Source organism: Crocodylus siamensis, chromosome 3, assembly GCF_052110815.1.
Source record: "Crocodylus siamensis isolate JL-2025a chromosome 3, ASM5211081v1, whole genome shotgun sequence".
Classification (NCBI taxonomy): domain Eukaryota; kingdom Metazoa; phylum Chordata; order Crocodylia; family Crocodylidae; genus Crocodylus; species Crocodylus siamensis.
The window spans coordinates 31,445,870-31,517,958 of record NC_143397.1 but is presented as its reverse complement, the minus strand read 5'-3'; the positions used below and the strand labels follow the sequence as shown (position 1 = coordinate 31,517,958).

Sequence of the window (72,089 nt, the reverse complement as noted above, 5' to 3'; positions counted from 1 at the left end):
TTGAAGATGTAGTACCTTGTATACTGCAGTGCTGTAATTTCACCTTGAGGTGACAGAGGCACGAATTACTAGACTAAGATTTGTATTTGAATTTAAAGTAAGCTATCTTTTTAACAAGGCCAAATGATAAAATGCAATCTTGGCAATATCCAGTATCTGAGTATTCTAAGAATATCACAAGCTCCCAGCTGGCAAACCTTAATACCAGGTGGCAAGCATAGCCACTCATTGGGAATACCAACATAAACTTCACTTTTTTTTCTGTTTGCCTTCTCCCTCCTGTAAGCATTAAGTCAGTCTTATCCTTGTTGAGTCCTAGCCAGTTAACCTTCATGCCTGCCCAAATTTCCTTATGAACAATCTTGCCCACAAAAGGAACTCTGAGAAAACCAGAACCAAAAAATAGATTTGCATGAATCCCTGAGGAGCAAGAGAGCTGAGTTTCACAAAGCTCTTGTATTAACCCTCAAGCCTTGCTGTTTTTCTTTTGTACCCTACTTGCAAATGCAGCGCCAAGCTCTGATTCTGCGTCAGTCTACAGGAGTTTTATCCTGCTGGCTCCTAATGTGTTTTTTTTACTTCTGAATTAATTATGGAATTTGAAGCCAGAAAAAAATTGACTGGCAAACTGAAAAAAAATTACTTCAGTGTTAGTCTTATGCTTTTAATGTCACTGTTTTCTATGAAGTAAAATAAACTGTGTTTTTTTAATTGAATATTAGCTTTTTTCTTTTCTAAAACAATAAAACCAAATGTGCACTAGAGGTCCAAGGAACTGTTAAGAATTATTAGAGTTTTACGAGTATTATAAGAGTTTTAAGATATCAACTATTTGCACTAGCTTTCACTATTCCTTCTTGATTCAAAAAAGTTACATTCTTTTAGGACTGACATTTTGCAGACTTTATTCATAATTGTAAGACTGCTTCCAAAGTGACTTACTCTTGCCTGCTGTTATCTCATTCAGCAAAGCCTTTGCCATCTTTTTCATTGCTCCTTGAAAGTTTTTGCCTGTAAAAAGTAAAAAAAGGTCAGCTTTAAAAAAGGTGCATCAATTAAAGCTGTCCATTTCAGCAGGATTTAATGTAACTGTTGATAGTGCAATATTATAACAACTGAAAATTTGAAGTATAGTTTTTTTAAGTAGTATGAAAACCTTTGCACTACTTCATACAATATATATGCTACTTATAAACAATACAGTATGAACATGTAGAGATATCCACTGCCGTCTGATATAAAATGTACATTGTTACATTTTATGGGCCAGATTCGGTTCTCAATTGCACTGGTAAATCCAAAGTATCTTAATTAATTTCCAGTATTCTGGATTTACCTCTGTGTAACACACTACAGAATCTGGACCTATATATTTTTGGTCCATGATCTTGAATGTGACTTTTGTCAGTTTATAGCAGTTCAGTATGTTTTAAGAATATATGTCTTTCATGTATTTTATCTTCTCTTGTGCACATCCTTCAAAATTCCTGCATTGTTAATATGAAATGTATACCACAGAAATACACACTGTCCCTGGGAGAAACAAAACTGACAGCTGGCATGTGTCTACTACAGTGTGGTACTCTGCAGATACCATGTTGCCTCCCCTCTGAGAAAGGCAAAACGGAGCCTGCTACAACATTCATTACTAAAAAGGATCACTTATAATACAGTGGTGGTGCAGATTTGACTTATGGAACAACAAAGGATATACTTTTACACATAGCATTTGTTTTACAATATACCTCGCAATTCCATTGACTAATGCTGCCTTGCTTTGTCTGGTCTACATACAGAACCATTAATATAAAAAGACACCTAGAGAATAATAGCTATTTGGCTGTTTTATTTAGTTTTCAGAAATGACCTGGAGTCATTTTGTTGAAAAACAGTAAGTTTGACGTGTACACACAATTGTGCTCACATTTGCTACAAAAAGGTTTTTGGGCATAATATCACTATGTACAGCAGTATTACTTACAGTCAAAGGAGTATACTTCTTGGGTGACCTTGGTAATGTAACTAATATAAATAAACTGCAAAAAACCCTTTCTGTTGAGTATGGGTTTCATAACTGTAGGATGGATATTTGTAAAGCACTGAGGTTATAAAAAGCAGGGAGTCCAATTCTGTTCACTTACACACAAGCTGTTTTTTCTCTTCTTTTGGAGTTTCAGGTGAGTAAAGGTATCGGCAAATGAACAAACAACCGGAAGTTCAAAGGGAATGTGGACTCCGTGTGGAACAGTTGTTATTCAGTAACTGCACGAGTACCTACTCTTATTCCAGTCAGTGAAAGCTGAATTGTGCTGTTTCATGGAGGAATAAATTGTCCTGGATTAGTTTCCCTTACCATGGGATAAGAACAGTCACACAGACACTTAGTGTGGAGCACCTGAGATAAGGTGCTTCCCCATCTCCTTTTAATTCTCTAATCTGCTCATTTGCCCATATCCTAAGGTCGTGACACTACAAGCACTTGGGCCATGATCCAGCAAAAAGCTAAACTACATGATTCTTTTAAGAACATAAATTGTCCATTTGGCTTCAGCAGAATTGTGTTTAAATGTTTTTAAATAACTTGGCCCTGACCCCTTTCCATTCTGACAATAAAAAGGAGCTCATAGTAAGCCAAGTGCCCAACCATGGAACAAGGTATGCCTTAGCATAAAATGAGAATCGGTCCCAAGCATGTGCTTAACCATTTGACATCTTTAACAGATCTCTAAGCACTTGAATAACTTTATTCAGCACCATGTCATTTATCAGCTTTTACAGTGTCTTTAACAGAAAAGAGTAAAAAGTAGAAAGAATTGTGTGGGGTAATTCACTTTTGAATTCAAAAGGAAATTGGACTTTACTAAATTTGCAATCATTTGTATTTAGCATCTAGAAACAAGGACATGTTTAAGCTTTACTAACATGAATAAGTGAGTACCTATGGATGCATGACTATTTTCCTAAAACTATATTTTAAATAGATATTTGATCTTTTGCTTACCTTTTGCCAGGCAAGTTAATTATATAACACCTTCCACTTGGAAATAGAAACATTGCCAGAACAATTATGTAACTAACCAACTTTAACTGTATATTTGGATTAATTTGGCTACCAGCAGAATCCAAATGCACAGCAATAATATAAAAGGTGACACTATAGAAAGTGGAGTCATGTAGGTATAGAACTAATATACATTCTTAAGATATACTAAAATATATTATTTCTTTACTTTTTTTTTCTTTTAAACAAAATGACCAGCTTCTAAGGTCAAAGGGGGATAAAGTCAAATAGGAACCAGCTACTAACTCTACAAAGATTTATGTATGTGCTTAACTTTAAGCATGTGAATATTTCCAGGGATTTCAACAAGATTTCCAGATGCTCAAAATTAACCACATGCATAAGTCTATGCTGTATCAAGACCTTTAAGGGACACAGTGTAAAAGGAGATTTAGAAAAATTCTAAAGAATTAACAATCTATATCTTTTCTAACTTGTCTTTTAATTTGACATCAAAATAACATCAGCATTAAGTTAATTTGAAATTATTCTTATTGTAATAAACTATCAAAATAAGAGGGAACACTAGGAGCAAATGCAGGGCTCACCCTTTTTCAAGTCTGAAAGCCAAAATCCAAATTCGACAAAGGTGACAAAAGATATTTGTGGACATTTATTTCACAAAATAACTGTGCAATTTGTCACAAAGCACAGTTTCACTTCTGAGGAAATGCAGCTCTGAATTCACTTGGGTGTTGCAAGTCAGGGCCAAGATGCAATAGCAGAGGTGTGTTAGGGAGCTTCTATAACATTTGCTTGCATTCTGTCAGGCCCTGGTTGGTCCTTTCAAATATCATTTTCATGAACACGCCAGACATTAACCTGAATGTTTAAAAAAATGCTCTGTGACTGGAATTTCTTTTGAAAAGTTGACATAACATTTCTTTTTCTTTTTGAAAAAGGAATAATTGATTTATATTTCAAATAAGAATCTTTATTTCTGATAAAACTTGTGATTATTTTAGAAGTGCCCAGAAGTGAATTAGGCACTTTGCAGGAAAAGAAAGGAGAGGAGAGCAGACGAAAGAAGAGAGGAGAAATAACTCCTTAATTGTAATGATGCTTTGGCCCTGAGTCCCTGCCCCAAGATCTTATAAACTACCACCCTGATTTTTTGATGAGTTATTGTTCCGTGAAGCCCCCTGAGTTTACATGCAGTTGCATTCTGGGGTTGACATTTGCCTAGGGTTGCCTAAATTGGAACCTTATTTTAGACATGATACAGTAATATGAAAAACACTAGTACTAAATATGTATAAATCATTCTCTTTGTAGCATTTAGTATCCACTTTGCCCAGGTTGTAGTATCCACTGCACCCAAAGGAGTAGGCAACAGAGAATCTGAGTATACACTTAATGCAGGAGAGCGATCTGTAAACCCATTTAAATTAGCACTCAGAAACCTAAAATTAAGCATATGCCAACTTCAAAGAATCAGGAGCCAATTAGCAACTAGTTTCAGTACCAGGCTCAGATTGCAAAAGTATTAACATTGATTCATTTAAGTTTTACCTGAATTACTGAAGGGCAAAACATTATATTTGGATAGACATCATCTATATAACAATTCAGTTTTTTACTATTTTCATTGTTAGCAACTTGCAATGCAGGATATTTATAAATATAACTATTTAGTTCAATGATGCATCTTATTTCCTTCTACCACACATTTATGTTCAAAACAAGCCTATTTCTAAATTACAAATAAAGACCAAACAAAACAAACTCTAGTGAAGAAAAAAACCCACAATTTAAAACTCTTGCTTTAAATGGAACTATTTAGTGTTATCTAATCCGTTTCTGTAAGTGGAAATTTAATAAAAATTGCTACAGGTACCTTTTTATGTGTGAGTGAAACTTTAACAGGAAGGGGGTTAAGAACTTAAACCTAAGTAACAATAGAGCTGCAGTGAAAGAGGGATGTTCTTTTTCATGTGTATTGTCTAAACTAGAAGGCCTGTCATTCAAGAGAGTAGATGTACTTTGACTCATGGGTGGCGATGGATAGTCTAAGCTTAGCCTGAGTCCTTCTTCTAAATGCTGAGTTCTGCAACCAGATCCTGACAACTTCCCTGCAGTGCTATGGCATGTTTCACGAGTACGTGCCAATAGGATTAGCATCAGCCAGCAATTACAAACTCTTCTTTGTGCAGCATGAAGAGTTTTGATTTCTATGTCAACTAATGCTGTATTTCAGCCTGTTTGGGGGTGAGAACTATATGCTAACTATAGCTGGATTCACTGCAGCTAAACAAAAAAATAAGAGACGTTAAGACATTTAAATTGGAGCCCAATTCTGCCATATTTGTAGTACCTTACTTTGCAAATAATACCAAAAAAATTACTGGGGCTATAAGCAGACCATCACAATTGCTATATATATTATTGTTTAAAAATGTTATACAAAGACACCAAGGGTGCTTCCAGTTTCTGCCATGCGGAGCTGGGCCAGCAGCTGCAATGCAGCTCCGGGAAGCCTGGCTCCCCTTTTGAGTAGCACACACTACCTCTGAGTGCACTGCTCTGCTTTTTTTCTTGTTTTTTTTTGACCCCTGGTTATCCAGGGGTCAAAACACCCTGCAGAACAGTGCACGCATGGGCAGCACTCCCTTGCAGTGCAGAGAACATCTAAATGTGTGGTATGTGGTGCTGCAGATGTGTTTGTGGTGCCACATATCTCATGGCTGAGCTTGTCTGGATGTGGGCCATGGGCATACCCACATATGCAGGCATGTGCATTTGCAGCAGCTCAAATAGCAGCGGCACAAATTTGTGCCAGAGAATTGTACCTCAGCACATGTGCCTGAACATGTACTTTGGTGTGTGGCAAATTGTGTCAGTTGGGGAAAAAAGACCCTGCCCAGCTCCTCCAGGATCTGCAGCCAGGGGGAGCTAGAAGCTGAAGCCAGCATCAGTGTTGGCCCCAGCAGTATAAAAAGCTGTCCTGGTGAGCAGCTCAGGACTACTTGATCTTACGAGCTTCCATGGCCCAGCCACTTGATATATGCACTAGCCCCCTGTGCCAGCTGGACTGCTGCACCATTCAGCATTCTGACCTAGAGTGGCCCTTATACCCTCTACCCACTGCAGCAGTCTGGCAGTGGGGGCTGCTGCCTGGCTGTAACCTGCTGCCACCTGTGATAGCATCCACCCCCTTGGACCTGCAGCCCTATGTCTTCATGCCTGCCAGACCTGAATGGGGACTATACAACTGCCTGGGCTGTGGCATGGGCACTGTAGCAGAGCCATCTGCACCTCTGGGCCAGCTTCCAGTGTGTTGTGGCTGCACAGCTGGCCTTTGTATGGCACTGCTGCCATGTCTCCCCCTGCCCTGACCTGCCCTGTGGGCAGCTAACATCTGGAAGATGTTCTCATTGTGGTGGTTTGTTTGGAACTGTCAAAGCATGTCCTCCTGGTTCCAAATGGCCAGGAGGCCAGCCACCTCATTTGTCCTCCACCTGGGTCTTGGTGCCAGCCCTGGCAGGCTCCTCTGCCTGGGTCCTGCCACTTGCCTCATCAGCAGAGATCCTGGTGCTCCCTGTTTAAAATTTGCAATTTCTCTGATAAAAAACCAAAATTCACTTTTTAAAATACCCCAAAATCCATGTTCGTCCACAATTAAAATGAAATGCCACTATATTCATAGAATCATAGAATCAGTGAGTCGGAAGGGACCTAGACAGATCATTGAGTACGACCCCCTGCCAATGGACAGGAAGGAGCACTGGGGCTGGGAGGGGTCATAAGACCCCAGCCAGGTGCCTATCCAATCTTCTCTTGAAGATTTCCAGGGAAGGTAAGAGCACCACATCTCTGGGCAGCCTATTCCAGCCTCTGGCCACCCTTACCATGAAGTGATTCTTCCTAATATCTAACCTAAACCTATCCTCCCTCCGCTTGTGGCCATTGTTCCTGGTGACCCCAAGGGGGGCCCTGTGAACAGACTTTCCCCGAATCCCTGCTGCTGGCCCCTGATAAAGTTGTAGGCAGCTACAAGATCCCCCCCTCAATCTTCTCTTGTGGAGACTGAAGAGATTCAGGTCCCTCAGCCTCTCCTCACAGGGCTGGCCACGGAGGCCCTCAACCATACGAGTGGCCTCCTCTGGACCCTCTCCAGGTTCTCCACGTCCCTCTTGAAGTGCGGCGCCTAGAACTGGACACAGTACTCCAGCTGCAGCCTGACCAGCGCCACATAGAGGGGGAGCAAGACCTCTCTGGACCTGTTAGTGATGCCCCTGTTGATGCAGGACAGGGTGCGGTTGGCTCTGTCTATTGCTTCCTCGCATTGGTGACTCATATTCATCCTGGAGTTAATATTGTTGCAGCAAGGGAAGTTTAGGTTAGATATTAGGAACATAATTCTTGCTAGGATGGTAGTAAAACACTGGAACAAGTTACCCAGAGAAGTGGTCGAATCTCCATCCTTGGAGGTTTTTAAGACCCAGCTAGACAAAGCTTTGGCTGGGATAATCTAGTTGGAGATGGTCATGTTTTGCGCAGGTAGTTGGACTAGATGGCCTCCTGAGGTTCCTTCCAACCCTAATTTTCTATAATTCTATGATTCTCTCTCTCTATATATATACATAAATACATATATATATATATATATATATATGTGTGTGTGTGTATATATATATATATACAGAGAGAGAGAGAGAGAGAGATCAGGAGATCAGTTGGGCAATGTTTTATTGATATATTTACAATTTGAAAGCAATTTGGAAGCCTACCAGTGCCTCTATCATCATAATAAAATATATTTGTAACATCTATATGCTTTGGTGTCTGCTTTTGGTTTTTTCATCATAAAAAAATCAGAACTCCCCCTGACCCCTTTGCTAACCAGGATGTGGGGACAGCTGCCCCTACAGTCACAGCTCCTGCCAGTGGCTCCCATCCTGTCTGGAAGCTGGGCTCACAGGTTGTGAGATGTGGGGTTTGCAGGAGGGGGGTGGGAAGGGAGCTGGGGGGTGTGAGGTTCTTGGGCGGGTGTGGTGGGGTTGTGGGTGGGTGTGGGGGGGGCGTGGGTATAGCAGGGGAGATGGAGTCTGTGGGTGGATGTGTGGAGGGTGGGGGATGTGGGAGATATGGGGTTTCTGGGAGAATTGATGAACTGGCGGGGTGGGCCTGGCTGGGTCAGGCCAGCTCCATTTGCCATCTGCAGACCCTGAGCCAGGCAGCGTTATGCCACCGTGGGGCTGTGCCTGCAATGGATCATGAGTCTCCGATGGCTTGGCTGGCTGCTGCTACCAGTGCTGGGGGCTGTGTGCCAGAGGGAGTGGAGGGTAAGGGTGACAGGCATGTGGTGCCCCCCACCCCCAAATCTCCCCATAAACCCTGCACCCACAACCCCTACCAGAAACCACACGGTCCCCCTCCTGTCCCTACTTACCTGGGACAGAGCCTGGGTCTGCTCCACTGCTGCAGTCTTGCCCCACTTCTATTTGCCCCAGCATGCTGAGGCAGTGTGCTGCAGCATTATGGGCATGGAGCAGCCATAGAAATGCTCTGGCGGTTGCTTCAGCCTCTGGTTGCTTAAGGACACACTCCAGGAGCATGCCCTGCCCCACTTTTTTTCTGCTTTTTTTTTATATATATATATACTGGGATTTCCCACTATAAAATTTAGAGTCTGCACTGCAAATATGACTCAGCAAGCCTCTTGCAGCATCTCAAACTACTTTGAGATGCTGCAACAGGCAAGTGCTCGGTCTTCTGGATGCGGCCCAAGAGTCTCTAATACCACTTCCATACCCTTCTTCAAGCCTGATGCCAGACCCTGAGGAGCCCCAGACATGTTGTAAAGGCTTTGGGAGGAAAGGACCTCAGAAGAAAGGAGGCATAGCTAGGGAATAACTGTTGGCTGTAGTATGTTCCTTTTGAGTCTAGACATATTTACACATAGGAATTCCCTTGGAGATCAGTTCATGTTCACAAGTAGTTCTTTGCAATATTAAAAAAATAAGACTTAAAGCTGTCTTCATCAAAGCTACAAACAATTTGCTTTGAAATATCCAGAAGTGTAAATTTAAACCTGTATGTTCTTTTGGTGTAAGTCTATGTGAGAACTCTCATTTCAGACTAAGCGCAATATTTTGGTTTGGCTTAAGTTGCATTCTTGTCAATTGTAGCCAAATGAGATTGAACCATTTTTATTGAGATAACCGTATCTATGCATAGACTTGAATCAAAATAACTAAGATACTGTCCACACACAAAGTCACCCTGGTTATCACTTGTATCAATTTAGTTAAACTGGTGTGATTTTGCACGTTCATATATTGTACTGGTTTAACTTTGTATGTGTAAACTTACATACACAAACTAAACTGATGCAAGCAAGATTAAAATCTACATAAGAGTGTCCACACACACAATTACACCATCCTCAGGTAAACCTCTGTACATAGACCATACTGAAACTGGTTTTAGGACATCAATTCAACTGGGATCATATAAATAATATGTAGGCTTGCTCTTAGACCTTCAAAATACAAGACATGCTTCTCTAGTCCAGACTGCCTAAATAAAAGTCTCAGAATCAGTATTCCACTGAAAAAAATCACATTTAATAAGATGCATCGTGTTATATTAATTTACAATTTGCTTTTTTGGTAGTGATCGCTGCAGTATATTCATGCACAGAAATTTCCACTGAATACAAAAGAAATACATTTAACAGTTTCTGTTTAAAACTCAAACAAATATCTCTAGAACTTTGCTTTCCACTATTTGCTTTTCTCTAATCATTCCTCAAAAGTGAAGTGAGTGTTTCCTAGACCATAAAAATAAGGCTAAATTCTGCTACTTCTTTCCAGTGTAGTAGCACCTTTCCGCATGAATAATGAGGCTACTTGTGAATGAAGGTGCTATTCAATATGAGTTAGGGTACAAGACTCTAAATAAGGTTCTCAGGATTTAGTCTGGTATGTTTAAGGTATTGTAAGTGAAGAATGATTTCTTCTTTTTATCTATGTATCTGAAGTCAATGGGATCAGTTTACAGGAAAATCTGTAAAAGGAAACCTCATAATGTTTTCCCAAACCTCTCAGCCCCTACCCCGGGTGTCTGAACAGTGGGGGTGACCTGGCACCAAGTGTCTCAAATCTACAGAATTAATTCTCTTGAAATCTAGTACAGCCATCTCAACCGGGGGTTAAAATGATAAATTTAATCTAATAACCCTGGGCTCTTTATATGCAATTTCTTTTGCGAGCAGTAAATTAGTCTTATACTATGAATCTAAAATACATTTTATCTTATAAATATATATTTACATAAATTACATTATATACATGCATATCTCTCCATTTATCATGCTGTATCTGTTTTACAATGGGAATAATGACATTTAGAATGTACCAAGCATATTATCAGAAACTTAATATGGGTTCTACAGCATAGAGAAGTTTTTGGGACAAACAAGTTGTACTTGACAGCTTGGATGTATGAGAAAGCTGTCACAAATTATCCATTTCAAAAGAAAACTTCAGCAGATCTTGTTGCATTTCCAGAATGGAACAAAGCAATACTTTATGGCTAAGAAATGGATGAGAGCCAGGAGTCAGTACCCTAAGGTGAAAGTTTCTAGCAAACTTTCAGTTTCTAAACAGGAATCTTCCTATTTCAAAACAGTGTAAAAAATAAATACATACCCATTCTGGAGACATTAATAATGAGGCAGGATGCTCCACTCGGCTGATTCTGTGTTATGCTTCAGTTGTAGACTAGCCAGAAGTGTAACAGAAAAAGTGCACTGAACATGACAACTAAAAAACTTGCACCACATCCAAGCAGCCTCTCTTGTCTATACAGATGTAAAGACTCCACAGTAAGCCCCTGAAAGGGGACATTTATGTGTTTTATGTTAATTTAAAATGCTTGGAAACAGCCAAAAGGGAAGATTAGTTCCCCAGAAATCCTAGTCTTAAACCTTTCTTAAGCCAATGCACGTCTATGATGTTTCATTAAAAAAGTGACTGCAATTCTTTTCTGCTATTTCTGAAATATTTCATACCTTTAAGTTTTGGTTTTGTCCTTTCAGTTTCTTTACAGCAGAAGTCAGAATTATCTCTATGTCCCATGTCCTTATTTGACCATATTTTCCTAATCTAGAGTCTAATTTGCCCTTTCTCTTCTTTGTGTGAAGAGATTCCTGTACCCATGGATCTCTGCTTTGAGAGCATGAAATTTGGGTGGGACCCCTGAATAGCACGTTCCTCCGGTGCTTCCAGAGCCTCTTGGCAATGGCTGTACAATTTTTACAGCTTTTCAGATGAAACAGAGATGGGACAAGCCTTAGATTCTTCCCCCATTCAAAGCCCAGAGTGAAGGCTCCTTCTCTTGAGCAACCCCTGAGGCGGGCTTCTGGTGCCAAAACAGTCACTGAAATCCCTACTGGAGGAGTCAGGCTGTCCAGAGACCAGATGGAGCCAACAGGAACTTTGGCAGGGATGTCTTTTCTCCCTGGTGCAATCCCTGAGATCTGGAAACTAATGAATAAACCGCAGTTTTCTTCTACTGAAAGAATTGCCAGTACTGAGAAACACCAGAGAGAAATCTCTGGAATTTGTATGGATTTGCACATGGATGACTGTGAGTTGGAAAAAATGGCCTTTGGATCGCAAGCTCTTTCAGTTATGACACTTCTATTTTGGCCAGGCATATGAAGGGCACTGTCTATATAAACAATAATAATAACCTGCAGTAAAAGGGCATTCCCCCTCCAACTGAGGCTTCTTTGCTGAGTAGCCAAGCAGCTACTCATGAATTCAGCAGCTGATTTGAAACCAATGGGAAGGTTAATGGACTATTTTCTGCTCCTTTTCAGGAGCAAATGCCAGCTCCATGGAGGTCCATTGGTCACCAGAACTCAATATGGAGTCCCGGAGTCTGGCACAGAAAGACTAATAGACTAATGCATTAATTCATTGAGCCACTGTGCCCTTGGACTCACTGTGCATTTTTTAATATGAATTATAACAGTAATGACATTTAATCATATCTTCTTTTACCTTCTAGATATATTTTCTGAACAGTTTCCATCCCACACACATAAAAATCTTCATCTACCTGCCTATTGCCGTCATGAGAATATAAATTATTAAGAAGGGAAGAAAAAAGTCTTTTGGAAGCAGCTAATAAACTTAAATGTACTAAAGCCTGAATATCCCAGCTGGTTGTATTCCTGAACAACTAATTAAGGTGCACCCTTGTTTAATTTTTCACAAGAAATATCTTCCTTGGCTATCTGCCAAAAAGTAGGTAGGAGAGTTTTTCCATTGCTTAGAGAGTAGCCTGTGTTTATTCACTGAGCTACTTCTTTGACTATACCCAGGACATAACCACCTCCAAAGCTGCACAGCACAAAGCAAAGCTGAAGATTGCTGCTAACAGAATAGCTAATATAGGGGATGTAAAATTTCCATCTGGAAGTGAAGATTTGCCATGTACTTCCTAGGGCACAGATTGAGACTAGTACTAACATAGCTGCACAGAGAAGTGTGTTAGGAGGGAGAAGTAAGATCCTCGCATCATAGCTGAAATGCATGGGCGAGAAAGAGAGAGCAAGATCCTATGTACCAAATACTCCCTCAAGCGTTGTGTAAAGAAATGAGGAGAGTGAGTGAAATATTGGCTTTGCCCTCCCAGGCACCAGCCAGCAAGTTGGGGCTAGTCCTAGGGCAGAAGTACTGCACCCATTTCAGCACAGCAGTAAATTACTCCCCATCCATGGAGCCAGTTAGGTGCATCTACATGAGATGCTAGGTCACTGTAGCAGCAAGCTACACTGCTGTAGCTCATTGCTATGGAAATGTAGGCACAAAACATGACACCGACGCCACTGTGCAGTAGCTGCTAAAAACGGCCATAAGGCATTGGGACTGCACAGTAACACCGGTTACTGTGCAGTCATTTAGTACTTGCTTAAGGTATTCAGTGTCATAGTACTTAAGCAAGTACTAAATGACTGCGCAGTAACAACTGCACAGTCCACTGCACATGTAGATGCGCCCAAGTGGTTAGCAGAGAAGGAATTGTGACTTGCCAAGGGAGGTGATACGGCTTTGAGGTGCTTCCTGGAGTGCAACAGCTTTGTGCCAGCCCACGCACACAGGGATGAGCTTAAATTATTAAACCTCCAAGTCACATTTGAGAAAAAGTGAAAGTAAAAATCATTGCAGGTTGTTTCATAAGGCCCCTGTACAGTGCTGGGACAGGAGGCTATAGTGATCTTTCTCTTCAATCTAAAATATAGATGTATTGAACAAAATCAGGTTTGCATTTGCTCTTTAAAATGCTGTAATTGGACTCTTTGTGCTTTAAGAAAAGCACACAGCTCCAAATGAATTCTAGTCTAGCAAGAGTAGACAGATTCAATTTTTTACCTGAGGAGAATAACTTGAGATCTGGTTACACCTGAATAGCTGAAACAGTTAACAGTAAAAAAAAAAAAAGGAAGAAAACAAGCAAACCTGGGTGCCTCCTAATTGAATTGCTCTTTTCGTTCTGCCTATTCTGCAGTGTAAGCAATAGGCTAAATCCTGTTTTTAGTGATGCAGGATGAAAGTTTATTTGAAGTTGGAGTCTATAGCTGCCTTTTCACAGTAAATTGACCTTGTTCCGTGCAGCCAATGTCATAATGCTCTGCTTTATCTAGGTTGAGAGAGAGAGAAAATCGCAAATTGCTTCTGCATGATTAGTTCTGCCACTTCAAACGTGTTTCTTCCGAATTGGCTTCCACACTTACTGCTAGAGATATGTGCCGCTGGGAAACCCTAATCTGTCTCTGAACTTCTCTGATTTAGTAACCCTTTCTTTCCCAGTCTCTAGTGTCATTGAAATGATGACTGTCAAGAACAACAGAAATAATGAAGGCATTCTTTTAAATCAATATATTTTTGTATCTATAATGGTTCGGGATTTTTTTTTTGCAAACAAGATCATTATGACTAGATCGTTATGACTAGTTCCAAAGTTGACTTCAGTGGAGATTTCTCATGTATGCAGTAAGATGTATTTGCTTTATTTTTAAATTATATATTATTTATATTTTCTAATAAGAAAGTCTTGTTTGAATACATGCAAAGATATTCATTATTGTTCTGACAAGTTGTTATTTGAATGTTCTGTAAGAAAAAACAGTCCTAAGATTTACTTTTGGAAAGAATTATGAATATCCTCTAATGTAACAAAATGGAATTAGTATACAACTTTCCAGACAGCAGATAACCATTAAAAATACATTTATAGTTGGTTAAATACATGAAGGTCGCTGTCTAACTTAATGATTCAGATTCCTACTTAGTGTTTTTTGTTTCCTAAAAATAAAATGTAAGCCAAGGGAAATATAGAATGATATTAGGGGGTAGAAATAAGATTGCCTTGCAACTGGGCTCCTTTTGGGAAGTGATGCCTGTGTTTCTCATTTGTAATGTTACAGATCTAGGCCCCAGCCCTACAAACACATACCTATGTGCTTACCTCTACCCGTGCTGGTAGTTGCACAGTCATTCTGGCAACTTACAATCTAAAAGTTAAGCACACATTAAGTGTTTGCAGCATCAAGCTCTAGGCTTCGAATCTTGCAGGAACTCATCTTAAATGATTTAGCAATCTGAGCTATTTATATACAGGATTTAACCCAGTAAGCGTTGTTTTGCCCTAGGATATTAAAATCTCTTGAACAGTAAGTTCAATTGCATAATACTAAAGTGTATTTCACTTGCGAAAAGGTTATACTTTTACAAAAGGAATTAAAATTTATTTGAATATATTCTGATCTGAAAGATCTAAAAATTGCACAATTGAATCGGGGTTATTTTTTTCTAATGCAAACTAAGTACGTGAAATGATTTCCCCTTTAAAATCGGGAGCCAGTTACACTACATTACCTTATGAATTACTAGCATCTAATGATTTTTTTCTTCCTAGTGAAGTAGAGCAGCAGTAACAAGCTGAACATGACAGGTATTTAAAAATAAATTGCTTCATAAAAAAAAGAGAAAAATGCCAAATTCATGTGACAAGAATCATGCTGAAGCAGTGTTTTCAGTTATTTTTGACCAGAGTAGGATATAGCAGTTTAAAGGTGAAAAGGAGTACTGGGAATCTGCTACCTGACAAATAAGTCTACGTATCAAAAGATTTTGCTAACCAGTCTGACACATAAATGGCACATGATGTCAACTTCTATTAAAGCCTTTAAAAATTATGACAGCCCAAAGAAATAATGATTGTTTTCAAAGAAAAGAGTTTTTTTCAATTCTATAGAATATTACCAAGCATTAGAAATATATATACCAACACCATTGTAATTGGGGAACCAGATTAGGTTTATAACACTTCCCAACAGTGCAAGGCTTGGTTTAGTGGCCTGAGCCTAGGACTGGGAGCCAGGAATCCTAGTTTCTAATCCTACATCCACTTTGAGTCCTTCAGTACTCCTGAGCAAGTCTCAGTTTCCTCACACGTTATAATACTAGTCTAATAATAGCTACCTCCCTCAGAGATATTCTGCTGATTAGTGTTTACAGACCACATTGCAGGTAAAAGTACTCATTATTGACAAAAGTAAGCTGAAAAGGGCCGAAAAGAATTCAAAGCATAAATCTGGCAACGAACCTTTATGATGAAACAGTTGACTCAATAAGAAATCAACGAGGGGAAACAGTACTTACCATGGTTGCTTCACTGAGCAGTTGTAACTGCAGGGATTCTAATTAATTAGGAACTAGTTAACCACAGGGGCATCTACACATGCACTTTACTGCAGAGTTAACTAATTACCTAGGCAATAAAGTATCACCGTCTACACATGCAACACTATTAGGTTGGAGTAAACTAATTAGCTCTGCCATAGGATAGTACTGCCTGACACAAGTACTATCGTATGCTGGAGTTACTTACTCTACCACAATGCAAGTGTAGATGGTGACTGAGAACGGCTGGGGTACAAGGATGCTACAGTGTATGGAGTGCCTGTTGGCTAGCCCCACACTGTAGCACCCTCATGCCCCAGCCAGTCCCTCCACTGGGGTGGAACAGCGCCAGGCTGGCAGGCTGACCCCCTGGGCCCCCTGCTGGCTGGGGCACCACCTAGGCTCAACATACTGTGGCCCTGGGTGCACATGTAAATGCTGCTCCCAGGAGCAATAAACTCTGGCACAAACTATATCAGAGTTTATTCAGCCGTGCTAATTGTGCATGTTGATGTACCCCACAAGAGCAGCTATGCAGTGCTCCCAAACTGCCTGGAAACCAGGTTCTCCAATCTGGGACATATGCCCTTGCCCCTATGTGCATATATATATTTTTTTTTTCTGCTTCTTTTATACACACATATAATATATATATATATATTTTTCTGCTCCTTTTCTTTATATATATATATGTCTGGTATATATTTTGCTCAAATATATGTATATACATACACACATACACACACACACACGCATGCACGCACACACACACAAACACACAGAGCCTAGTCTCAAAGGGAAATTCAACAGGATTTTTACTAAGATCAGAAAGGAGAATAGAATAAGAACCGGTAAAAAAAAAGTATTTTGAATGTTTGTTTTTTAAAGGAGACAAATGTTTCTGCTATCTCCAGTTAAATTCCGCAGACAGGTACCCCCTCCATAGCTTCATACCTCTTCATTGGCTTCTTAATGTCTTCCTGTTTAAGTAAAAGAAATGTTTAATCTGACAGAAGGCCAAGATAGGAAAGACATATCAACCTTTCCTAAAAATCATTTTAATGATTTAATCTGTGAATCTAAGGGTGAATACTAACCACTACTTTAGCACAAGAGTACTCAAAAATATTTTTTTGTTCTTCAAGTCTAATAGCATTATAATATTGTTCATGTGAAATGAAAATGGTCCCCATGCTATCACAGAGAACTCATAGATTTAATTTTTGTGAATATTTGCACATACTTTTTTGTATTACTTGCCCTGTTTACCCTATAGTGAAAACAGTACAAGCACTGCACCATGAAAACAGTGCACCATGAAACCTTTCTCAACAGAGCTTATTGGTAAGTTGGTAGGTATAAGTAGCCTCTACTTCTCCTCCTTTTGAAAGGGATATCTCCCAAGTCAAGTAAATGACCAAAGCAGCCAAGTGGCGTGAGTCAAATTTCCCAAGCTCTCTGGGTAAAAAGGTATTCGTATATTCCCCCTCATCTGAGTTCACTGTGGACCAATCTCAAAATCAAAGTTAGCACTCTAATTCCTATCAACAGAAACAGAATTGGAGTCACCCTCCATAACCAAATGATATCTTTAGAGTACGTGTCCATAATGTAACGTTACTATGCACACATATGTAACATAATGTTAAAATGTACATTGTGATGTTAATATTTTATTACTTCAACTAAGAAACTACAGATTATTTTAAACTGATCTGTTTCAGGAGTTGCCCAATAAGGACACTTGTACACACGATGAAAATTGCCTATTTTTGCAGTTTAATTGCATCATGCTGTACACGTGGGGGCCTTTTTTATTATTTAAATGAGTTTGCTACATTGCAAACTAAACCACATCTGCATGTAGCTTAGTTTGCAATCTAGTTATTTGTAATATTGCAGCCTTCAACTCCCCCCCAGCCCACCCCCCCAGGAGAGGCAGGCTGGAGGCAGAAGCGGGGAGGGGCACAATCTTTTGTTTGTTTGTTTTTTGTGAAGCCTACCTATTTGAGCGCACGGGTCAAGTCCCGGAGGACTGGAAAAGGGCCAATGTGGTTCCCATTTTCAAGAAGGGGAGGAAGGAGGACCCGGGCAACTATAGGCCAGTTAGTCTCACCTCCATCCTTGGCAAAGTCTTTGAAAAAATTATCAAGGCTCACATTTGTGAGAGCCCGGCAGGGCAAGTTATGCTGAGGGGAAACCAGCATGGGTTCGTGGCAGGCAGATCGTGCCTGACCAATCTAGTCTCTTTTTATGACCAGGTTACAAAACGCCTCGACGCAGGAGGAGGGGTGGATGTCGTATACTTGGACTTCAGGAAGGCCTTTGATACGGTATCCCACCCCATACTGGTGAACAAGTTAAGGGGCTGTGACTTGGATGACTGCACAGTCCGGTGGGTGGAGAATTGGCTGGAGGGTCGCACCCAGAGAGTCGTGGTGGATGGGTCAGTTTCGACCTGGAGGGGTGTGGGCAGTGGGATCCCACAGGGCTCGGTCCTTGGACCGATACTCTTTAATGTCTTCATCAGCGACTTGGATGAGGGAGTGAAATGTACTCTGTCCAAGTTTGCAGATGACACTAAGCTATGGGGCGAAGTGGACACGCCGGAGGGCAGGGAACAGCTGCAAGCAGACCTGGACAGGTTAGACAAGTGGGCAGAAAACAACAGAATGCAGTTCAACAAGGAGAAATGCAAAGTGCTGCATCTAGGGAGGAAAAATGTCCAGCACACCTACAGCCTAGGAAATGACCTGCTGGGTGGCACGGAAGTGGAAAGGGATCTTGGAGTCCTAGTGGACTCCAAGATGAACATGAGTCGGCAGTGTGACGAAACCATCAGAAAAGCCAATGGCACTTTATCGTGCATCAGCAGATGCATGACAAATAGGTCCAAGGAGGTGATACTTCCCCTCTATCGGGCGCTGGTCAGACCGCAGCTGGAGTACTGCGTGCAATTCTGGGCGCCGCACTTCACGAAGGATGCGGATAATCTGGAGAGGGTCCAGAGAAGGGCCACTCGTATGGTTAAGGGCCTGAAGGCCAAGCCCTACGAGGAGAGACTAGAGAAACTGGACCTTTTCAGCCTCCGCAAGAGAAGGTTGAGAGGCGACCTGGTGGCTGCCTATAAGTTCATCAGGGGGGCACAGAAGGGAATTGGTGAGTATTTATTCACCAAGGCCCCCCCGGGGGTTACAAGAAATAATGGCCACAAGCTAGAAGAGAGCAGATTTAGATTGGATATTAGAAGGAACTTCTTCACAGTTCGAGTGGCCAAGGTCTGGAACGGGCTCCCAAGGGAGGTGGTGCTCTCCCCTACCCTGGGGGTCTTCAAGCGAAGGCTAGATGTGTATCTAGCTGGGGTAATGTAGGCCCAGCACTCTTTCCTGCTTATGCAGGGGGTCGGACTCGATGATCTATTGAGGTCCCTTCCGACCCTAGCATCTATGAATCTATGAATCTCCCATGGCCAGGGGACAAGCTGCCAGGGGGCCAAGTGGCCCCTGAGCTGTGAAGAGCCCCACTCCTTCCTTCCAAGGTGGCAGCACCCCTTGGGGCCACCTGGGTGGGCAGCTAGTGGGCAGGTACTTCCCAGGCTGGGTGCTTCCTGAAAGCTGGGGTAGCACCTGCCCTCTAGCCACCCACCCAGGCGGCCCGGGGGTACCACTGCTGCCATGGAGAGAAGGTCCAGGGCCCCCACAGCTCATGGACTGCCAGCAGCTCATTCCCTGGCAGTGGGAGAGACACGCAGGCTCCACAGAAAAAAGAAGGATCAGGCCCCTTGCCGCCTTTTTTTTCAGTGGAGCCTGCCCACATGAGCAGCCACTGGGTGGTATGACCCCTTAACTATGGGGGGGGGGGCTGGTCCTACTCTTCACAGCAAAGACCCCCAAAGTTTACCCAGATGCCCCCAAAGACCACCCAGGCGGGGTGCTAGCTGTGCAGGTGCTGCCCCAGCTCACAGGCAGCATCCATCAGATCCAACTCTTCCCTGAGCCACCAGGAGCTGCTCCCACCCCACCCAGGCAGCCCCAGGGGGTGCCACCACTGCGGAGGGAAGGACCGGGCCCTTCACAGCGCAAGGGCCATGCAGCCCGGTGGCAGCTCATGTGGGCAGGTTCCACTGAGAAATAAAAAGCAGCAAAGGGCCTGATCCTTTTTTCTTTTCCTATGGAGCCTGCCTGCCTCTCCTGCGACCAGGGTTGAGTTGCCAGCAGGCCCTGAGCTGGGGCGGGGGGTGGGGGGGACAAAGCTTCCCTCCACACTGGCAGCACCCCTGGTGGCACCCACCCACTAACAGTCCACCCAGACAGCCCCAGGGGGTGTCACCACCATGGAGGGAAGGACCAGGCCCTCCCACAACTCAGGAGCCACTCAGCCTGCTGGCAGCTCATCCCCCAGTCAGGCTCCACATGCACACACACAAAAAAAGACAAGAAAAAAAAAGGCTTGGGGCCCTTACCGTAACAGTGACAAAAGTGCCCAAATTGAAATGGTTGGTTTTTAATCGTCACAATTAAAAACCCACTGTTTCAGTTTAGGGGACTAAACCTTGTCATGTGTACAAGTGGCCTAATACACTGCAAAGTTAATCCAGTTTGGTAGATGCCTAACTTCAAAACTAGTCTAAAGAAGCTATTTATTTAGCCAGGTGGGCAGAGCAGTAGAAGTGAAAGGTGGAGGCAGGAAAATGATTGAGCCACTACAACTCTGTTTTCTCAGATCAAGTTAAGCATGTCTTAACTAATTAATATGCATATGAGAACAGCAAAGCCATATATATTCATAATTTTTAAAGGCGATATAAACTAGATAGGCAGCACAACATTTTCGCTTGGATGCTTGATACTCATGGTCTACAGAATGTTTTATCTGATATTGGAAAAGAAAAAAGGAAGACTTAAAGCAAGGTCTGAATGCTGGTAGTCATAAGATTAACGTATGTATCAAGGGTCATATTCTGTTCCCAGCTGAATTGGTTGATGTAATTTTATTGATATGGGTGGAGCTTACCTGGACTTACATCACTGTAATAAGAGCAGACATTGATTTGTACTTTTTTTATAAAAAGACAGGGAAGAACAGCCTATTCTATCCATTAAAAATCTATTCTTATCTCATTAAGAATGAGACCATATTAAAAATTGTAATATTTATTTTAGTTGGTGTAGACTGAATATGCTATTCTGGATTTACAGCCCCATCAGTTTGGCATGCAACAATATAGTAGAAAGAGATATTAAGCTGCATGTCCACAACATTAAAAATACTTAATTAAAATCATACCAGTTCCCAAATTACCAAATTTGGTGACCCTAAATAAGGCATGTAGATTTCTACATAAAATCTAAATAAAATTGACCTGATTTTCAGTAATGCGAAAAATCCGCAACCCCACTGAAAGTTAAAAAAACTCAGCCCATCTGTCTGCATATAATTGTCCTCCCTACCCCACTGCAATGTTATCTTATCTTAGGTAACTCCCAAGTTTATAAACAATTACATAGACCTATTTAGTCACACAGAGGAAAACTGCAAATGCAGAGAATTTTGGCATAATGCTCCTGTATAAACTAGGTGTTCAGGTTTGGGCTTTTTTTTATTTGAATGGATATGCAAGGCATACCATAAGCAAGAAACCTTCATGCTCTGGCTTTTGTATGTCAGTCATCCCAGTCAATTGCAGGAATTTACAAATGCAGTAGAACCATATCACATCTATTTTTAGTCAAGGAAATGGTTTCCTTTTAAGGACAGCAACACTTGCTGTCATGGCAGTAGGATATTTTATGGCAGGTAAAACAGACAACATTGTGGCATGTTTGCAACTGGAAAGGGTTCTGATCTGGATCCAGAACAAACTTCCCTAAAGTCAACAAGCATCAAGACTTGGGGTTTTAATTAACTCTTTTTCTGTGAAAGAGACTGGGAACAAAGTATAGATCCAAATGTAGAATCAAAGAATCCTACGTGTTTGAATGTTTGCATTCTGCATTTTGTTTTGGACCCATCACTATTAATATTATCTCTAAAATACAGAGCAATGCTAATCTGGGTGAAACTATTGTAGAACACCCTACAAGTCTGTTTTTTCCTTAGTCTGCCATCTTACTCTTTCAAATTTTACTTTTACTTGGTGAGTTGCACAAAACCAAACATCATCAAGTAAGCCTCAGTCAAAGCCTGGGTTTTTCTTTTATTTTCACATTGATATAATGCATAACAAAAATAAATGTGATGCCAAACCATAGGATCAGGTAGTGGTTTCCTCAAAAATTGGTAGAAGGTTTATGCCACTTGGTATACATGAGCTGAGCTAGAGGCTTGTTATAAATGGTTAAACTGTGTGTCTTTGTGGTTTCAAGGTTCAGCTTCATTGTGAGCATTCTTAATGCTCTAGTCATTTTCTTTCATTTCCTTTTCCCTAAATATGCACTCTCCTGTTGTTTATATTATCACAATCAAGACCTTTAAACTAAATTGAAAGTATGATTCTGGAAGCAACATGCTATTTTAAAAAAGGATGAACAAACTATATCGTATGTGTTTTTCTTTACTATAATTCCTTTGATTAATTCCTAATATTATTTTTTATCAGATAGGATGGACCCTGAATTGGCTACTTGGCCAATTGCTCTAAAATGGTCTCTGCACTCTTTGTTCAGCCAGGACTAATAAAATTTAACTGCTAGGCCAATATCATATCTCTGTTTATAGAAGTTTTCAGATTTTGTCCCAAGTTTCTGCAGATTATAGATGGACCTTGCTTTTAGTTTATCATAAACAAACCTTCAACTGTTGGTGGATTGCTGACTCGTAGTGTACACAATAATGACTGTAGATCAAATCAACACTTTGAAAATCAGCACTCCTTCTTAAAGTGCTAAGTAGAGTCTTTATGCAAACCGAATAACTCTAATGGTGAGGATATCCTCAATGACCTAACTCCTACTTGTGGATTGAAAATTAGGCCTAAGAAGGCCAATTGCCAGATAATGCTGTTACACTGAGACTTGTGTACAAACTGAAAGGTTGAAGTGCACCCTTTCAGCACCAGGATTCATTTCCAATGCAACCACTATCCTTTCTATGACTTATACCAGAGGAAGCAATATTGCCACAACCTCTCAGCATTCTTTTTCACACCCTGCCTGTAGACAAGCGTATTGTGCTGTCTGGAGTGTCCTCTTCATCAACACATTCCATGCAGCTTTGCCGCGGCAGAACCTGACTTGCGCCTGATGACAGGCAACTAAAATCGTTTGAGAGAAGCTTTAAAAAAAGCAGCATGTCATCTCACACTGTACTGTGGTCACTTTAGCTTAACTGTGAAATACAATTCTTTTGAATGCAGAAAGTCCCACAGATAACCTCCTTGGAGAATGATATTAGAGGACAAGTTATGTCTCTCAAATGTGTGACAAACTATTGGCAATTTTAGGTTTGCTTCCTGTTTTAACTCATTATAGCCACTTATTATACCATTTATAGGGTATTTACAGAAAGCACAGATTTAGCCATAGCGACACAAATAATGCAGTTTAAACTAAGAATCCTTTGAAACCAAACAAATATAGGCTTAAATTCTCCAGGGCAACTAGTAAATTTATACTAACAGAGTTGCCCCTGCTTTTATTTTCCAAACAAAAGTATAAAAGGGTATATGATTATCAGGAAGTATGAAGTACCCACTCTCTGAAAATCAGATTGCTATTAAGTTGGCATCACAAATAATTAGTTACTGGGGTTGGAGAAAATGCATCAGTATTTAGTAATGTGAAGTCTGAATAAAAATAGTGAAAACAGACAGCTCAGAGATCTGTGTTAGTAAGACTCAGAATTCTTCAGCTCTGGGTCGCTGCTTTGAGTGCATCCTAAATTGATAGAGACCAACAGTCATTTTCATCTGATGGTGGTGTGATGGCTTACATGGAAGGAGTTGTTATCGTAAGTTTATTTACTAGACCCTTCTGACACTTTTTTTTTGGACACTTATGATAGAGAGGCCAAGGACTGAATACTCATGTAGCTTGAATTCTCCCCTGAATACTAACAGTGATTCCTCCAGGCCAAGAAATATCCATAAAATTGGATCATGTTGCTTTAAGATTTTAATGAATTTGGGAGTAATAGATTGTGCATGATTCATCCCCAAAAACCTGTTTTGCATGATCACATACAGGAATGTAGAGAAGGTTTGGGCAAGTATACTTCTATGTTGCTAATATGGGCACTGAGAAACACCCAGTTCCCTAATGCTGTGCAAGAGCAATCTTGTAGTGGCCCAGCTGGATCTGCATGGATTCTTAAGAAAAAAGTTGCAAGTAGCAATACTTTGCTGCATTTCCATAGCAGCATCAACAATAACACTTCTATAGCTCTGCATATCTTCAAAGTAACTGTACAAATATTTGCTAGATAATGGTTAGCGTCATAAGGAGAACTGACAACTGAGCAGACTGTGTAGTCCTTTTGATAGAGCACCAAGCCAAGAAAAGCTATGTTCCTTTCCCAGCTGTATTATTAGCTCATGAGTTGACCTTAGTCAAGTCACTTAAACTCTTTTTTCCTGCAGTTTCCCATCTGTATTTCTAGATAAAAATATTCACTGATATAAAGTGTTTTGAAAGTTTCTGGTTAAAATAACTAAATGGTTATTAATTAGTTTTCCACTAAGAGTTGTTCAAAATTATGGAAAGTATTTTTCAGTCACAGCACGCCTCTAAAGTAGGAAAATATAGTATTACCTTTGTTATATAGATGGAGAAATTAGGATCACGACAGAGTTAACTGGTTTACAGAGTGTGTTGTGTCTGTGAGTGTTCCCAATATGTACCTAGGTCTATAGAGAAGTATTTAATCAAGCTTAACAACATTAAAGACTGAATTTTGTTCTGTGCACTGCCACCATAGTCAAATTTCTTCCTACAATGCAGATCACAAAGCCTAGAACAAGGCATATGGAAGCTGAGGAGAGACCTTTCTTGGTTGAGGGGATCCAGTTATGGTACAAATTTTTAGACAGATCAAATCAATCCAGAATTTGACAATCTGTAAGAATTTTGTAAAACCTTCCTCTTTAAGAAAGCATTTCCATCCCAAGTATAGCATTTCATGATACTCCCTTCTATTCAATAAAGCCATATCAATCAACCAACTTCTTTTCAACCTTCTGACAGCATAGCAGTTTCTGGCTATGGTTGTCTCTCAAAAATGTTAATGAGAGGTAGGCAGTGGTAGTGGGACTTAGGGAATTATGTCCATTCTTTTGATCTCCCCTCTAGGCTGGGAAGGTAAAAGGTGGTGCCAAAATAATGCTCATTCATGTCTACACCTTGAATTTTCCCCCTCTCTTCCCCACTCCCATCTAACTAGAGAAATTAACTCCAGCCCCTTCCCGCATTGTGCACCTTGGACATATAGAACCTCCAAGATCAATCAGAGATTCCCCATGCAGTTTTCTTTCCCACAAACAAGCAGCCAGCTCTACTAATGAAGGGAGGTGAAAATCATGGATTTCCTTTATTCTCACTCCTCCCTGCCCACACTGAAATACTGTGATTTCCAAGAGGTGAAAGGATCAAACAACACCAGTGACTCCTCTGAGGAGGGGAGAGGTAGAAGTAGAAGAGTCATTTAGGGATGTCAGAATATGTTACATAATGAATTAGAAAGTAGTGAATAACAGTCATATTAATATTTTCACCTCTATGTCCCAGAGTTAACCACCCACTGAGATACATAAGAGAGCTCAGACCCCTGATCACCTTCAGTTTCAGGAAGATTACACAGTTTTTTCTTCTTTTTTCTTCTTTTAAATAAAAGCCTAGATTTTGGAGCACCATTCAGCAATGGGAAGTGGATCAGAGCCTATAGTACCCTGCCACACTGAGCTCAGTAACTTTTGTCAGTTGTTCTCAAAACACTGCCCGAAGTACTTGAATCTGTGAATCCTACTCAAGCTTTCTGGAATCCTTTCTTTGTTATCAATAAGCTTTGGATCTGAACCACTGACTTTTCAGTGTGATATGCACTAATAATCAAAGTCATGAGGTGCTGCATTTTAAATAAGTAAGCATAAAAGAAAAAAAAGAAAAGCATTAAAATTAGAATGTAATGTATCTTTTAACAGCCGTGAATAATATTTAAATATCGGGGTACACAGATTTGCATAGTGTATACTTCAAGAAAACAAAAAAGGACATAACTATGTAAGAGATGGAGGCATTTTTGGACATTGAGGACAGAAGCAATCCAGTGAATTTAGCTGGACGCAGACATTGACAAGTGTGGGACAGAGCAAAGCAGGTTTACTGAAGAATATCTGGACGTGGAAAGAAAAATGCGAAACTGCCATCAGTATCAAAGAAAAGCAAGTCGGCAAAAGCTGGACTGCAGTTCCCAGTTGGCCGTGTCCTGAGGCTCCTCAGAAGAGGGCACTATGCTGAGAGAATTGGTGCTGGAACTCCAGTGTACCTGGCTGCGGTGCTGCAATATCTGAGCGCTGAAATATTGGAACTGGCAGGAAATGCTGCATGTGAAAACAAGAAAGGCAGGATAGGACCACGACACATCCAGCTGGCAGCGAGGAATGATGAAGAGCTGAACAAGCTGTTTGCAGGTGTGACCATTGCTGAAGGTGGGGTCAAGTCCAACATCCTTTCCCAGCTTCTCCCCAAGAAAACACACACAGCTGCTCTTCCTACAGGGGAAGAATCCAGTCTTTGATTGATTGATTTATCTTTCTTTCCTCTTGTCTCTTCCTAGTTTGAATTTTGCACTTAAGGACAATGAGAGTCTCTCTAGATACTATTTATGTATGAGATGTTGATTATGATGAATATTACCCAGGCCCGCTATTTTAATGGTTGTGTTTTTTTGTAATACTTGTAATAAACTTCCTGAATGCAACAACTTAAAAAAAAATCCAGTCCATTACTTAAAGGCTATGGACAGAAATTTCACATAAACTAGCATAAGTGATCAAATGCAGATCATATCTGTAACACAAAAAAAGATCAGTACGAATAAACTGTTTTCAGAATGGCTGAAACAGTTTAAGATAAACCTGAATAGATGTAGTATCAGACTTAACTGATTTAGGTTAAATCAGTTTATTGAACTTCTGTCCCACATACCCTCCAGATTCAAGTTAACTCACAGTCCCTCAGCATCCCAGGATGCTTTGCACCTCCCCACAAACCTGCCCTTGCAGGATTGGCAGGGTAGTCTTTGTGCAAGTTGTCTGCTCCAGCTGAGCGGGGAGGTGTGCTCTAGCACCTCCTGGATTCTGGTCTGAGCCACTGCAGGCATGTGGCTGCATTTCTGAAATCACAAGTGAATGTCTGTTTGCTGCTTATAAGTTCAATCTATGCATCTTAGACTAAACTGCAAAGATTGAATCGATTCAGCCTCAGGCTTTCTGACTGTCTGTACTTAGCCAAAAGGACACAAAACAGGAGAAGCAGGAGTCTAAATAGTGTGTGGTTCTGACTCACCCATTTTACAGCTGCGAACTCAGTTGCCAAATTAGTCACTATTATTTTGTGAACAAAAGGAATGGTTCATCTCTTTTTGTAAAAAACTGGAACAATTAGTTCATACTTAATGAAAATACAGAACATGTTTATTTTTAAACAACTGGGCACAAGTAGCTGATACTCAGTAGTATTTTCAGTGCACATCTATATGGATGTTTCAAATTTAAGTTCTTCCTGTAACAGTAAAACCAGGAATGTCTAAAGTTTATGTGTGCCTGTTTTAAAAGATTGCTTTTTTTTTTTTTGAAAGAAGCACAAAATGTCTGCCAAGCCTAAAAATGATGCAGATCATGTTTCTATGTCTGTTAGGTGGTGCTTACCAGGCAGTCTGGCTCTTGTCAGTAATTTTTCAACTGCTTACTGTGGTGGAATTACAGTAGAGAGTTAGGAGTGGGGCTAGTGGGAGGGATTCTTTGTCCCAGTTGCATTTAAAATTACATCTAATCTTATCAAGGAGCTTGTCATTGTTTCTGGCTGCCTGTAGTAGGTACAGTACTGCTTTTGTTCAAGTCTGTTGCTTTACCAAATAAAGGCAGGCACTGCTTGCCTTTCTCATACAAGTAGAGCAATTGATTTCAGTGGAATTACTTGCTTGAGTAAGGCCAACAGGATTTGACAATTAAAGTGTGGAAAAAAGAGATCCTGAATAATATTATTTCTGAACGCTATGTGCTGATAGAGAAAAACTTAGAGAGATAGGCATAAATATAGAAATATTTACATTTTAAATACTGAATACGTTTAAAATTATTAAGCATGTAAAAGAATAAAAAAATCTAAAGGGGACAAAATACAAATTTGAGTTAATTAAGATTAAAAATCTTTTCTTTTTTTTTTTAACCATATGGTCAGAATTGATTTTTAAGTCACACTGGTGTCTTAAGTTAACCACCAAAATAATTTTTTAGGTACTTAAATAGGTAGATGGAATTTTTTTGCCAAACATGCATGATTCTAAATAACTTCCATTAGAAATAATGAGTTTTCCATCCCTCTAAAAAATATGGCACTTATTTAAGTATTTAAATATAGATTTAAGTATGTAACTTCAGGCACCCAGTTTGGAAATGTTGCCTTTAATCCCTCAGTGCCTCAGGCTTCTCATCTGTAAAATAGAAGTAATTTGTGTCTACCTCCTAGGAGGGCTGTGAAGTAAGAGTAATGTTTATAAAGCACACTGGAGGTGGTAGTGTATGTAAATGAAAAACAATACATTTTAATAATGCTGTGATCAAAAAGCATTTCACATGGCAAAGAAGAGCAGGATGGAGTCCTTAAAATCTGAGACTTAAACATGGTAGAGATCACTTAACAGGCGTTGCTTTTCATTTAACTTTTTTAGTAAGGAACAATGGCATTAAACCTAACATAAACAGTTATGTACTGCAAAAAGTCATATAGCTTTAATTTCTGCCTTTTGCATTGCTTTTTCAGTAAAAGTTCATGATCTTTTCTTTGATTATCTCATGTGTAATCTTTTAGAGCTACATGCTCAGCTGGCATCACATTTTTCCTGGTGGGAAGTACTATAAGCTTCATCATCATGGTAGGTGTAGTAAGAAGTATCAATGCCTTCATTTTAGAAACTTGCCCTGACCAGTACTGAACAAACTAGTGACACTGCAACACTAAGAACAAAACAGTATTATCAAGCACTAAACAGACTGCCAGTTTGCCTTGTGTCAATAAGGATTCTGTGTTAAATCAGACAGAAATAATTGGTATTAAGATTTACTAAAAATTCCATTAATGTCACTTTAAAATTAAGATGCAAAATGTAACTTGTTCAAGCAGGTTCAGTTTAATATCATGAAAGAAACAGTGTATTTGCCACAGCTATTTGTAGAAACAGAACTAAAAAAAGTCACATTCAGAATGGGAGAACAGAATTTTTAAATCCTCTTTTACTTGAGCAGAAACATTCTAGACAGGAACCTGTGCTTTCAAAAGATTACTTTTAATAACACTTTGATTGTTAATACTGGGCTGCTAAGTTTCTGAAAACACAGTGTTACATTACTTATGGTTATTACTTTCTCATGTATATACTAAGCTCAGGATAGATGGGTGCATTGTGGACAGTCAGTCACTGAAAAGCTTGCTCATTGTGCACCATTGGTCCAAAAAGCAAGAACAAAACTTAGTAGGTAAAAAATAAAATAATACTGACCATATCAAAATGCCACAATAATCACTGACTACACAATCACCTGGAGCACTCTATTTAGTTCTGGCCACCCACTGGCTAAGAAAAAAGAAGAAAGAGATGGATGAAACTCTCCATATCATAGTAGTTGTGAGAGATTAGGTCTGTTTAATTATGAGAGGAGACAAAGAGGAGGAACATGACACAGATAGATAATAAACGACATATAGGGAAAGCTCAATTTACTCTGTCTCATAAATATGTCAACAATGGCTGAGTCTGAAAGTAACAGGCAACAGAATTGAAATTGGCATAAAGAAATACTTTTTAAAAAAAAAATTGTAATTCACTTGTGGAACTTAATTCCACAAGATACCATTGAAACCAACACCCAAGTAAGATTTTTAAAAGGCTAAATGTGTACGGACCTAATGTGAATATCTACGGTTACATTAGACAGGATAAAATCATAATGGAAATAAAACTCCTTGCTTCAGGGCATAAGCAAACCACTAATTGAGAAGAGTATGTTCATGGAGAAGTTACTGCCTAATTGTTCATTATGGGGATTTTTGCATATTCCTCTGAAGTGGTATTGGCCATGTTGGTTGGCAGGATATAAAAACCTTAATGGTTAGATCCAGCATGATAATTTTTCATCTTCCTATCATTTCACTTCATCTTTAACTCAAATAACTGTTACCAGCACTGATTCATTACTACCAAACAAGAGAAAATGAAAAAATTCTGGTTTTGTCCATGTTTTTTGTATATCATGTATAGGGCTCATTGCAAGTCCAATAGAAGTATTTCTACTTTTTTCAATAGGTTTTGGATGAAGTTCATAATTCATGTCAGAAGAAACCAATTTTTCCAACATTTTAGGAGCAGTCTATAACCATATTAGAATAATAATAATATTGGCACAGTTTTATCATTTCCATTTCATAAAGATGGGGTTTCGTATATATTATGTAACAGAAATAAAAAGTTCTTCAGCTTGATCTCATAATGTATGTATGCTACACAATTAGAAGTCTATGCCTAAACTTAAATTTATGGTCTTCCTCTAGTAAATAACCAGATACTGCTCTAAATTCGGCTCTGAGTTACCTCCATGGACCTTTATTTTCCTTAGTAGGGTTGCACACGAAATATCTATTCTGTAGTGCCTTACAAAGAGTAATCCTTACAAAAGCCTTTATGTTATTAAGTATTATCATTTCTATTTAACTGATGGAAAACAAAGCAATTAAATATAAACGGTTTAAATATAATTGTCTCAATTTAGAAAACACGACCAACATTTATAAATTCGGTTTCCCGAAGTTAGACACCTACACTTATAGTTCCACTCTTATATAAAGGTGATGAATATCTACAATCCTACTGATTTCCTTACATTTTTTCTCAGCACACACAAAAATCAGATCACTTTTATTAATTGTATAAAGGGTCAAACAGATTAAATGCTTATACAGCTATAAAGCATAGGGAAACCTTACAACAGTATAGCTGAATCTGATATAACTAAACTTCAGTAGGCAAAGCTAAACCACAGTAAATGTTTCTTAATGTCATAACTGGGTAAATTACTGTGGTTTAGCTTCATTTATTGCAGAATAAGAACAGATAAATGAAGCAATTACATTAGATCAGCTGATATACACCCTTCCTCCTTTATTTACGCCAATGTAATTGTACATCTGTCCTTGCCCTAAGTATAGATGTAGACAGCTAGCTTTAGTTACCCAGTTTGAAAATGTTGACCAAACTGACTTTCCCCAATATTAGTCACAAAATCACTAGCAGAGCCACGCTTACAAATGGTCAGGATTAGAGTTCTTTAACCTTGGAGTGAATAAATGTAATGTGCTTGGAAGACAATAATGGACTGGTTTGGGCGTTGTTAGGTCTAGTCAGTGGCAATGTGTAGGGGGTGCCTGGGGTGCACGTGCACCCCCTGAGAGCACTGGTACACCCCCTGACAGGCTGCACTACCTGCATAGGCAACAGGCGGGGGGGACAGGCAGGAATGCCAGTCTCCCCATTGCAAGCACTGGCCGGGGACCATAAACAAGCACCGCGGCCACTTCCAGGAACACCGCAATCACTTCTGGGAGTGCTGCGGCCACTTCCCAGGCAGCACAATCGGCCATGGGGGACTCCCCCTCTCCCCCATTCGGTGAGATTGGCAGTGGAGGAACCCCTTCCCCCTCAGTCGCTGACTGGTTGTTGGGGAGGCACGTGCTCCCCTGACTAAGGTGGAACCCATCACCCGTGGCTCTGGTAAAATAATTTGTACAATAAGGACAGGAAGGAGACAGTTGTTTGAGCTGGTTTGCTTCCAGACTAAAATTCAGAAGCTACCCAGCTCAAAACTGGATTGAATATAATATGTTCATCCTTTTTACAGGTGCTAGAATGGGACTGGTTTCATATAGGGTGTTTATAGACATTACCTTTTTCTCAGTTTAATCCAGACTACAGCTGTCACTATATACACATGGACACCTGTGGTCTAAATTAAAATTGACTCCAGTCTGAATTAACTAATCTTCAACGAATGCATTAAAGTTAATGCAAACAAGATCAGTTCAAACTAGGCAATTTAAATTATATTAATTAACATGTATATACAGCAGGTATCTAGGGCTTGCTATTGCTCATACCCACCACCAGGCATAGCAAGTGAATGCAGTTTTGTGGCCCTGATTGTGAGTAGTAGGCAGTGTCCAAAACCCTCTGCCGTTTCTACTGTAGAAGTGTGGAAATGCACAAAATCCTCCCTGTTAACTGATCATCTATTAACCCTTAGTTTGAATTTAAATTTTATTTGAACCGTGTGATGCAAATCAGTTAACATGGTGAGCATGTTACAAATGTCTACAAATGGCCAATGAGTTTCTCTCACTGAACCAGGTATTTATCTTCTGCAATGCGGCAACTTTGGTGCAAAGGATGGTAACATGAAAGAATGAGTAGCTGGTAAAACCTTTTCTATGAAAAGCTTTTAATGTTAACATGATTCTGCCCATGTTCTTGGATCTGTAATATCTTAATTTGCTAATCTGAAGATTCTTCTAGCCCCTGGTGAGGACTGATACATTAGAGCCCAGAATATAAAGGTCTGGTTGTTTGGGCTTTTCTTTTCTTTTCTTTTCTTTTTGCATTATTATTTGGATTTTTATACATGTCAGTAGTAGTAGTTTATTTACAACTTTTGCTAAAATGATATGGTAAAATTAACAATAAAATTATATATTATATAATAATAAAAGTACATGCTTTGTGATTGTTGGTAAAAGCGTGCAATAAAATTACACATTCTACTGAGATTTGCATAAATCCCCCTTTCCCCAACCCTAGATTCCTGTCTAAGACATTGTGCAGCCCTGCCACAAAAAATAATTTGTTTTCATACTGCAATGATTCATATTCAATTTTTACTATGCTATAGTCAGTTGTGGTTTTTTTCATTCATAATTCAGAGTGGGTGGCAGAAACTTTACACTTGTACAGTTGTTAGTTTTCCTCCATAGGTATGAATAAAGGAAACATAATGTAATTTCTAGATCATGCAACACCATGATTTTAACACCACCACATTTTAAAGCCCTCAGTACAGCTCCCATTGACATCAAAGGAAGTTGTGTACACATAGCTGAGGTAGTGCATGGCCCTTGTTTTGCATAAGAGTATATTATCTCAGGGCCTGAGGATATAAAAACCTGAGTACACTATTGGGCCAAATTTGTTCTCGGTGGAAGTGTCTACACGAGATGCTTACTAGGGCTGTGCAAAACAGCACCATTTTATTTCAGTTTCTGTTTCACCATTTCAATGGGACAGTGTTTCATTTTGAGTTTCATTTCATTTTGAAGCACTGTTCCATTTCATTTCGTCAAAATTGTTTTGCTGTTTCGGCTCTGTTTCGACGTTTCGCCCATAGGCTATAATGGGGAAGCATGAAACTGCCTATAACTTTGTCATTTCTTGCCTGATTCAGATGAAACTGGGATGGCAGCCCCTTTGGAGGCTATGAAGTCTGCCAAGCTTTAAAGAGATAGGTGCAATAGTTTCTGAGAAACTGTACCTCAAAGTCTTGAAAGCAAAACACGTGTCACGTGTGCGTGTTAAAGCACAGTGGGGTGAAAACTGCAGGCATGGTAGCTCCTACTGAGGGCACAAACCCTGACAAGTTTCAAGGCTATAGGAGTAGGGGTTTCTGGGAAACTGCACCTCAAGCTGCTGATAAGCAAAACTTGTGATATGTGACTGGGTGTGTGTGTTAGGCACAGCTGTTTTTCCTTCCCTCCCCCAGAGCACTGGGCTTGGAAGGAACCTCAGGGAAGGATCACAGTTACCGGCCAGCTACACATGTCAATATGAGAGCAGTCCATCCCCCCTCTTCCCCCTCCTTTTCCTTACTTTCTGTTTCCTTGCAAGCAAGCCCAGCTTTGAAACTCAAAACATTTTGAAACTTTCTAAATGTTTTGAGCGCTCTCATTTCGTTTCAAGGCTTTGTTGAAGCCTTTCATTTCATTTGGATTTTACTGTTTCAAGCTTGAAACAAGTCAAAACAGTGTTGAAATGAAACACCCAGAGAAATTTTGCACAGCCCTAGTGCTTACTGCACATTAGCCTAATAATGCTGTACAGTAGTGTGGTGGTTTAAAACCATGGTAATAGCCTACTGCAAAATTTTATTAGGCTAATGTGCAGTAAGCATCACAAAATAACTGCGTGTCAGCACTACTGCACAGTAACTCTAGTTACTGTGCATTCAGTTAGTACTTTATTAAGCAAGTACTAAACTAAATGTGCAGTATCTAAGTTGCATTAATGAACATGTAGATGTGCCTACTGTCTTTCCCCACCTTCCCACCTGTCCTTCTCAGAGTGCCATGGAGATGTACAAGTGTAAAGGAGAACAGTGGCTCCTTCCTTTGAGATTTCTATGCTATTGAAAGGACTTACAAGGAATAGTGTACTTTGGAATTTGTTTTATGCGGGTTTTGTTTTTGGAGGGTGTCGTTTTATGTTTTTGCTTTTGTCTTTCTCCTAGACAAGTAGAATATCTATATTATTTCTAAAGAGCTTGCAGAAGAGATGGGGGAAAATATGTAATTAATACCCTTTATTTACAGGCTACTTATTTAATGTAAGCTCCTTTTTATTAACAAATAAATTGTACCCATCTTCAGTTTTTTACTGCATTTGTTATTTGTGACTAATGATTCCAATGAACAGATTTCAGCCTGTGGGCTGCTCATTTATTTGATACATCTGCTGCATCAAGAATTTGTCATTCAGAGTTGCTTTACTTACTTGCACTGTGTCACCTAAGTCTAGTGGCATTTTTTCTTCTTCTGAACTTGGGTTTCAATGTAAAAGAGTCCTTAAGAATACACTTAAGATCAACCCAATTCAACAAAGCAATTAAGCATGTGTTTAAGTGCACACTTAAGTGTTGTATTGATGAGGGATGATTTTCTCAATTAGGGTCTCAGTGGGCACATCTACACGAGACGTTTACTGTACAGTTGACCAATTAACTGTGCAGTAAATGCCTTGGCATTTGCATGTGCATCCCTATTGGGGCACACCAAACTAATAAATTCCACAGCAGGGTAGTCTTGCAAAATACAAATTCTACCCAGCTGCAAAGTTTTTTTCATGCACAGCAGCAAATATATAGATGCTGCCCCGGCTGGCTGGGGCACAGGGTGCCTCAGTGCAGGGATAGTCAGCAAGCAGCACCTGAACTGAGGCACCCTACACCCCAGCCAGCCAATCCTTCTCCATGTGCCTCAGTGGGTGCTCTGCTGCAAGCAGAGATGGGTGGCTGGGGTGCAGTGTGCACCCTGTGCCCCAGCCAGGCACTAGCAGCACATGAAGCCTGGTCAAAGCAGCACAGGGCTAGAAGGCTAAACCTGGGTTCCCTGCCAGCCAAGATGGTTCCAACCGGGCTCCATAAGGTGCATACAAATAAACTCCGGAGCAATTTTTTCTGGAGTATTTCCTCTCAAGCACATGTTAAACAGTGCTTCTGGGAGCAAAAAACTCTGGAGCAATAAGCTCCAGAGTTTATTTATCCACATTAATTGCATGTGTAGATGAACCTAGTGACTACCAAATTCACCAACAGCTTTTAACATGTTCATCCTTAGTGAGTTCTCATAAGAATTTTGCCTACATTCACAAACATTTGCAAACAATCAGTGTGTGTTAAGTGACTTAGTAAACAAAATATCACTCTCAAGATCTAACACAGAAGCACAGTTGCAACTTCTATTTGAATTCATCTTCCCCTATGAGTTTTTTCCTGCCAGGAGCCACCAAGCTTTAACATAAATGAATCTTTCCTTCACTTTCTGTGCACTGATACCATAGCATAAAGATGCAGTAAAGAGAAAATGATTACACATCCATTGATAATATACTGAAACTGTGAGGTAGTTTATATTGCTTATATATTCATCTGAACTCTCTGGTAACCACCACACAGCTAGTCAAGAAAAGAGAAAGTGAGCATTTACTGGAAAGAAATATTTTTCAAAGACAGTTTTGATACAGAACTAAACTTACCTTGGAATAGTTTACTTAGAGTTCAGTTTATAATCATTAATTTGGATTTAAAAAATAACATGGGCTCTGATATTTAAATTATGTATGAGTATTCTTGTGCATTGTTCTACATTTATCCCTAAGAATTCTAATAGCACTTCTGATGTACTCACTCTTATGCATATTATACAAATGGTACTTCTCTGGGCTGTGTGCTGCCAGACAGGTGTGAACTTCTGTACTCATGTATTCTGGCTGAGCACAAATCCCAACATTCTGTCTAACAAAAAGCCATGACTAGTGAGTGTTAGATGCTTGAGAAGGAGAAGAACCCTTTTGTGTTTTTGCCCCCCAAAATTGAGTCATTAGGAGACTCAGGTTCTAGGGCCCCTAACCTTTGTTTTGTTTTTGTCCTATAGGTTCTTGAACCTACAACTTAGTGCTTCAACTATCAGTCCACAAGTTAGGCATTCTCCAGCTGTGAATAGCCAAGAAAGGGAGAAACTGGTCCAGAAAAAGAGAGCAAGCTGAAAGGGATGTAACTTAGCGAGATGGCCTCTGCTCTAGAAGGGAGCAAGCACTGGATTCTATCCTAGACCTTTACCACAATAAAACAGAAACTTCCCACTACTTTCCAACTAATGAGTATCAAATGAAAGGTGCCAGTGGCCTAACCATTTGGCTATTGGGTTAAGACATAGAAAGGCCCACCTGTGTGTTCTTGTCAAGCCACAATTTTGGGACTTCATCCAAGATATGTAGAACTGCATACTTTCCCTGCCAGAATGAAAGTTCAATAGCTGTGCAGTTGTTTACATGCCCCATAACTACATGTGGAACAGGATGCAAACCATGTATAAGTACCAAAAATGGCAGTTACACACCTGGGTTATAGCCATTTGGTAGGATGAAATGGCTATGTTGCTTTTCTATTTTAGAGGGACAGTGATTCTTTTCGGTGTTTCAGATCACTGTTCCATTTTGATTCAGCTAAATCTGTTTTGGAGTTTTGATGCTGTTTTGGTGCTGATTCAGAGATTCAGCTCAGCCAGGCAAAAGCAGGCACGGCCAGGTTCTCTTGTGGCTCCTCTGGCTGTGCCTACCTCTCCCCAGGCAGGAAAAGCCATGGAAGAAGCCCCATGGCTGCCCTGCCTGGCCCCATCCCCCACTTAGCCCCAGCCTCCTGTCACTTCAAAAAATAATTAAAAAGCCCCACACCCACTGACTGCAGCAACAGCAATCAGGGCCTCTGAGGACTCATGGCAGAGCCCCACCACACAGCGTGGGGCAGTGGGGATTGCCCCCGTCTGGCACTTGTGCACTGTCTAGGAGTGGGGGTGGCTCCACCTGTCAGCCAGAGCCCAGCAGCCCCTGCTCCCAGAAAGCGGGCAGCACCCTGGTAAGCCACACTGCACCCGCACCATGGATGCCAGCCAGAGAGGGCCATCCCCACTGCCCCCCGCTGATCCGCGCTGCATGGGGGGGGACTCTGCCACAAGGCCTGAGCCTCTAATCACTGCTGCTCCAGCCAGCTGCACACAGGATGTTTCAGGTGCCAAAACAGGCCAAAACCCCTCCAAAATGAAATAGCTGCCAAAGTTTCACACAGCCCTACTATTTGGATATGTAAAGTGAATTAGGATTCTGCCAGTAAAGTGTGAAATGTCTCAGAGATCAAAACTGTATATTAAGGAACATTGAAGTATTCTTAAGTACCCAAACTATTCTCAAATATCTGCAACTTCAGACTTGGAGATCGTTGCTAGAACTGCTGAGTCAGTATCTCAGGGGGCACATCCCCATGAGCAAGAACATGTGTTTCCCTGGGGGCAAACAGCAGTGGCACAATTTGTCCCCAAGAAACATCTGTGCACATGCACTTTGGCTTGTGGCACGTTGCCCTGGGTGGCATAGAAGAGGTGGGCTGGCCCCAGCAGCCTTACCTGGGCTGGCCCCAGCAGCCTTACCTGGGGTCCTGAGGTTCTTCAGAGGCTACAACCATGGTAATCCAGCAGCACAGAGCCTGGCCAGCAACTGGAGTGTGGCTCTGGCCAGTCAGCCTCCAGTTTCCTGTGATGCACGCTGTCACCACGTGCACCACCCCACTTTTTTAAGGCACGGGGTTTTTTGACACCAGAATGGGGATTGCCTGCATGCGTGGTGTGCAGCACCACATACCACAGTCCATACTCATCTGGACACACCCATGGAGTCTGAATTCATCTGAGTTGTGATGTCTTCGTGTGTATATTACAACAATTTAGATTTAGGTTCCCTCTAGACCCTTTTAGATTTTATAGACTTCCCCATATTCTCTCAGACTAATATACTAAACCTCACAGACACCTAGAGGCTTGTAACTTACACCCCGTATTTAACCATCGCATGTGAATTTGGTCCAGTGAATTTAACAAAGTGAAATGAAGCCTGAACTAGCTGAAGTAAATTTAACTTACACATCATCCCAGAATTTGGTCCTGCCTCCCTAAATGATGTCAGAATGTGAGCCAAGAACAATTTCTGCCACTCTTTTGATGTTTTAGGACATATCAGAGGTGTTACTTTTAGGACTGAGTCCAAAACAACCTGATGAGATAGAAGCTTCAAAATGTTCTCGTACCAACAGATCTTTAAATATTCTTAGTGTTGTTCAGTTCTGAGAAGATAGGGTGTAAAAATGGCATCTTCTTTCTCCACAGATCTATTCCATGTATGCACTCAGAGTCAGATTGGCTGCAATGGCAAAAATAAGTTTTCTTGTGTACCACTAAGATGGAGAGAGAGTTGGAACCTATCACTTTCTTGTTCACCTAACTACATCTTAGTAGTTTTTTAATCAACTGTATTTTACAGTCCTATTGAAACTAATGAGGTTGCACAAATATAACCAAAGGTACAATCTAAAGAATGAAGTATAGTAAGAATATAACTGAGAGCATAATTCAGCTCATAGAAGTGTAATTATGAGTAATAATGTGTGAGAAGGGGGGAAAAAGTCAGCTTGATTCTGAGAACCTATGTTCAGTATTTCGGACTGGCAATTAAAATGAATAAAATACCTATAAAATTAACACTTTGAATATGAAATGTATTTACAAACAATATACATTAAACTACTAATGGGCAGAGTTCTGAAATTCCACTTATTTCTTTTTTTGAGACTATTCGGACCCATTGGCAGACGCGTAAATCACAGCTGGCTTTTGAGAAAATAATGTATATTTCTGAAACTTCTAGTATATTTAGAGACTGGTTTTCAGAGGTTACTTCAATGAGAACTGTATGTATTGTGATATAAAATGGTATGAACAATTCTACAGAAAAAGGTTAATGTATTACAGAGTTTATCCAATAACAACTTAACCTTAAACTGTGCTATTGACATGAGGGAGCAACATTATATTTTGGTGCAGCTTCATCGATTTGAACAAGTGTTCTGTCCATAAAAGAAATTAGTGTTAGATAATACAATTTGAAATGTAAACAAGTATTTGCCCCTGTTCATGGTTCTTTATATTTTTTCTTTTGTAAGGAGCTTATTATCAAAAATAAGCAGCTTTTTCCATGCCAAGCAACTCATTGAAAAAGCATTTTAATCAATTACATGCACATACACTCAAAATCTACAGTTAAGTCTAATTACTTCACTTTCTCTTACAGTCTAAGTCATTATTAGCTCCTTTCTTGATTGATATTTTCAAAATCATTGAAATAACCATTATATACAGACTTTTAAAGTAGTATTTAAGAATATAAATCCAATAGAGACAATGTATTCCCACTGGTATTTAGGCTAATTGCCAATTTGTCTCCCTTCTAAAAATCCTGGCTTTCCACCAACTGCAGAAAAAAAAGAATAGATGACATTTCCAAAGCAAAACTATATATTCTAACAATATTTTATATAAAAGTGAAAGAAAAATTCATAGTAGTTTACAAATATTAAAAAATAATCATTTCAAGAATGTTTCTATTATGTTGCATTAAATATTATCCACATTTTAAATAACACATTTCAGAATAATGTATAATACAGAACCAAACAACAAATCTAACATAATATTTGATAATAAAATTAATTGATGAAACTATCATTGTTGCTTAAAGCTGTTGTCAGTGCAATGAAGATGCTCATCCAAGTTTTACAGGGAAAAGGATTCTGTTAGCAGTGATAGTGTTTCTCCTATCCATCCAGAGCAGCAAATCTTAAATTGTTATCTGGCAGCCCTTAGTCCTTGTCTCAATTGCTTTTTCTGGTAGATACATAGAATCACAGCCTTTCTGAGATAGGAAGCATTTCTGAAGCAATACAGTTAAAATCTACAGACACCAACAGCTTGAGTCCCAACTTAGTTTCTTTTGTTTACCAGAAATCGGTAACTATCTGCCACTCAATAGAACACAGAGGCATCTAGTGGCTGAAGAATATATTGCATATTAGCATATCATTACATAAGACTTAAAAACTTTTGAGCACACAATGATCACACAACTTGAGGCTCAGAATATATATGTGTAACCTGGGTGGTGTGCGGAAAGGTACCCCCTCTCCAATCGAAGGGATGTCAGCCGGTGTGTGTATGCTGTGGGAAGCATGGCTGCCTCTTTTCCCTACAGAGCAGAGCAAAGACCGAGGACATCCAGTGACATTTAACTATGTACAAGTTTAATGACAGAAAATAATATAAAACTTATAACCATAAACTTACATACATTTATCTATAGGCATATATACTAGACTTGTGGGAATAGAGAGGTATTCGATTCGGATTCAGATTCAGCTGATTCAGAAGACAGGGATTCAGTTCAAAGATTCAGATCACTGTCCCAAATCGATTTGGCCAAATTGGCTTTGGAAGATTCTGCACCAATTCAGAAAGATTCAGAGATTTGGCCATAGACATGGGGAATCACTGAAATACCTTTAACTTTTTCATTTTTGGCTAATTCAGACAAAAATTTCAGGGCTAGTAGCTCCTTCTGAGAACATGAAGCCTGCCAAGTTTCAAGGAGATAGGCACAGGGCTTTCTGAGAAACTGCACCTCAAAGTTGTGAAAGCAAAACTCACATCATGTGTGTGTTAAGGCAGATTTAGATAAAAAGAGCAAGGATTGTAGCCCCTTCTGAGGGCAGGAGGCCTGCCAGGTTTCAAGGAGGTAGGTGCAGGGATTTCTGGGAAACTGCACCTCAGGTAGATGACAAACAAAAAACTCATGACGTGTGTGTTAAGGTGCACCCTCAAAGGTGCTGGGGCCTCTGAACGACACGGTAGTGTGCCCCACTGAGGCCTCCTCTTCCTCTACAGCCCCATCCCGGTCCACCACTTTAAATGACAATAGATAATAAAATAACTTCATAGTTTCATAGTTGGTAGAGTCAGAAGGGACCTGAGCAGGTCATCAAGTCCGACCCCCTGCCAGGGGCAGGAAAGAATGCTGGGGTCAAAGGACCCCAGCTATGTGATTGTCTAGCCTCCTTTTGAAGACCTCCAGGGTAGGAGTGAGCACCACTTCCCTTGACAGTTGGTTCCAGCTCCTGGCCACCCTGAGTATGAAGTAGTGCTTGCTGATGTCTAGCCTGAATTTACTCTCAGTCAACTTATGGCCATTATTTCTTGTTACTCCCGGAAGTGCTCAAGGGAATAGGGACTCTCCCATTGCCTGCTGGTCACCCTTTGCAAGTTTATAGGCGGCCACTAGATCCCCTCTTAGCCTTCTCTTGTGGAGGCTGAACAGGTTCAGGTCCTGTAGCTTCTCCTCATAGGGCCCTCTGATCATGCAAGTGGCCCTCCTCTGGACCCTCTCAATGCTGTCCACATCCCTGCTGAAGTGCGACACCCAGAACTGGATGCAGTACTCCAACTGCAACCTGACTAATGTCACATAGAGGGGGAGGATCACCTCCTTGGACCTATTTGTGATGCATCTATGGATGCATGACAAGGTGCGATTAGCCTTCCTGACCACGTCCCCACATTGGCAGCCCATGTTCATCTTGGAATCAGTAGTGATTCCAAGATCTTTTTCTGCCTCTGTGCTGACGAGAAGGGAGTTCCCCAGCCTGTAGATATGCTGCTGGTTCTTCCTCCCTGAGTGCAATACCTTGCACTTGTCAGTATTGAATCCCATCCTATTTTCATCTGCCCATCTCTGTAACCTGTCCAGATCTAGTTGTAGCCTGTCCCTCTCTTCTAGCATGCTCACTTCTCCCCACTCTTAGTGTCATCTGCAAATTTGAACAAGGAGCTTTTCACCCTCTTGTCAAAGTCACTGATGAAGATGTTGAACAGTGCGAGCCCAAGGACCGAGCCCTGGGGAACCCCACTGCCCACATCCCTCCAGGTTGAAAATGACCTGTCCACCACCACTCTCTGGGTGTAGACCCCCAGCCAATTTGCAACCCATCTGACTGTGTAGGCTTCAACACCACAGACACCTAATTTTTTAATGAGGAAGGAGTGAGAAAAAGTGTTGAAGGCCTTCCTAAAGTCCAGAAAGACTATGTCCACTGTGACACCTGCATCCAAGGATTTTGTGACCTGGTCATAGAAAGAAACCAGGTTGGTCTGACAGGACCTGCTTCTAATGAACCCATGTTCATTACACCTAAGCATAATCTCCCTGCTGGTCCCTTGCAGATGTGCTCCTGGATAATTTTCTCAAAGAGCTTTCCCAGGAACGAGGTAAGACTAACGGGCCTATAGTTTCCTGGGTCCACTGTCCTCCCTTTTTTGAAAATGGGGACCACATTGGCCCTTTTCCAGTCCTCTGGCACCTTGCCAGTGCTCATAAAGCTGTGGCAGGGATCCCACAATAACCTCTGCCAATTCCCTCAGCACTCTGGGGTGGAGATCAGCAGTACCTGCTGATTTGAACGTGTCTAGTCCCACCAGAAGTTCCCAAACTTGCTTTCCTCTCTTAGAGGAGCTCCTTCTCTAGCATGTGTGTTAAGGTGTGCCCTCACTGTGTGACACTGTGTGTGTGTATGAAGGTGTGCCCCCACTGTGTGATTCTGTGTGTGTATGTTAAGGTGCACTCTTACTGGTGCTGGGTCATCTACATGACATGGTAGTGTGCCCCAACGAGGTCTCCTCCCCTACAGACTCATTCCAGTCCACCATTTCAAATGACAACAGGTAATAACTTAGTAAGCAGCACAGTAGCACCAGCAGCATCTCAGGCAGCCAAACTGTCACAGACTAGAGTCTTTCTTTCCTTTCTTGAAGGAGATTTTTCTCCATCAGGTGCCAGAGAACTCTCCCTGCCAGCTCCAGCCCTGCCCACTGCCCAGGGTACTGAGTCCTTCTGGCCAGCTGACTGAGGACAGGTGCTAGGGGTGTTGGTCTAAGGACATAGCACTGGCAGACAAGGTCCTTTGGGTCAATCTGGTATCTTTTAGTAGACCAACTGAATAGCTAAAGAAATATATCTTAGCAAGTTTTCAGGTTGAAAAACCCTTTGTCAGGCTGAGGAAGCACCTGCAGTTTGTGTGTGTGTGTGTGTGTGCTGTTCCTGGATGGAAGGAATATTAAAGAAGCCAAAAGCTAGCAGGCAATACAGGCAAGAAAGTGAGTCATTGAAAATGGAAATGGAGGCATCAGCGGGTGAGGGAATGTAGCAGTGCAGGTAAAAGTGGAGAGGTACCTGGGGAATCAAGCTGTGAAAAATGGTTTGTAAATTCAAACAAGCACCAAACCTTGCTAACCTCACCTCATCACCAGAACTGAAGCCAACTTCCTATAGCTCAAAACACAAAACTTTCCAGCAATCTCCAGTGCCCCCACAAACTGTACACCAGAATCAGGATGGGGACTAGGGGGCAGTTAACTGCTGGTGGCCAAGGGGGAAGGAGCCCTCATAGAGTAAGTGAAGGGAAGAGGCCTGACTAAGTTCTGCTCCTAGTAATGTAAAGGGACTGAGCACACCTTATGCAGCTTGTGTTATGTTATAGCCCAGGGGCTTATGTTTGGTTGTTGTTTTATAACACCGGTGGTTTGGGTGAGGCTATTTGGGGAAGGAGGAGGCCTCACTGGGGGCCCACTGCTGTGTGGGGACCCCAGCACCAGCGAGGGCATGGCATTTGGGGTGCACAGACCCTGGTGCCAACAAGGGCACAGCATTTGGGGCACACAGACCCCTGGAGCCAGTGAGGGCACAGCATTTGGGGCACACGGACCCCCAGCACCAGTGAGGGTTCGGCATGATGGGCAAAGAGACGGGGATGCAGAGAGCCCAGGTGCCAGTGAGGTGCACACAGAGACAGGGTTGCGGAGAGCCCATAGAGTACAAGGGGGCCAAATCACATCAAGGCCTAGACCAGACAACATCAATGCCATCTGAGAGGCTTGGGGCATGGTAAAGGGCTGGGTGGAGCCAGGCATATAGCCCATAAGGCTGGGGTGACTCCTGGACACCTGTTTTGAAATGGGACCCATGGGGTTCCACAAGGGGTCTGGGACCCATGGGGTTCAGGGAAGTCCAATAAGACCATGCTCAAGTAGGCTTAAAGGCAGCCTCCCTACTCATTACCATTATATCAAGATGTGGCAGGTGAGAATAGAGGGTGCCCATCGGGCCAAATTGGCATGGTTGAGGGGCCCTAGAGGTAACACGGCCCTCCTTGAGGACCCCATCCTGTGATAGGCACATTTCTCACAAAAAGTCCACTCTGCCTCCAGTCTCTTAGGCCTGATCCTGAAAGGGAATTTACAAACCACATTTCACAGGCAGCCCTATGAACATTACTTCATCAGCCTCATAGGTACAGAAACTCATGGACTTAATATAGACATTGGACTTCTGACACACTACAACCAGCTGGACATCTGACTTCCCAAGTACCTCTGCACTGCTACATCCTCCTTCCCTCCTACCCCAGCCTGTCTCTCCCACCTCCTTGCTTCTACTAGCAGCAGAAGATTCATGGCTACCAGGAAAAAGGATGCATCTGTGTTTGGGAGGGACAGGGATGTTCAGGTCTAGCTCTCCCCCTACCCCCTCTACCCCCTCTCCCTCCCCTGCCAGAAGACCTGGCACCAGCCTTTCCAGCACACTTCATATAAATTTTCCTGTGCTGGAAAATGTGTCTGCGTGTGTAACTAACTAGTAATATATGTCATCATCGTCTTCTTCTTCGATTGTCTGACTTCTTTGTTGTGTTAATCTGAATCTCTGTCCAACTTCTTCTTCTGTGTTGTCTTTAGTCTGTATGTAACTATAACTAATAATATTAATAACTATGTATAATGTCTTCTTCATTGTGTTGTAATAATATCTGACTTCTTCCATGATATGTGTGTGAATGTGTGTAATATATGTGCTTCCCTCCATAGTCATGGATCACACTGCCAGCGAAAACACAGCTTTCTTCTTAAAGTTTTTGGAGGAAAAAAAACAAGAACAAATATAAATTGAAAGAAATGGATTGGATAGGGATAAGTAGAGGGATTCTAGTTAGCAAGCTATATCCAATCCTTTCCAAGAACAGAAAGTAGCAGGAGACTGACTAGGTAGGAAGCCAAGCCAGTCCAATACCTTTCAGATGCTGTTTCTCAGGCAGAAACAGCTCACAAAGGGCATTCCCTGGGTAACTCCTGACTCCCAGTGCCCCCCCCACAGGGATGGTTGACTCATCCAGTCGCTGCTCAAGGCAGAAAGGACCGAGCTGCCTTGTGTAGCCATCAGGGCCTTTCAGCCCTCTCTCAGCCCACCATGCATCGTCCTGTGCACCAAAGGGAACACCTGCCTAGGGCAAGGTTGGGGAACTACACTGCCTCATGCAGCCATGGCGACCCATCAGCTTTACAGCCCTGTGCACCAATCCATGTACCAATGGCCCATCTCCTGCCTCTTGCAGTGTTGGGCATCCACACTGCCTCTTGCATCTGTGGCGACCCACCAGTTCTATGGCCCTGTGCACTGACCTGTGCACTGATGCCCGACTCCTGCCTCATGCAGGGGTGGGGGCCCACACTGCCTCATGCAGCCACTTGGGTCCCTTCCAGCTCTACCAGCCACATGTACCAATCCGTGCACTTTGGGACCTCTACCACTCATGGAGTTAGGGACCCATGCTGCCTTATATATCTGCCAAGGTCCCATCCACTCCTGGACCCTCACCAGCCCTGTGCACTGATGGTTCCTGCCTCATGCAGGGGTGGAGAGCCATGCTGCCTGTTGCAGCTGCCAAGGTCCCATCCGCTCCTGGACCCTCTGTGCACCAATCTGTGTACCGATGCCACAGCTCCATCCATGGCAGGGCTGAGGACACAGCCGCTTGCTGCTCCCTGCTAGGTGGCGGCATCTTCTGGACACTTCCCAGGCAACTGCTCCATCTCACTAGTCAGCTCTACCAGCTCTTCTCAAGCTCCCGTCCTCATCATCCCTTGCTGACAACCACCTGTGTGCTGGGCATGTGAGCTTTTATCCCTTCTGGAGGTTCCCTCTCAGGTCCTCTTCTTCACCCTGCCCCTGGGTCAGGGTGAGACAAGCTTGCCTCCTCCTGATCAGTGGAAATGCTCCACCAAGCAGCCTGAGCCATTTTGAGCTCAGATTAACAATCCAGACTGCCAGTGAGCCCACCGGCCAGCCTACTACATCTATACTGTCATATATATCTCATATTTTCTCTATACTAGGTAGGTGTTGATAATGCCTTTTACTCATATGGAATAGCATGGGCTGACACTCCATTACCTGCAAAGTTTGGCTTCCCTTGGCTTCCTGTTTCCTAACAAACCATGTTAGAGACTTGCAGCAGTTTAACTCCGGGGGGGGGGGTGGTGAAGGAGGAGGGAAGGGGAGGCAAAAAGCTCATGAAGTTCCAGCCCCAGGTACTGATTCATAGGGAGACACCAGAATGGCAGCCCCTAGGGAGACTTCACAGCCTCTGGTAACAGCCCAAGATTTATTCAGTCTGTTGACACAAATTTCCTACTGGAAATGGAGGCAAGGTTTTATGAACACTACTTCAGTGTGTTGTATTTCTGTACACTGAGGAAAACTTTTCTGTACCAGATCCTATTTATCTTTCAAGAGCCCTTCACTGCATAACAGCATGTTTTGGCACTTCCTCATGGTTGGGCAGAGAAGGATTGCCTGCATGTCTACTGGCCAGAAATAAAATAGAGGGGGAGTAGATTGGCCCTCACACCTTTTAGCATAATAGACCTGTGGTCAGGGAACAGGAAATACAGGTTCAATGTTCTTCCTTACCCAGAGGTGGGGTTACATTTCCTGCTTTCCATCAAACCACCAGGCCACAGGCTAAGCATTGCCCAATACGTTCTCCATTAATTGGATGAAAAGAATAAACAGCACTAGGAAATATTTTGCCCCAGTAGAAGCAGGGCCTCCTTCCTTCCAGGGTAGTATCTATCTCACTAATCCACAAACTCTCTGGCTTGTTCTTTCTTTCTTGACCCTGTGTATCACCCTCCTTTGCTTGTCCAGTAGACTAGCTTCAAAAGGGCTGGAGAATCCTTCAGGCAACTATTTACTGCTTAGATTGCTTTGCCGAAAAGCAGTAGCCATGGGTTCAAATTTTCTCTGAGGGCAAGGAGGTCGAAGAGAGAAGGAGGGCTGGGAGAACATGGGTCTCCAGTTCCTTGAACCTTAGGCTAAAAGCTGTCTTCCTCCTGTGATGACAAGAAAAGATTTCAAATCTCATGCACATAGTATCATGGTCCATATACTTCCAGTTCAACTAGGGCTTGCCCAATAAGCCATACCTAGTAGGAACCAACCCCTCAGTTGTAATGGATCAGAAGAAACTGGTCTTCCAGAAAGAAATATCACCTGTCTCCCCCCTGCCCACTTCTTTTAAACACATGCAGGCCACTGTGATTTAATATCTCAGCAAAGTCACTAAAACCATACCAGGAGTTTGCAGCTGGCTAGACAGCAGAAGTCTTCACATCCATAAGTGCCGTGGAACACCATGATTCAGTGGAAAGGCGGTGGGGAGGGGACTTCACATCTTTAATTTAGCTGTCATAAAACTTTATAGGATATTTTACTATAAATAATGTTTTATTAACAAAGGAAAATATTCATTCATATTTTTAAACGAAGAGGCTAAAATAATAATAAGATGAATAACTTCTAATAATTTGATACCTGATTGGGCAGGAGAGCCAAAGCAGCACAGTTAACTACTCAAACCATATATAGATTTAGATATATAGATATAGTTTAAATAGTTAGATGCGCTACCTTAGCTCTCCTGCCCAATCAGGTATCAAATTATTAGAAGTTATTCATCTTAGAATTATTTTAGCCTCTTTGTTTAAAAATATGAATGAATATTTGTACATTGTGTATATGTATATGTATATGTATAAATGAGTCATCACAGTCAGGAGTCAAGAGCATAGTAGTGTAAAACAGCCTAGCTCTTGGTGCTTCTATAAACATCTTACAGATTTGAAAAGTCAGTGGCTCTCCTCAAATTCTAGTTGTTTTCAGAAAGTTATATTGTTAAAGGTGTTTTAAACAAACTGAGACAAAAATCAACCCAGCCAAATTTCCCTCAAAATTAATTGCTTCCTTGTTTGGTTTCCTAAATCTCACTTGTGTTTTCAGGGTTTTTTTTAAATTTTTCTGTATAGAGTAAGTGAGCTATAAAAAAAACATAAAAACCTTCCCTGAAAAAGGAACCAAAAGCTGGCTGGAATCATGGAGGAACTCAAATCCTGATTCACTGTTATAATTGCCAGAATTCTTGCTACTTTTTATTATAATTTTAGACCTAACATGACTGCTTCCAATAGTCCTAAATGTAAACATTACATGTAAGATCTCAAGTGATTTCTGTGGTATGAGCTCACTGCTTACCAATTATGCATGTGAATTTCAGTCATATGTGCTCGCTTTTCCCTTTTAGTTGGCATCGACTTCCAGTTATCTGTCTTCATCATAGGCATGCTGGCCATAGAGCCAGGATTCACTAAACCTACTGCATTTGCTAGTAATGGAATGATTCCAAATACAGTAGACCATGGTGTTTCTTGGAGTACTTGGAGAGGGGTCTGTGAAGAGCTGCTAGATAACATTCCCCTCTTCATTTCCAGCTGTGTCTGTAGGTGTCCACTTATTGCATGAAAAAGAGATAAAACCACATCAATCTCTCATTAATGTTTTCCATGTTTGTAGTGTTTGTCACAACAATGTGACATGGTCCTGAATAGTAGAAGAGACCTTTGTATGAGTGTGCAAGAGAAGGGGAGAAATCTATGGTAGTCAGTGCTATGAGAAAAGCACACTCCATGCCATGGGAAAAGTTTAAGAACTGTTTTATTGTTATGAATAAATTGCTGAACAGTGTAAGATTAGAACACTGAGTGCATCCCTTTGCACTATGCAAGCTAGATCTTACTTGAGTCTTACAGACTCGAGTTTGTTCACCAGAGCGCCCCAGGGGATGACGAGGTTGAACGGTCACAAACTCCTGCAAGACCGTTTCAGGCTGGACATAAGGAAGAATTTCTTTACTGTCCGAGCCCCCAAGGTCTGGAACAGTCTGCCAGCGGAGGTGGTTCAAGCACCTACATTGAACACCTTCAAGAGTAAATTGGATGCTTATCTTGCTAGGATCCTATGACCCCAGCTGACTTCCTGCCCTTTGGGCAGGGGGCTGGACTCAATGATCTCCCGAGGTCCCTTCCAGCCCTAATGTCTATGAAATCTATGAAATCTATATTCATGTAAAACAAATTAATGTAGTATAAATGATACTGCTACTAGCAATAGCTATGCTTTTTTCTAAAATGAATTATTCCAATAGGTTTTGATTCCTTCTCTTTTTTTATCTATTCCTTATAAAGCTATTCTAAACTTTTCTTTTCTGTATGGAGTCTGTCATCTGCTACACTAATTATGACACCTTTTAAGATTTACCATTCTTTTCTCATTGTGAAAGGTTCTCTTAGCTACCCTAGGTCCTGTGAAGCCCTTAGTCCATTGAGCTGAAGGAAATCTCTTTCCTACTGGTTCTGCAGTAGGATAGAAGATGCTAGGGGAGGCTTAGAGTGTTTTACCTACACAGGTGGTCATAATAGCCTATCAGGCCTAGCTGCTGGCTATAAAAAGAAGTAAGTAAGTAATAACAGTTTGATTGAGGAGAATCTAGCATTAGGAAAGTAGCTGCAGGGGGAGAACTTAATTAGTTCTGGGAGCTGACCTTGCCTGTGAAGACTGAGGCTAAAAAAAGGCTAGGAGTGTTTAGCCTTTTCTGCATCCTCTATCACAAGTTGCTTTCTCCATTCGGTAAGGGATCCATACTTTCCCTGATCCTCCTCTTGCTACTGACATACTTGTAGAAAACTTTCTTGTTACCCTTCACATGCCTTGCTAGCGGCAATTCCAATTGCACTTTGGCCTTCCCGACTTCATCCCTGCATGCGTGAGCAATGCTCTTATATTCTTCCCTAGCTATTTGTTCAAGTTTCTACTTTGTATAAGCTTCCTTTTTTTGTGATTTAGTTTACTGAAAGGTTCCCTGCTAAGCCAAGCTGGTCTTCTACCATACTTGCTAGTCTTTCTGTACATCAGGATGGTTTGTTCATGTACTCTCAGTAAGAAGTACAGCCAGCTCTCCTGGACACCTCTCCCCCTCAGTCTGGCTTCTCAGGGGATCCTGCCAATGAGCCTCCTGAGCGAGTTGAAGTCTACTTTTCTGAAGTCCAGGGTCTTTAACTCTGCTGCTCTCCATCCTTCCTTTCCTCAGGACCCTGAAATCAATCATCTCGTGGTCGCTGCTGCCCAAGTTGCCACCCACTACTACATTCCCCCACAAATTCTTCCCCATTTGTGAGCAGCAGGTCAAGAAGAGCATGGCCCTTAGTTGGCCTCTCCAGCACTTGCACCAGAATAATTTGGAGCAGTGCATTTTACAGAAACTACGATTACATCGTACAAGGGCAAAGCCAAACTTTATTTGCCAGCTTGTCTATTAAAGGGAGCATCATGGAAGGTTTCAGGGTTGTGAGCGCTAGTTTGGAACAGGGTGCTCACCTTCCTTTAGAAAGCCAAATCTCTGGTACCGATATTAATACAACTAAAAATTGTTTTCTATTGTTTCTAAAGCTTTTTTTTCCACTTTCTTGAAACCTGGCCCTGTATGCTGGAACATGCTTTTGTGTGCCAGATTCAGCTAGGTCCAAAATAGAAGTCACTGACTCCAAAGTCCTCCATCATTAGGAATACTCCAATAGGAGAGAGAACCTTGAGCCATGAAATTTGGGTGCAGATTTAAAAAACAATCCTGACTTCCCTATATTCCAGTAAGGAATTAAATTTGAACTTTGGGTATGGAATGGAACTAAGCTGAAGCTGGTGAATTTGACCCTACTCTTGCTATTTCCGTTGGATCCGAATGTCCCCTCCCCTATCTTTAATATTTTAATTTGGACAATAATATTATTCAGATCTCCCAAATATGTTAATGAGAAGTGTGCCTATGATGCAAATAGTATATGTGTTTTACTTACTGCATGTAGAGTCAAAATCTACACACGTGGAAAAGTCTCATTTATTAAGTAGGAAATAATTAGCTGCAGTTGATATGCAATCAGCATGGTTAAAGAGAGGCTCTTAGTTTCTGTTTCCTCTGATGTTCCTCAGATTCTGGTCAGCTGTGGGAATGTGCTACTCTCTAGTGGCTGCTCTAAGTTGTGCCTTGCTGCTAACAGCTCTTAGCAGGCATTGTGTGTGGCCAAGAATTTGGGGGGAACACCTTCATTCCATCTATCCCCTGCCCTTTTTTAAACATTTCCTATGATGGTGAAGTGTGAATGGCTATAGAGGCATTGCTAACCATATTTCACTGCATAATTTTCTTGTATAGACCAATGAGGTAGGCTGTATTACTAGTTGCTTTGTGTACTGGAAAGAAGCTAGTAACCAGGTTCTTTCAACCTACCTTCAGTTGTAAATATATTGATGATTGGTTTGTCTTCTGGGCTATAGCCAATTTCCTTTGCTAGTTTCTGTTTTGCTTTTCATTACATGTTGAACCAACCAGAGTAATATGTGCAACTCATTTAGTTATCAAGCTGTATATCCCAATACACTTCTGTCACATACAAGTGTGGCTGGGTGGGTACTGCACTATATTGGGATTTTGTTCCTTGTGCTGACACTAGTTTGCTGATTGGCTTGACGAAGTCCCTGCTTTCATTTCCCCTGGTGTGAAATAGAGCTAATGATACTGACCTTTTAAAGACCTGAGTATTATTATTAAGCATATTAGCTTAGCACCTTCTCCACATTTTTTCTGTGTGTGTGTGTGTGTGTGTGTGTGTGTGTGTGTGTGTGTAAATATACATCTGCTAAACAATTTACATCCATTTAAACTGAATTAGTTTGAATTTAGTTAATTTAGTTTAAATTACAGCACCATGATGGAAGTGCTGAAGGTTTGCAAAACACTTTTAACAAAGAAGCTGTAAAATTTCTATGGTGAGAATGAAGCACATAAGAATTTTGTATGTGTCAGTTTGTTTAAGCATGACTCAGCCAGGGGGTGGACTAGATGACCTATGGAGGTCCCTTCTAGACCTATTTCTCTATAATTCTCTACCCCCTCACTTCCTATTTTCAGCTGGGACTGGAAACCAAGCTTTAAGTATGAGAGGTTTTTTTTTTTACTATAGGCTCCAGCAGGAGTCAAAAGTACTGAAATCTTAACCAACTGTTCTCACCAGATTTCCATATCTGTCTGTGTCTGTTACATACGGGTTTAGAGAGATGTCTAACCCTTACAATTCTTATGCAAATTGCACCAAATCTGACAGCCTTTCAAGACAAAGCTGTGTGCCCTTTGAACTAGATCTGATCCACATGATATATTTATATGACCTGCAAAAAGTTCTTAGCCGTGTTAATTGCAGATAGAGCTTCTGAAAAAAATATGAATTAATGACAATCAATAGAATAATATCTGAGTCTGTAGGCAGCCTGAAACAGTGACTCAGAGGCAAGAAATTGCTTGTCCTTTAGTAGTTAGGCATGTTGGCATTTTAGCTGGTAGATTGCACATACATGTCAACAATAACTTCTGAATGACCAATCATTTTATTGGATGTAAATTATGGTGGGAGTGAAACCCACTGAGTTAAGAACTAGGAGTTGCTTCATGAAGGGAAAGCAGGGAGGGGGGCAGACACAGAGAAGACAATAACTGAGAAGGGAGAGAGAAACAAAGAGAATGGAGGCGGTAGGGGAACAAAAAGGTCTAAAAGGGAGCAAGGTTTTTTTTCCTCCAAGTGATTGATGCAACACTGAGGCACTGAATAAATAATAAATGTTCAGTAGAACATACAAAGGCCATGTTCTCCCTTTGACCTCTATGCAACCCACCTACAGTGGTTAATGCCCCAGACACTGTGTAGAGTGTATAGCCCTGAATATGTAACCCAGTTGAAGGACCAAAATTAAACTTAGAGTTTGGTTCTTTCCTCTGTATAAGTCTGGTCTCCCCTTGTTCCACTTACCCTGTTGATAATTCATAATCAGGTTTTTTTTTGTTTGATGCTCCAAAGCCTTAAATACAATGAAACTGCATACACAGATCTTAGCCATCCCGATTTAGTTATTTTGCGCACCATCATTCCTGAAGATTTCTCCTATACCCATGGCTCCATAATAGGAGGGAAGTGATCTGAAGAGAGAATGATTTCCATCTAAACTGTTCTCTTTGTATCTCTACTACAGAAATGAATGCTCCCTCTGCCAACATTGTGAGACCTTTTTGAAAATCAGAGGAAAAAATTATGAGTGAGAATACAAAAATGGAACAAAATTCTCTTTATGCTGTAAACTGTGCACTGGAAATGAGTGAGCTTCCTACTGTTCAGGACATGTATATGAACAGTAGGAGACAATGAATGCTCTGAGGACTGTTTCTAACTGCCTACATTGCAATCAGAAGCTAGAATTATGTTTGCCTTCTTAAAAAAGGTTCAGTCTGTTTTGAGGGCTTCTAACAGATTTTTTTAAATTTTAGTTTCCCCTCTGATATATGATGTCCTCATCCACCTTTTAAGATTACTTGTAGCTACCTTTTCCTATGCTGCTTGGAGCCTGAGATGCTGAAATGACTTGCTAGTCTATTTGGAGTAGTGAGCTTCCCCCTTGTTGAGCACAGTAGGGTGGCTTTGGGTTATGACACTTTTTTAACCTAATGAGTAATATTTTGCACAAGACTACTCTTACAGTGGGAGTCCTTTGTGCAGAGCAAAGGTCAAGAAAGGGGGAAAATGGGTCAGTTGCATGGACGTGGGGTAATGACAGTCTATGAAACAGGTACAACCCATCAAAAGTTCGCTGCGTAACCAGTAGTACTTAAAATAGCTGTATGGCAGTGCCCAAAAGCAAAGACATGCAAAATTCAAGTGTTATGACCCAGAGGTTGTATTTGTGACTGTGATATGATAATATTTAAGCTAATCCAAGCATCACAAATCTTGAGTCATGGTACCCAGAAGTCTTAATTTTTTTTTTAAGGTAATAAGTAGGGGTGTGCAGAACAGGCCGTATTAGATTCAAGATCAGATTCAGCCCAAACTGGGGACAGTGATTCGATTTGATAATTCGGATCACTGTCCCAATTTGATTTGCCCAAATCTGAAACTGAAGATTCGATGCTGATTCAGAGAATCAGTGATTCAGCCATAGACACAGCTTTAAATGTTTTTTCTACATAACTCAGGGTACCAGGCAGGGCTTGTGAATGCTGCAATGGTGGGGTGGATGGAGCATCCCACAGGAGTGTAGGGCCTCCCCCGCCCCCGTGCTCAGTGGCAAACCTGGAAGTGGACCATAAGTACTTGGCAATTGGCTGTGGGGGGATTCTGGGTGCCCCTCGGATCCAGGAGGCACAAGTCACCGAGCCGGGGGGCAGATGGGGGTGGACCCAGAAGTGGACCAGAAGTGCTTCTGCTCCACTTCTGGGTCAACCACCAAACACGCTGGGGACCCCTCCCCAACCCATGCTCCTGTGAGATGCTCTATCCGCCCCAGCATCTCAGTGTTCACAAGCCACGTGGTACCTTGAGGTATGTAGAAAAAACATTTGAAGTTGTGTCTATGTCTGAATCATCAAATCTTTCCAAATCTCTAAATCTATTTGGAGGGTTCCAATTCAATTCGGAGAGATTAAAGGGTCCCCTGATTCAATTTGGATTTGCAGATTTGACCCAATTCAGCAGCCGAATCGAATCAGTGACTGAAGCTTCACACACCCCTAGTAATATTTTTTTGTTTTTCTTTTTATTCTCCCAAAGGCATGACAAACATTTTTTTACACTAGCAGTGCTAGTGGCCAACGTAGTGGTAGGGATATAAGCGGCTATCAGTTTTGTACCCCCACTAAGTCAATGCCCTGGGCTGGTGCCCCACTCTCACACTCTTAGTTACACTAGTCACTGCAGTATTCACTTTCTGGTTTCTTAATGTATAGAGCAGCATTTATCTCTCACTTTTATTATTTTTCCCCATAGACATGACTGTTAAAAATTGAGGGCCATTTTTTTGTTTGTTTGACAAAAACTGGCAGACGCCTTGGGCATATGTCTGGTTGAAGCAACTGGAGTTTTAAGAAAAATGCCAGTATTGCAAGACATGTAGTGAAATTGTGAGAGTTACTGATGGTGTATTTTTTGGATGTCTTAGCATTTCTCAAAATTTAGGTGTATTAAATGTATAACCTACATTTTAATAAAAGGTATTAGTGGATAAGGGTGAACACACTAATGAAATGCACTTACTGTGCAGCAGTGGTGATCTTGCCTGAAACATATCCAGGACATCACGTAGCCCTGAGGTTTAGACCTTGAATGAAATTCATTTTGAGACTAGCACAAGTCCTATGTGGCAAAAATCCTATTAGCCTTATTTGGAGGATTTAAGTGGTTCAAAGAGGTCTGTTATTAACCTGACTCAGAGGGACACATTTCATACCTTGCATGAGCTTCCTGCACAGAGATAAAGATAAATCTATCCATAAAAACTATTAAGGTAAGCTAGATCAATAAGTCCTTTTACAAGGAAAAAGGCAGCAACCCAAGGGGGAAAAAGCATGCTAATTTCTTCATACACTAAAGATCCTGTTCTCTTCTAGTTTGATTTTCTTAGTGAGATAGCTATTGTCATTAACCCTTCATTACACACATTACTGATGGGGTTATGAAGTGATTTTTAAAAAGTGTATACAAAATAATCAGCAAATTTAATAAGTTAAAAGTCTTAAAGAATAAAAATATACAGCTCATGAGTGAAACTAGCAATTTATCCTGACCTATTTTTATAGAAAAAGTTGCTTGTTTAACATTTCTCACAAGTATTTTTTTTAAATTCACCACAGACATGAAAAAAAGTAAAGTAAACTGAGTAAAGTAGATGCTGACATTCCCTGCTTCCTCACTATAAAGTATTTTAGAAATGAACTCATAGGCCACACCCATGTAAGGATGGATGTTCGGTTCCCAAGGACAACTAGTATCAGGACACCTTGTGCCACTGCTAGTTGGCGCATGACAAATTGCCATGGGTGAGGAAGGGGAGGCTGGGGCCAGCACTGGGCTGCTGGGAGCTTTCTGGGGCTGCAGCAGTGGTGATCCTGCCTCGCCCAGCAGTTGGAGTGTAACTAGCCGGCCTGACTCCAGTTTTGAGCAGTGCACGCTAGCCCCATATGCGCCCTAGCCCCATGTGCGCCCCTCCACTTTTTTTGTGCAGGTTTTTTTGCCCCCTGGTGATACAGTATTATTAACATGCACAATCACTAGTGCTTTCAGTCCTAAATACAAAATGCTATTCTTGTACACAAAATTGCAGCATGTATTAAATTGCAGAAATAATATTTCTTCCCCTCCTCCTCAAAAAATGAACGTCTTGTCAAAATCATAAACTGTCCTTGAAATGTATATTTTGTAGAAAATGTCTTTTGGGGATTTTGATTGAAAAAAAAAAAGAGGTTTTTTCCCCCACTTAAATTTAATTTTCGGCCACTAAAATGCAGGTTATCACAGTTTGAAAAGTGTTTGACAAAGAAAACAAAATGCTGAAGAAAATATTGTAATAAAAATGAGAGGATAAAATGTCCCACCTTTTTTCTTGTTTTTACCAGATGATAACACTTTCAGACTGCCTCAAGTTTCAGGGTCAGAATTATTTCTGCTATGATAGCACCTAGAGGCCTCAGCTGAGATTAATGTCTCCATTATGCAAGATGCTGTACATTCTCTAAACTCCCTGTCCTAAACAGCTTGTACTCTAAAAACAAGACAGAAAAGGTGAGAAGGAAAGCAGATGTAGACTGTTCAAGAGCCAAATTATATCTTGTTATATCTTTCATTGTCTACCTCATGAACGGCGTGTGCGCCTGGTGGCTGGGGGGCCACGGCTGCACTGGTGGCAGCGGGAGCATGGCAGCAGGAAGCTCCCACAGATGCTGCGACACTGTCGGCAGTGATGGGGGGTGGGAATGGCGGCGAGCGCCAGTGGGCATTGATGACTGCCCACAGATGCCGCCAGCAGTGTTGGCAGTGGGTTGGCAAGTGATGACTGCCCACAGGTACCGCTGACAGTGGCGGTGGCACCTGTTTGCAGGGGGTACACCGCTATGCCCAGAGAATGCATGTGCACCCCCTAATGTGCATCGCTTCTGATCCACCTAATGAGATATATATAGGCTCCTACTGCCATTTTCAAAATATCTTAACCCTAAAAGGATTTGCCACCAAGTCCACGGCAGGTAAGTATCAGAGAAGTAAACGGAGTCCAGTTCACAGCACTCCTTGCCTGGTAAACCGTAATGCAAGTGTAACCTTGAGGTTATTTACTTGCAAGAGCAACCCTTGCTTGTCAAGTCAAAACCAAGGAAGCAATTGGCCAGAAATGATAGCTGGCAGGATGGATGATTTTTCTTTTTTTAAGTTTTGGTTAGGAAAGCCAACTTATTCTGATCTAAAAATCAGAGTAATTGAAATGCCTAGAGGTTAATTCCCCTAGCAAATTTCAGATATCCAAATTGGATTTCAGTTGAAACAGAAGATATATATTTTAAGTCTGCATGTTATTTCCAGATGCTACCTTAATTTGGTTCAGTTGCTATCGCCAACAGATCAGTGGCTCAGACTTTCATACACCTAAAAAGATGCTCCTGGGTTATTGAATTGGGTCCCTGCTATTGCAGGTACATCATTATGTTCGTATTCAAAAGCTTTTATTAGACTTAATCTTCAAGCTAGTCTGGTGGTTTGTCCCCATTAAGGCTGCTCCAGAACTTCACTGTTCTAGTAAAAAACCCTTGCTGTGAAAGCCAGTTTGCAAATCAAAATTTTCAACTTGTAATTTGAAGGCACCATCAAAAAGAAAACTCCTTGAGGCTGCCTTCTGTAAATCTTCAGCTTCTGTTTGTATGATGCAGTAGGGTATAAAGGTAAAGGACCCTGAGATCCTGATTACTGAAGAAAGCATTGTGTGGACAGATCCCAGTTTCATTTCAGTGGTGCCATACAGAGTTAGAGATACACTGATGTCTTCATCTGGCAGGATTTGGTGTAAGTGAATAGTTTCAAGCTATGTATATTCCAAATGTAACAGGTAATAGAGATTATAGCACATTTGCATTAAGCATACTTCATTTTTTTCGCAGACTGTCAGTCATTTTTTCTGCTTCTGATTGAAGTTATTAACTTTTATTGAAAATCTGAAGGTTTTTGTTTTAAAAACAAACATTCCCTGAACTTCAACACAATTTTGCAACCTCAGTTCTTGGGAAAAATAATTAATAAAGAATTAAAAACGATATGTATACATCATTTTTATGCCTTTCAGGGTTTTTTCCCCCAAATAATGTGCAAAGATGAGAAGAATTTTAAACTGTACACAAAACCTAAAACACTTTTTGTGAATGGTATTGTACAAGATACGTTACAGCAGAGTACATTAAAATCCTAATATATGAATTACCATGGGATAGATTTTTTCGGAGGTATGGAAGATCGGCAGTTACAACAGACAATGACAGGGCCATGATATAACTAGCTGCTTACAAACTTTAACTTCAAGTACCTGAATAAAACTGCAGTAAAACATTTTGGTAATAAAACATAAAATCAAAGTGACCAGTTACTGCCTTAAGCTAGTGAAGTGCTTAACCATCTTCCAGCACCTATGGCCTCATAGATGTTGTTGCTTTGAACTTCAAATATTGAGGTTCCTCTGCAAACATGTTGAAGATCCAACCCAGCTCTGAATATTTGCTGTTACCTAAACATGGAGGAAAAATAACATTAAATTATAAGTTAAAGAAAATTGGTACAGCACGATATATATTTGTTTGGTCAGTCTCTCTGCTGATTTTATTATGACTATCAACAGGATTTATGTGAGCAAAATGAAACTACCTTCCTTATCCTACTCCACTGCTCATGCACAGAAGAGAGACAGACAATGAGGCTCTGCATTTTCAGCTATGCAAACTGTGTTTTCCCCCATCCAGTTGCTGCCTGCAACTCGAGTCACATTACACTTACACAAGAACGGGATTACATTCCACTAAAGGGGCAGGGATTAAGCCAAAAGGGGTGGAACCGCTTTCAAAGGAGCAACTTCAACACAGAGGGCCAAATTCTCCTCTCAATTACACACAAGCTGCTGCCACAAAGACTTCAATAGGGATATTCAGGTGTAACGGAGAGCACAGAGGCTTTGTTAAAGGTGCAGATGTGACAAATTCTAGTGCATGGCCACTCAGATCTGTCATTTTTAAACAGCCACTCTATTGTAGGTAGCAACAAAACATCTAAGCAGGGAACCACTGTGTTTCACTCAGATATACTTTCATTTCACATGGACCCACTTTCACCTCCCTGTAATTACTGTAAAATATGTTAAAACCACAAATTTAAGAGATGGAAATACTTTAAATAGTGTTTTGGAAACATCTTTAATTTTAAATTTACCAACCTGCTAAGTATTTGTCTGAACTCTGTCCCCATTGTATCTGAGCAGAGTTAAGATTTGTCTTTATATAGTTTTGTATCCTTCAGTTTTAATCTTAACGAAACAGTGTGTTACCTTTTCTCTTTAGAGGTTGGAAAGCTGACATTATTTTCTATACATTTATGTTGTCAATACATTTGTATTATACTAGCAAGCTTAAGTAAAGACTTTAAATATGAAGAATTCTTATACTAAAGAGAGAAAAAAACTACACCTGAGTTACAATATGGAGGATGTTATGCCTTTCCTCTTTCAAAATAGACAATATAGAAGTTCTAGTAAAAACACTAGTGTTTGTATAAGGATGAATATGTAACACACTTACATTGTCCCATGATAAACTCTTGATGCAAACAAACATATCACAGTGCTAATAAATGTCTCACAGATGGTTCTGGTACAGTCACATCTGCCCAAACCACCAGAAAAGCAGATGGATGGCTAGAACGTCTCTGTCAAGCTATACTCCTCCTAGGCTCAGCTCATTTGATTTGGAAGATACCAGCACATGCACAGTTATATAGAGATCACCTGTTGGTACACACCCATGCACACAATGCTTAGTGGAAGAAGCATGTGATCAGTGGTGCAGCTGCCTGTCATCTGAGAACCTGGAGCTTTGACTCTGCTGCTAGGAACCCCGAAGACCCTAGTTGGAGAGTATCCTACTACATCATAAATTATGTTTCAGTCTATTGTGCACTTCAACTTAAAAGTTAATCTAGCAATAAAGGAGGGATTTGGTCTAAATGGAAAGTATAAATGTATATAACCCTCTGTAAACCTGGAGTTACAACTATTTTACCCCATACAGGGAATCCCATTGCATTTTTTAAGAAATGGATTTTATTGCTTTAGTTTCATCCCCGTAGCCAAGTGCTGTGGCCTGCAAAGGTCAGAAGGAGAGCAGGAGAAAGCCAGGCAGACACTGCTGCACCTGCAGTCTGTGCCAGAGCTCCACTGAGGGAGCAGAAGGCAGGGGCAGGCAGCCCAGCTGGGCTGGAGTAGAGGGTGGAGCCCCACCCAGAGTTGCAAAGCATTTGGGACGCTGGGGGACTCTGGTTTAATTTTAAACAGGAAGAGTTCTGGGACAGACACTGCCGAAACCAGTTTGAGCCAGACCAGGTAAACCTAGTTGAATGTAGTATCAGACTTATCTCAAACGGGTTTCAGCCATTTTCAAACTGGTTTGTGTGCACTGAACATCTATTCTGTTACACGTTTAAACCAGTTTCTGATCACTTAAACTGGTTTATGTGTAAAGTCTGTCCCTAACCAAAAGGTCAAGATTTAACTAAGGAAAAGAGCAAAAGGTGGAAGGAGAAAAACTGTATGTCCAGCAAGATACTCAGTTAGACTCTTCTAAAGTATTCACATGGGATTTTTAACATTTATATCCTATTCAAGTGTCATTTCTGTCATATAACTGTACACATCCAACTATCACTTCCCATGCTGAAGGAGAAGGTACTCTTCATCCGTCTGCATCCCCAAAAGATGACCTTGGGTTTACTGACTACTTATCACCATATTTTATGTATTTTTTGTATGACGGTTCCATAAAGATAGCCTTCTACCTAGCAATAAACACATTTACAAACCCCTAAGTTGAGCCAGAGTATCCAGTCATCCACCCCATACTAATTAACACAGATGCACCTAATGGCGAAGTCGAACAGAAGGAGTTGAAGGTACCAGAGTCCTGCAGGTGTTGGTTGTCTTCTTGTGGTTGCTTAGTAGGCTCAGCTGAGAGTCAAGGGAGCTGCCATTCCATTAAATAGTTATGCAGCTTCCACTTTTTGATACACACATGCTCTGAAATTGTGAAAGTCCTACTGGAACCTGCCCTTTACATAACCTTCCTTACCCTTTTCTCCATCCAGCTATGAATCCTTCAACTCTGCAAAAGTCTACAGAATCTGTAACTATTGACATTGGGAGCTTTTGGAATGCTGTTGAAAGAGAAATAGGTAGTACTGGGACCACGCGACCCAACAGCTAGCCTCTCCGGAGTGGGACTTCACCTAGCTTCGTCTACCAACTCCTTAGAGCTGCTGCTAAGTCTTATTCCTGAAGAATGCTGAAGACTTGTCGTTCCCTGTGAGAAAATCTGTGGAAGGATTCATCCTAGAGGTCCTGGGAAAATAAGATCGGAACCAGGAATTTTACAAAGAAAAACAAGGAATCCTTTTAACCTTCTCCCTCCCAGTTGGTGGAGCCACCTTAAACTGTTGTTCATTTTTGCTATGACCTAAGATGAATTCAGACTTTACCCTCCACAAGCAGAATGCTACTCCATTAACTAAAACAGATCGACTGTTCACTAATATCTTTTTCAATACTCAGTTGGCTAGTCTGGAAAAAATAACATGGGAAATATAGGAATTCAATTCATATTTATCAAATACAGAGCCAGATGAAAAATGGATAAATGTATTTGCAAATTACGTATTTGCCAAGTGGCAAGGAAAAGTCATCATCAAGTAAATCATTTTTCAAATATTATTTGATTAGCACTAATGCTAACCTAGTCTTGCATGGCTGTCATTAAAATTTACCATACCTGCCTGCCCTTTACCATGGTGATTAATGATAATGAAAAAAATCTAATAATATTTTACTACCCTGTCAAGGGAAAAAAAAATACTAGCCCAGGGCAAGTAGGTGAGCAAAAATCTGCAAGGCTGACTTAAACTCATAAATATCAATGATTAATAAAGTGCCCTCTTTATGATATATCGTTTGTTAAACTTGCTATAGTTCTGGTCACTTGCTATAGTTTTGTTCACTATTCACCTGATCACATACTACTGAAGTCCAGTTGGAATTTTCCAGTTAAGTTATATGAGACTAGCCTCAGAGTATTATGGCCTCATTCTAAAAGTTTCTGAGATTTTTCTGGGAATCCTCAGTTCCCACAGAAATTAGCAAGGGGAGAGAGTTTACAGTACCTCACAGAGTGTACAATACCTGCCTTTTTGTACTCTTATTTACAGAAATGTCTTAGTATTTTCTACAATTATTTCTAAGAATAGCTCATTGTAACAGAAAAACACTGATTTACAGCAGAAATCTAAGTCAAGTTTTCCTTTCTTTCCTTAGGGTGGGGCTATGGTACGTAAGAATCCTAGGCCCCACACTGCATGGTTCTGGCTGCAATTGCCAAGTTGCTCGAGTGGGGGGAGGGTGAACGGAGCCCATCTGCTGTGAGCCCCCCTACAGCTGGCTGGCTTGGGGTTCAGGGAGGGGGCTCCATTCCCCCCCCCACCCATCCCCATTTCCTGACAGTGAAACACAGGGCCAGACTGCTGCAGATGCTGTAGTTAAGAGGTGGGAGGGGTGGGGTAGAGAAAGAGATCTCCTGCACCATGAATACCCCCCCACAGTTTGGTAGCTGGGGTCTTTGTGGGGCTGGGCCAGGTCCATGTAACAGGGTCTCCCCCCCTTGGCCCTGGTTTCTAGCATGGGGAAATGCCAGGTCAAGCTGCCCCTCCTGCAGCTGCTACTGTCAAGAATCTTGGGTGGGGAGGGAAGTAATCCCCCCACCAAGATCCCAGCTAGCAAGCTGTGGGGGATCCTTCTTGGTGGGAAGCCCCCTTTCTCCCTGCCCAAGCCTCTTGATAGCAGCAGGCAGCAGCTGCAGCAGAGCTGCCCAGCCCCACATTTGCTGTCCTAGGAACTGGCTGCCACTGTCAAGAGACTTGGGTGGGGGGAGGGGGAATGGAGCCCCCCAAAAACCCCAGCCAGCAAGCTCTGGGGGGGCTCTCAAGCTGGGGGGAAGATGAGGGCCCTTTCCCCCACACTTCAGCATCTTGACAGTGGCAACCAGCATCTGCAGGAGGGGCAGTCTGGCCCAGCATTTCCCTTCACCAGGGGACTGGAGCTGCATGGAGGAAGCCGCCCCCCACTACAGGAACCTAGCCCAGAGCCTCCAAAGTCCCCAGCTAGCCAACTGCGGGGAGTTGACTGTCACCAGCTGGTGGTGGGGTGGGGCTGGGGTGAGTGCTCCTGCAGGCTCCTAGGAGGCATGAGGGGGTGCCTGCTGCCTCCTGGCCTTGGCCAGTGCAGGCAAGCACTGAGCCACCATCTCTACCAAACAGTGCATGGAACACACTCTAACTTATAGCTCTAAGTGCAATAGTTAGACAGCTTTCCATCAGGGGCTTTTTGAATGTCTGTACTTAGCCTTTATGTCTTAATTGGTTGTAATGCAACTGAAGCTGTTTGGTAATTTATGAATGTTGTATGCTGATCTGATGTGTGAGATGTGTACCATATGTATATATTGTTTTAGTTTTAGAGGGAGGCCATAAGGACAACTGCAGAAAAGAAAAAAGTCTCCAGATAAGCCATCTGTTAAAAAAATAATGCCCACATTTATTTAATCTATTCCCCAGCGACTTGCAGAAATGAATTTTGTCCAGGGGGTGAAAGTCCAGAACACAGGATAACAAAAGAACTATATGCTTCAAAAAGAAAAAGACAGTGGTGGAAGGGGGTGGGGGAAACTTTCTCTCAAAAGATCATGTAATTCTACAGGAAAAACAGGAGGAGGCATGAAATACCGTACTGTAAGTGTTTGAAGAAATGAAGTCAGCTTAGGTTACTGTCAGAGTATGGTCAGTTAGGTGAGACAGACATGCATGTAGACTATTATCATAAAATCTTTTTTCTTTTGCTGCTTCGTAGAATCAAAGAAGTCGGGTGAGAAGGGACCTTGTAGATCTTCAAGTCTGACCCCCTGCCAGGGCAGGAGAAAAACTGGGCTCAGATGAGTCCAGCCAGGTAGACATCAAGCCTCTTCTTAAAGACCCCCAGGGTAGGAGCCAGCACCACTTCCCTTGGAAGTTGGTTCCAGCTCCTAGCCGCCCTGACTGTGAAGTAGTTCTTACGGATGTCTAATCTAAACCTACTCTCCAACAACTTGTGGCCGTTATTCCTTGTTATGCCAGGGGGCGCTAGGGGAAACAAGGTCTCTCCCAAACCCTTCTGGTCCCCCCTAGTGAGTTTATAGATGGTCACCAGGTCCCCCCTCAGCCTTCTCTTGTGAAGGCTGAACAGGTTCAGGTCCCGCAGTCTCTCACTGTAGTGTCTGCCCTGTTGTCCCTGGATCATGCGGGTGGTCCTCCTCTGGACCCTCTCCATGTTGTCCACATCCCTCCTGAAGTGGGGCGCACAGAACTGGACACTGTACTCCAGCTGTGGCCTGACCAATGTCATGTAGAGGGGAAGGATCACCTCCTGGCCCTACTTGAGATGCACCTGTGGATGCACGACAAGGTCCGGTTAGCCCTGCCAACCGTGACCTCGCATTGTCAGCCCATGTTCATCTTGGAGTCAATAATGACTCCAAGATCCCTTTCTGCCTCCCTGCTCTCAAGAAGTGAGTTTCCCATCTTACAATTGTGCTGTTGGTTACTACTGCCCAAGTGCAGCACCCTGCACTTGTTAGTATTGAAGCGCATCCTGTTTTTGTTAGCTCACCCCTGCAACCTATCCAGGTCTTGCTGCAGTCTTTCCCTCCCTACAGGCGTGCTCACCTCACCCCAAATTTTTGTATCATCAGCAAATTTAAACAGGGTGCTTTTCACCCCATTGTCCAAATCGCTGATAAAGAAACTGAACAGTGTGGGCCCAAGGACTGAGCCCTGGGGGACTCCACTACCCACTTCCCTCCAAGTCAAATATGACCCATCTACCACCACCTTCAGCCAATCTTCAATCCATCTGACTGTGTAGGCATCAATGCCACAGTCGCCTAGTTTTTTAATGAGGTTTTTTAATAGGTTTTTTTTCAAGCTGCAAAATAAACAATACTCTGATTTTAAGAAGGTTATCTACTCATTATATCTGCCACTGGACACAGACTGGGAGACTTATTTAGACCTACTGCATAAATATGGTCAGTATACTGCAGGCAAGGGTCTAATGTAAGAGCAGGGAACCCAAAGGAGTAAACTGTTTGTGCTCTAAAAGACTTTACACAGATAGGCTAGAAAAGAAACAGAGGTGCAGCTATTCTGGTAACCATGACTGCTACTGAATCTACTTTAAGCAACTACTCAAAAACTAACAAAAATCAGGAACAAACACTAACTCTCATAAGTAGCACAGATCTGTTCTTTGGGGAGGTTTCTAATGAAATTGGCCTCTTGGAGAGATTTTAATTTTAGGTATTCTAAATGCTGTGATTCAATATATTGTTTTTTGCCCCAATGGGAACAACACAGACAAAATACAGTTTTCATTTGAAAGTATCTCTTGTCCCAGGATTTTATTGTCATGGTGTATGCAAGTATATTATTGCAAGTGTGGAAAATCTCCAGGTTAAATAACAAATGATGATATTGTGATGGCATAAAACTAAGATCACACATTCCGCTTGATTATTTTTCCCCTGCTTAATAGCCTGTTTAGCCACTCATTCAATGTAGCTATAGATGATGACACATTGCAAGGAAGAAGAGAATCAAGTTCAATTGTTTTGGAGACAACATCCTACCAATCTTGCAAGTGGCATTTTGGCTGGTGCCGGTGAATGAGAATTAATGTCTCATTCAATTTGCTCCTGAATGCATACAGCTAGACAAAATACTGAGTGATAAGAAGTTGGTGTTACTCTTACCACACTTTTTGAAACATGCCTCCTTCCTAAATTACTTCTAGTGAGAATATATTTTCTATGTGCAAGAAGCAAAATCATTAGTAAAGTATACATGCTACTGGACTTGTAAAACATATACAAGAAAGATCTTGGTGTAGTTCAGGGGTTCACTTAGTCATTAATATGTGATGCAACATGAGTTAAAGCAACTTAAGGCATTCAAAATGTGAATAGAAGATTCAGTAATATCTAATCTGAATTAAATTGTGGAAAAAAGTCAGCAAAAGGACACCCCTGGTTTTTATACACTGCTCAGTTATACACCACCGTGCTTGTTGTCATTTTTCATTTGGTTCAGAGGGATTTTTAGGACAAATTTTGACTCAGTTCTTTTCAGCATGAAGAGTTCAGATTAAAATGTCAGGCTGGATTATATGAAGCTGCTAGATTTTCAAAATATTTAAGGAAACCAGTTTAAAATACCCGAAGATGATGGATGGTAGCTTATTATAATCCGTGATAAATTTGTTCATTTAAAAGATTTCAGACCTTACTGTATTATAGTGAAACTTTTGGCATTTAAGCACAAACAAAGTTTAATCTCAATTATATATCTATATATATATAGTTATGTAAGTTAGTTGTGGCAATTAGTCTGCAATTTCATAGTCTAAGAAAAGGCAGATGAATTAGTACCCAGTCTTTCAAGATACCAAGGGCCTCCAGATCCTTGGTAGTATCATGTACCATCAACCTCAACTGGCAGCTGGGTAGTCAGGACTTCTTTACAGATGACGGAGCACTTCGGAGATTCGGGACCTACTCCAGTAATATGTCTACCTAGGACCTAAGCATGTTTAAATTGAACTCAGTAAAATACTTCTCCCTTCACTGTGACAGAAACAAACTCTGTTCACAGATAATAGCATTACCTTAGATTTAGTTATTCAAACATCCCATAGTACTACACTATACAATATATGAAGGATTCTCAGAAGCTCTATAGAATAACAAAATATCAGCCAATATCTTCATAGATTTATAACTCAGTTGTTAAAAATGTGGCTTTAAATCAAACCATTCATAGTTTATTATTTATTCTGTACATAATACCTTGTAGCAGAGTACAGTGTTATTCTGTTTTAAAGAAGAAAGACTATTAAAGGAAGGGTTTTTTTGTTACTAAGGCCCCAGTGTAATGCAGAGGAGTATGGGCACAAAATCTGTGCATCTGCTGAAAATGCAGGTTAATACTGTTTACAGGGATATTTTCCAAAAAGAAATAATAGAAATGCTATTCTACAGTCTGTACAACAGTCCAACACGGATTCCATAACCCCTACATAGCAGAAAGTGCTTTCAGGTGTACCGTCAGACAAAGAATGTAAATCCAAGCTCCAGAATAATTGTTCTCTTTTCAAAACTTTGCCTTTGTGCATCTGTGAAGGTTTCTGTCCATGGTGGTTAATCACAGATAAGCCTACAGAGAAGCAGATTGTTGTGCTGTTGACCAGGTCAGTCCAAGGTCCACAGGCATGTATACTAGGATGGATCACCTAGAATACAGGACATCCCCTTGGCGAGAAGCAGGCCCCCTCAAATAATCAGTGGTGAGGGATGAGGCAGCCGCCTCCCCAGCGGATCAGCAGCCAGGAGTGAGGCCACCACAAAAAAAGCCATCTCCCTGCCTCCCTGGCTGAGAACCCTACTCCTCCTGGCTGTGCAGGATCCTAGTTCTAGGCACAGCCAATAGAATTGCAAGAACATGACTGACATGTATTTCTACCAAGAATGTAGAAAACATGACTTTTTGCAGTCCAGTCCTCATTGAGAAACGGACAGTGGACAAAGCGTTTAAAAATAGGATGGCCTGGTATAAAACAGGACCTATTGCAACCCTACTGTGGCCTGACTTTGACAACCTAGTTAACAACAGCATTGGGTCAGGTGTGCAGCCATTTTCTTACATCCACAGGAACAGAGCATTCAAGCCATACAAGGGGTTAGGGGCACATTGCTTCCCTCACAGACATTCAGTGTCCAAAGACTTGTACCTAATATTGATTACCAGGAACACTACACAGCTAGCAGAACTTCGAGTCTCTCTACAACTCTTTGCTAACAGCTGCCATTCATGTTGAAACCAGTCATCATGTTACTTGCAGAGACAAGGACAAAGGTGACACTTGCAAACACGTTTTCAATATATAGCAATGTCATGTATATCTGAAAAAAGACTTCTATGCATTTATTCCTCATGAAATCACAAAAAGTCCATATGAACTTTTAAAAAAATAAGTGTTATTAAGAAAATGGAATAGATCAGTAGAGAAAAGTATAGGAACAATATTCTGCTTTATGTACCATTAAACACACCTACAAGCCAGTGGAACTGAGAAGTTTCTAGAAGTCAAGGCAGTATATCCCCATTGCTAGTCGTTGATTACTAGGTTTTGAAAAGCTGGGATTTACCTGGTTCATTTTAAATGATCAGTCATATGAATTGCACATTCAGTTTAACTTAGTCAAATAAATCCTGACAAAGAATTAATAGTGCCGGAATCCCCAACACCAACATATGGTGGAGAAGCTGTAAATACTCTAGGAAGATAAATGGGAAAACTGAAAGGCTGCAACATTACTGAACATTATAAGGTATGCAGAACTATTAGGCCCACCAGTTGATTTTGCAACATGGGTGACTTCCTGCCACTCCCTACCTGACAATATATTGCTCTGTACAATGGTGCTCTGATATTCAATCCTAACCGAATAGAATCTCCCGTCCTCACAGACTGACAGAGCCTTCCTGTGGGAAAATCCCTAACTTTCTCTTTAGGACACTGGGAATTCACAAGGGGAAAACAGAGAGAACATTTTGGTGATTAAGTTCTTTCAGGGCGTCTTTGGGAAGAGTTGGCTTATTCAGTAGACATATGGTATTTATAAACATCCTGGGTCAGGCTCTCAGTCCAGGCCCTGGCCCTTTTTGTGTTGTGTGGGAGTACTGCAGAAAAGACAGAAAATTGCCCTCCCCTAGGGACTCTATTCCACTTTCTCCTGAGTCCACAACTGTATAAATTTTGTGTCAAGTAGAAAGATATATTCACCATAGCAAGGTATGAAAACCATAATAAGGTATGGTCAGGACTTCAGTTATCCCAGGATGCTCAGATGTTACATAGAGAGTCATTACCAAGCTATTTAAATTAGAGTAGCCTTCAGCCTGTCCTACTTTGCACCTGGGAGTGAAATGGGCTCTATTTGCCTCCACATAGGTGCAGTACAATAGTTCAAGGCTCTTTTGTCCCTGCCTAAGCCTCCAAACCAATATCCTGTCAGACCTAATGATCTGGCCCCATCTACTTTAAATATTAGATATATTTATAAATTATATATGTTACTTTTGAACTAATAAAAGAAACTAAGTTATGTTTCTACTGCTTTGAGGCCAAAGTACCCATATACGTATCCACAAAAGTAAGACCAATCTTTTGAATATATCTTTCTTGATTTTGGAATACAGTACACAGCCTGATATATAAATCAGGCCCCAAAATCAGGAATTAAATTTATAACCCTACAGTTTTCCACTCATAAGCATGCTTCCATTCTCAAGGGATTAATCTATTTTTAAATAATCCGCTTGAAGTACCTCAGGGCTAGAGATAGACATTACACATAAACTGGTTTAAGTACTCAAACTGCTTTAAACCTGTAACAGAACAGATGTTCAATGCACATAAACCAGTTTGAAAATGGCTGAAACCTGTTTGAGATAAACCTGGTTGAATGTAGTATCAGACTTAACTGATTTGACTCAAACAGTGCAGAAGCGGAGTGCGGCTGCCAGGGGCCCCGCCCTGGCGCTGCCGCCTGCCATGGGCTCTTCTGAAGCCTCCACCCAGACGGAGCTCATGGCAGGGTCAATGGCCCCTTGACCCCCTGTCGGTGAAGGGGACTCAGTGAGGTCTGGGGGAGGGGCGGGGAGCTAGTGGTCCCCTTGCCTGTCCCTCCTGTGCAGGACTTAGGGCCCTGGAGGAGCAGGTGAGGGAGCTCCAGGCTGAGGTGAACAGACTGAGGGGGTTCAGGGAAGCAGAGGATGAAATTGATGCCTGTCTCTGTTCTCTGCAGGCCTGGTCACCCACTGTACAGCCCCCACAGGAGACGCATTCAACGCAGGAGTGGCAGGAGGTGTCCAAATCCAGAGCTGCTAGACCTAGAGTGGTGGAAGCTCCCCACGTTCACCTGGGGAACAGGTTTGATGCCTTGGCAGCTGTGATGGAGAAAGACAGAGAAATTCCCTCCGGCAGGAACGATGCCACTACCCACATGACAAGGAATGGGCAGAGAGCAAACACCAGCAGGAAGTAATGCCAGGTCCTCGTCATCAGAGACTCCATCCTATGAGGACTGCCAGCCTGATCCCATGGCACGAGAGGCCTGCTTCATGCCTGGGGCTCGGGTTAGGGACATCACGGAGAGGATACCAGCCTACATCCGACCTACAGACTAGTACCCCATGGTTGTCATCGATGTAGGAACGAATGACATGGCCAGGGGCAACCCTGACCACATTCTGAAGGAATTCAAGGCTCTGGGGGACAAGCTTAAGGAGACGGGGGCGCAAGTGGTATTGTCTTCTCTTCTTTGGGTGAGTAGGCAGAGATGGCGACACAAGGCCTGCATTGGCGAGGTCATCTGGTGCTTACGCAGTTGGTGCTGCAGGCAGGCCTTGGGTTCCTAGATAATGACCCATGCTTTTGGGCAGGGGACTTGCTGAGGTGGGATGGGCTTCACCTCTCTCCTAAAGGCAAGCGTGTCTTGTCTTCCAGGTTGGTTGATCTCATACAGCAAGCTTTAAACTAGACTCGCTCGGGGAGGGGGCCACAGGAAGACGTGGAGACACCACCTGAGCAAGACAGGTGACAAATGCAAGGAGTGCCCAGGTAAGAAGCAGGGGTCCGGACAGTCTCCCAAATCAGGGTGTGGCACAAGCAGCTAGGCAAGGCCTTAAATGCCTATATACCAATGCTCGGAGTATGGGGAACAAACAGGAGGAACTCACCCTCAGAATAGCCAGTTCAAACCCAGACATAATAGGGCTTACAGAAACGTGGTGGGATTCATCCCATGACTGGGCAGTTAGCATTAGAGGCTATAGGCTTTGCAGGCGGGATAGAGAAGGAAGGAAAGGTTGTGGTGTGGTGCTCTTTGTCAAGGAGCAATACACATCCTCTGCCAGCAGAATGGGGCCAGAGGAGGGGCATGCTGAAGTGCTCTGAGTCAAAATACAAGGGGGCCGTGGGGAGAGGGATTTAATGGTGGGGGTCTATTACAGACCCCCCAACCAAGGGGAGGAGCTGGACCAGGAATTTTCAGGCCAGACTGCAGAGACACTTAAGGCAAGGGATGTAGTTGTCATGGGGGATTTAAATTACCCGGACATCTGCTGGGAGGA

The 72,089-nt window shown here is 41.6% G+C and overlaps 1 protein-coding gene across 1 annotated transcript; it reads left to right on the top strand.

Annotated features, from left to right (window-relative positions):
• Positions 1-24,692: 24,692 nt before the first annotated feature.
• LOC149868141 (histone H2A-like) lies at positions 24,693-26,490 on the top strand. The gene is made up of 3 exons (XM_090037235.1): positions 24,693-24,769; positions 25,047-25,055; positions 26,082-26,490. Exons 1-3 carry the CDS (start codon positions 24,693-24,695, stop codon positions 26,488-26,490), a joined length of 495 nt encoding a protein of 164 aa, XP_089893361.1.
• Positions 26,491-72,089: the final 45,599 nt, after the last annotated feature.

Coding starts and splice junctions, on each gene's coding strand:
- LOC149868141 (XM_090037235.1), top strand. CDS start 24,693: ATGCAGATCACAAAGCCTAGAACAAGGCATATGGAAGCTGAGGAGAGA.